The 72089-nt window shown below is 27.6% G+C and overlaps 2 protein-coding genes and 1 long non-coding RNA gene across 3 annotated transcripts; all 3 read right to left on the bottom strand.

The window, feature by feature from the left end:
* Window positions 1-39327: 39327 nt before the first annotated feature.
* Window positions 39328-39962, bottom strand: LOC136076453 (uncharacterized). The gene is made up of 2 exons (XR_010636282.1): window positions 39755-39962; window positions 39328-39659 (listed from the first exon to the last, which is right to left on the bottom strand). It is a non-coding gene; the product is annotated as an uncharacterized LOC136076453 (long non-coding RNA).
* Window positions 39963-40253: 291 nt separating this feature from the next.
* On the bottom strand, window positions 40254-42278 carry LOC136071650 (uncharacterized). Its single transcript, XM_065790386.1, has 2 exons — window positions 41187-42278; window positions 40254-40964 (listed from the first exon to the last, which is right to left on the bottom strand). Exons 1-2 carry the CDS (start codon window positions 41810-41812, stop codon window positions 40535-40537), a joined length of 1056 nt encoding a protein of 351 aa, XP_065646458.1. The 5' UTR covers window positions 41813-42278; the 3' UTR covers window positions 40254-40534.
* On the bottom strand, window positions 41846-51006 carry LOC136075949 (piggyBac transposable element-derived protein 3-like). The gene is made up of 4 exons (XM_065789399.1): window positions 50554-51006; window positions 49464-50507; window positions 44458-44539; window positions 41846-42258 (listed from the first exon to the last, which is right to left on the bottom strand). The coding sequence occupies exons 1-4, from the start codon at window positions 51004-51006 to the stop codon at window positions 41846-41848; spliced, it is 1992 nt and encodes a 663-aa protein (XP_065645471.1).
* Window positions 51007-72089: the final 21083 nt, after the last annotated feature.

Below are 72089 nucleotides of genomic sequence, written 5' to 3'. Positions count from 1 at the left end.
TAGTTATAGAGTAAATAAACCATGACTAGAAGCACCTAAAGGTGACTGTGGAAAAACTAAGCACTGCCAAGGATCAGAAACAAGGCATATGTTGAGATGAGAACGTAAATGATTCGGATTATCTGAAAGTTGGATAGTTGACTATTTGATTTAGAGATTAAGAAACACTAAAGTTGAAGGTCTTAATGCCAGCTGAGTCACTGACACTAAAACCAAGCCATTTAGTATGATTAACATTAAAGTCACCAACAAAAATAATGTTGGCTTATGGATAAAGAAAAAGGGCTTGGTCCATTTGATTAGAAATAACATCAAAAAGAGTGCAGACTTGAGATGAAGAAGAGCGATATAGAAAAAAGAGAAATGCAATAAAGTGAAGTGGTACGAAAGCACATAAAAGAATAGCCTGTGGATTCTATCCTAGTTTCGCGACAAATAGGTAAATTCTTACGAATATAAATGCCCGGGCAAAGCATGTGACTGTTGGAGTCTTTACGAAATAAAGGAAGATAACCATCAACACTTAGACTGCAAGATGAGACAGCTGAACTCAAATTAGTCTCGCAGGCAAGTAGTCTTACCTCTTGCAATGTACACCAGACATTGCAAGAGGTAAGACTCAACGGAAGAAAATTTTCTGCGAAAACCACGAACATTGGTAAATGATAGGTTTAGAGAAGTTGGTTATAGCAATGGTTTTTTATATTTTATAGCCTTTGGTATTTTAGTTATTTTAATTTATTTTTAAGAATAAGTATTTTTATTAAGACGTAATCTCTAGCCCATACTCAACCAAGAGCCCAAAGGTAGGAAGTATTTTAAGTTAGAGTTGACTTCTGGTTATTTCTTCAAAAAGCGTATCTTACAAGGCAACAGGACATGAAGCAGGTTGTACTGGTTTACATGTTACTAGTTGCAGGATAATCTGACCTGACAGAATATATATATATATATATATATATATATATATATATATATATATATATATATATATATATATATATATATATATATATATATATGTATATATATATATATACATATACCACTATAGTATCACTTACGGGGACAAATTTCACAAAAAACGAACACTTACGGGGACATTAGTATTATAAGGGTCATTTTAGTGTACCCGTTAATTTATTATACCCGTACGCATCGTTTTTTTGTGAAAAAATGTCCTTGTCAGCAACTTTTTTAAAGAACGAAAAACACATACATCAACTATAAAATAGCCTGACTTGCAGCAGAATGCTGCTACATTGACTGAGAGTTTGGTTTGGGTCAGCATCATGGTCAGGGTAAGGGTTACGGCTAGGTTTAAATATGGTATACTACTGTAATTAATCATTTTTGTAAATAAAGGAAAATAAAAATGAAATATAATACATAATGAATAACTAAAACAACAAAAATGAATAATATAAACTTATTTTTATAATAAAAAAATTAATTTAAATATGTACAAGTAAAAATAAATATACAGTGGTGTGAAAAATATTAAGACCACCAAGAAAAAAAGCTTTTTTTTTAGTTTATACCACTTTTTAGATTCTAAAAAAGTTGCAGCACTACTTTATTTTATTATAAACGTGCTGTGGGTGTGGCTGAGTATTGAAATTATTAATTTTAATTTTAATTTATTAACTTTTATTGTAGAGTTATGTGTTTTAGTAAACATTTGGTATATTTTGCCTTGTGAAATGTAAGTTGCAGACAAGTGAATATGTATGGTTCAAACGAACTATAAGTGATTTTTAATAGATTATTGCTGTTGTTAGTGATACAGTTTAATATTTTTCTGATTTTAAATATGTGATTTTGATTATTTAAGCTTTTTTTTTTGTCAGATTATATTATATTTTCAAAATATGGGTAAAGTTGCTGACCCTAGTCCCAGAAAGCGAGGCAAAGTTGAAGCATTATTAAAGTTGGAAACATTTTCACAACGGGAAATTGCCAAGAGATGTGGACTAAGTAAAACAGCAGTTTTTACCATCAAGAAACGATTGGACTTTGGTTTTACATCCTCTCCAAGACGTTCCACTTCAGGACGAAAACCAGTCATGACGCCACGTGCAAGAAGGGTTCTGCTTGCAAACGCTCGAAAAAACAGAAGAATGACCAGCAAGCAGCTCCAGGGTGTGCTGCAGGAGCACCAGATCAATGTCTCAACAAGTTGTGTTCGGAGATGGCTGATACAAGATGGATTTGTAGCACGTCGACCGCGCAAAAAACCGCTCTTGACCAATGCTCAACAAATGCGACGGCTGCAATGGGCCATGGATCACAAAGATTGGACCACAGAACAATGGAGAAAGGTATTTTACCCTTTACCATTTTTTATATAAGAGCTTACAATCATGTACTTTAAGTTGAAGCAAAATGTAACATATTTTTTCATATAATAATGATGTTTAATATCATTACCCACTAGTGCAATTGTTTTATGTATCGAACATTGTAGCAATGGCTATGTTTATTGCATGAATTCAAAATGAATTGAACATGTAACCAGTGATTACAGGATGTTAATCTAATGTAAGCTCAAGGCTTTTACAGTGTGTTTGTATTTTTAGGTTTGCTTTAGTGACGAGTCTATGTTCGAGATACTCGATGATAAATGTCAGTACGTGCGCCGTCGTTCTGGGGAAGAATTTCATCCGCAATGTCTGGTAAAGACCGTCAAGCATCCTACCTCAGTAATGATATGGTCAATGATAAGTTCCCATGGTGTAGGAGCCCTTAGAATTGTTGAAGGCAGAATGAATCAACATCAATACATCAACATATTAGAGAAAAGCCTTCTACCTCAACTTCCAATTCATTTTCCTGATGGTGATTTCATCTTCCAACAAGACGGTGCACCGTGTCATCGGGCACTCTCTGTTACAAACTTTTTGAATCGTAATAATGTTCCTATCCTACCATGGACTGGTAATTCACCTGATATGAACCCGATAGAAAACTTGTGGATGATAGTCAAAAAGAGAATTGCCGACAGAAAACCAACAACAAAAGTCGCATTGATTGAGGCGCTCATAGAGGTTTGGACACATGATCCAGAAATACAAGACATGTGTCCAAGACTGATTGATGGAATGCCTAAGAGGGTTGAAAAACTTATTGCAGCTAGAGGAGCATCCACAAAATACTGAACTATGCCCATTTTATGACATTGTGTGCGTGTCTTTAAAGGAAATATTCAAAAAATTTACTTTTTCAACAATGGTCTTAATAATTTTCACACCACTGTACATATATGTATTTATATATATATATATATATATATATATATATATATATATATATATATTTACATAAATATATATACATATATATATATATATATATATATATATATATTTACTTATATATGTCTATATATATATATCTATATATATATATAAGTGGTGGTGGGAGAGAGGGTTGCCATTACAATATTTACCGACTAAAAAGAAAAAAAGATAAACCTCCATTTTTACAGGGTTATTCATTCTTATATGCGCGTTTGTTAACATTTATATGCGTATTTATTTTTATATGCGTATTTAATTGTTCTTGTATGCACATGCATTTAATCTTATATGCGAGTTTATTCATTCTTATATGTGCATTTATATGCCAGTCAACTACCTATAAAGTTTCTAATATAATTTTATATAAACAAAATATAGGCTTTTATGTCTTTTTATAGGTATATTTAAAATATAAGTCAGGTTGTTCCCAATGCTATTTATTTAAAAAATGGTTGCCGAGCCAGTCCTAGATTTATGTAACTATAGTTACATAAATCCAGGACTGGCTCGGCAACCATTTTTTAAATAAATAGCATTGGGAACAATATAACCTAATATAACCTATATAACTATATAACCTAATATAACCTGTATAACCTAATGCGTATACGCATTAGGTTATACAATGGAATTAAATTAAATCCTGTAGGATCAAAATTATTTTTACGCTTGCTGATCCCTTTTTCCCTGTTTGTGAGGATTCTTTAAAAAAGACATAAATTCTTTTATTGGATTAAGCTGCGACATGTATGCTAACAGTTTTTGCCTAACAGAAAAACAGTAGTTGAGTTTACAACTTTTCATAACAAGCAACGGTGCTTCCACATCTGCATTCCATATAGTAACAATGAAAGTACAAAAGCACAGTAGTAATAAAAGTACAAAATGAATATGCATTCCAGCCACCAGTTTTTTTTTCATAAACCAGCACACCTATTGTTGATTAAAGATTCTTTCTTCTACGCATAATTCAATAATTTTTTTATTTTAGCATTTATAGATCTTCAACCTCGTTTTCTATCAGAAAACAACTTAAATGCAGTCATACCGTCGAATTTTCTCTGTTTAACTTAAGACTTTGAACTGTGCGCTTAGGTAAATTAAAGGAAATGGAAGTGCTTATTGTAGATTTATTTTTTCAAACTAAATGCTTAAGCATTTCAATGTGCTCTTTAGTAACTTTTTTCCTTGTTATTTGATTATTATGATTTTATTTGACTGCTATTTTCTTTTTCATCCATAGGGTAAATATTTGTGTATTGATATTAGCTATGAGTAATAAAATTTAAACCTAGTCAAATGAATAATTAGATAAATAACAATTTAATAAATCAATAAATTTAATAATAAAGTAATAGAAAGACCTAATACTAAATAATGTAAGAAAAGAGTGTAGTTTGTACCTTGAAATAACCATCATTGAATGTAAAAAGTCTTTGTCTTAAGTATTTTTAACCTTGTTTACCAGGAAAGAAAAGCAATTTGTTTTGAAAAACTGTGCTCTTTTAAAACGCAATCATAAGAATAAAGAAGTACGCATATAAGAAAGAATAAACACGCATTTAAAAATAAATAGACGCACTTATAAAAATGACCAACCCTGTAAAATTTGCCGACTGACTGTCTTAATTTGCTGGTTAACATGTTTAATGAGTTTACATTTGCACGATGTAGAAAAATTGTAATATTTTTTATAAAAACATTTAAAAGTTGCGTCCTAAGCTTAAATCTATTTTACCATTAAATTTTAGGTTATACACCGTTCTTACTGACAATATAGTACGTTTTATTTTATTTTTATTTTAAAAAGCTGCATAAAACAAAAATAAAACATTACGAGGCTATTTTGTTAACATTAAAAGTTTGTGGTATAAAAAAGCAATAAAAAAGTCGGGGTTGGCTGTTTTCAAATTATCACTGATAATATAAAACAGCCTCATCATATTTTTTTGATGCTCTTCTATACAGTTTTAAACATTCAAAATATAAAACTTTTATATTTTATTTGTGGTATATTTTGCACTTTATTTTAAGATCGGATCCAGACCATCTAGTGAGATCCAGACCATCTAGTAGGGAGGGAGTAGGGGAGGGAGTACGAGTTTTAGGTCGTTTGTTTTGGTGAATCTAGTAAGGACTGCAATTTTTAATTTTATGACTTGTGGACAAGTAAGCATCACCCGTAATACTTTTTAGTAAAATTTTTCAGCGAACCTTCTCCTACTCCTCTTCCTTCCCCCATCTATCCCCCTCCCTCACCCTTTCGCCCCCCCCCCCCCCACTCCACCCCACTTTCAACCTGCTTGAACTGGTTGATTTTCAATGGGGTCCATTTCTCTTCAACCAACCTACAACTGCTATATAACTTTGCCCCTGTTACAACTGATTAAACATATAACTTCACACCTGCTATAACTGGTTAAAGTATGTTGTAAATAGTTTAAAATTAAATGTTTGTTTATTAAACAAAAAAATGCAAAACTAATATATCATCTCACTATTGATCGACCAGGTCATGTTTAAAAAACCCGGTTTTTGCAATAAAAAGAAATGGAAATTTTTGATTCTTGTATTCATCTAAATTTAGTTTTAGGCTGATGGCTTTCTTAATTTTTTTTTCCTTTTCCGTATATTTTTGTATGGTTAACGACTGCAAAAGTTTGGAAACAAGTATATTACAAAATTATATATGCATATTTTACTTTGATATATATAAATGCTTGTTATCTCCGGAAGATCTTAATTTTATTAAAATATAACAAAAGAAATATATGTATTATTTTTTTTTTATTCTTTCGACATTTAATTAACGAAAAAAGAAATTTGAAAATAAACTCAGTTTATTCTAAAGTTTGAAAATGATAAGAAATCAGATGTTTTTGCGTAGATTTACTAATAAAACTCGTATACAAAGAAAAAAAAAAACAATTTTTTTCTTTGATAATTTTAAGGAAAATATTTTTTCTTTTAAGATAAAAAAAACTTTATAAAATTTTTAAATTATTTTATCAATTCAAAAATATAACTTTAGAAACATGCAATGCAAAAAATATATTTTTTAAATCGTTTTTCAAACACAAAACCTTTATTCAAATATATGAATGTATCAAACGTTTATAAACTTAACTTGAATAATGCTTTATGTTTTACGTTTTGTTGTATAAACAACCCTTTACTAAATGATTTTAAAGATCTATTTACCTTTAAAGTAAAGCATAAATATAGTTTGCGAAATAATAACTATTAAAAAGAATCCTTTAATCAAACAAAGATTAATCAATTTTTTTTAGATTATTGAGCACCTTATCTCTGGAATAGAATAGAAAAGCAAACTTTAAATTCATCTCCTTTTCTGTTTTTAAAATCAAGTTAAAGAATATTATTTTTTTAACGGATAATATATTGAAATATTTTTGAGATATTATTTTTACCATTTATTATTTCAAATGTTTTGGAATATTATTTGGATATAAACTGAATTGTTTTACATTATACTTATATTGTAACTTTTATATGGTTTTAACGACAAGATCGATATGATCTTCTTCAAGATTCCAAGTTTATATGTTTATATTACGTGTAAATCACGACATGTAAATAATGTAAACTATAAAAAAAAAAAAAAAAAAATGCGCGAACTGGCATAAGTGCCAATGGCGTAAGTGCGAACTGGCGTAAGTGCGAACTTGCATAAGTGCGAACTTGCATAAGTGCGAACTGGTTTATGTGCGAATTGGCATAAGTGAATCAAAAGAGTTTGCAAACATTGGCATAATTGCGAATCGTCATAATTGTGAAGCAGTTGCAAAACCTGGCATACGAGCAAATCGCCATAAATGCGAACTGGCATAAGTGCAGCGAAACAATTCGTTAACATTGGTTTAAGTGCGAAATATCATTTGCACTTATGCTAGTATTCAGAATTTTATTCGGCGCGCCTATGTCAATTTGCACTTATGCCAGTTTATTTAATTGCTTCGCACTTATGCTAGTTCGCACTTATGCTAGTTTGCACTTATGCCAATGTTTGCAAATTTATTCAGCGAATTAACACTTATGCTAGTTTGCACTTACGCCAGTTTTTCTAACTTTTTTGCAATTTTAGCAGTTTGCACTTGTTCTAATTAATTCTAATTGGCAATGTTTTCAAATTTTTAGGCATATTTATGCTAATTCGCATATATGCAAGTTTCCACTTATGCCAGTTTTTATAACTGCTTTGCACTTATGCCAATTTGCAATGATGAAAATTGCGTTTATTTAGCCTCCTGTATAATTTTTAAACCCTAAAATATTATTAAATGAACTTTACAACTTGACGATTAAAAAATATATAACTCATTATAGTAATAAAAAACCTCTCCATAACTCATTTTTTTCAAAATAAAAATCAATAATTTTAGATTTGCGCAATGCCCAAAAGTGTCTTATCTTAGCAACTACGCTCGCATATTAAAAATAGTAACAATTTTACAGCTCAACGGTCTAAATTAATTTATTTTGTTTGTTTTTCTATTATATCGTCTCGAATTATCTCGTCTGTGGAGTCATTTTAAACATAAAGGAATATTTATTAGCTTTAGTGCATACATTGACTATCTTTTAGCCTACTGCCGCTACGGAGTCCCACTACATCGACTGAGGGTTTGGCATGGGCAGAAATCTTAAAAAGTCTCTACTGACGAGAGCGCAATAAGCAAAATAAAATAATAATAATAACTCAAGGTTTAACTTAATTAAGATAATTTTAAAAACTGGTAAGCAAAAGTAGTAAAAGAAAAAAATCAAAAGCATGCATGAATAAATAATATTCAAAAGCATTTTACTTGGTTCACTAAAATAAATTACAATAATTCTAATTCCTTGGAAATTTTTTTAAAAAATCGTTTTTTCTCAATACTTCAATATCTTCAATCAATATGAAAATAAGAAAATAAATTGTTATTTATTTGTAAAAAATATTATTTGATTAATTATTTAATTAAAAATTAATAAGTCTTGATAATGACGGAATAAGTTAAATAAAAGAATAACATAGTTTCTTTAATAAATTTAAATACTGCATTTGATATTATATAGAATAATTATATTACCAATCAAGAGAATTTTTACTAGGGAGGGACAATGTATCATTTAACAATGAGTTGATTAATCATGTTTGATGGATTAAACAACTCATCATGTTCGATACATCTAATGCATTGAGCTGTTCAATGCATTGAGCTGTTCAATGCATTGAACACGGTCAATAGAACAAAAATGTCCCTTGATAAAAAACTGATCCTAAAGTTTTTGATTTGCAAGAAAAAACTTTTAGGTATTATTTTTCACTATATTATGCTATAAAATAATTTTATGTGAGATTTATTTAATTATAGATTACTTTAAATTAAACATTTATTTAATACTTCGAAAAAAAGGTTGCAGATTTTTCCTTTAAAATTAGCGCCGTAGAAGCCACATATGCGCGTACCTTATAATTGTGAAATTCTATGATAAAAAAACTTGAAAATGAAAAATTTAATTAAAAAATAGTCCATAAAATTGTTGTTTTAGAAATCCAAATTAAATAGAAATTTTATTCTCTTTTTCATGATTATTTTTAAGCAAAGAAATAAATAAATGATAAACTACTTGTATTAAATTGCAATTTAATACATGTAGTTTATTATTTTATTTATAGCAACGCCGTTAGCAACAATATTTTCCCTGACAAAAATTCCATAAAAAATGGTCTACCGTGTTCAGTCAGTAAGTCATTGTTCAATTAACAGAACTAAACTTAGAGCTAAAAACTGTAGTTTTGGGTTATAACATATAGAAAATGTATATATATACCCAAAACATTTTTCTTATCAAATATAATATGCGTTAGTAGAGTAGTGAAAATAATTTGTTCACCCTGTAATCATGAAAGTGGTTGAAAATTGATTTCTGTAATTGGTTTGGATTTGGGTTGGCAAATATGATCAAATAAAGTATTCCAAAATTTACAATATTTGTTCATAAAGAATGCGAGCTGAGATGGAGCTGGATATTTCTTAAAAGCCGTAAAAAAAATCTTCAGCTCCATAAGATAAGTAGAAAAAACTTTTATAGCTCTTTTTCAAATTTTTTATCAAATAAGTAAGACAAAAGAAATAAAAGATTTTTTATCAAATAAGTAAGACAAAAGAAATAAAAGATTTTTTATCAAATAAGTAAGACAAAAGAAATAAAAGATTTTTTATCAAATAAGTAAGACAAAAGAAATAAAAGATTTTTTATCAAATAAGTAAGACAAAAGAAATAAAAGATTTTTTATCAAACAAGTAAGACAAAAGAAATAAAAGATTTTTTTATCAAATAAGTAAGACAAAAGAAATAAAAGATTTTTTATCAAATAAGTAAGACAAAAGAAATAAAAGATTTTTTATCAAATAAGTAAGACAAAAGAAATAAAAGATTTTTATAAGATTGGTCATTTTTACGTTAGCCAACGCCGTTTAAAAAATTCATTTTTTTCTGCTATTTAAATTAAAATAAAAAAAATATTGCTTCGAAAACTAATAGATAAAATAGTTAAAAAAAAACTGGCATGATTGATAATAACTTCTTTAACTCTAATCTTTGTTTTCTAGTAAGATTTTTAGATTAAAAAAAAAAAGTTTCGGTAATTGAAACTTCATACTTTTGTTTCATATTTTTTTTCTAATACTTTTTTATGACGTTTAAAAAGTTTAAAGTGTTTATTATGTGCAGATTACAAACTTGTAAGGAACATCTTGAAATGTCAAATGTCAAACCTTATTTATGATTAGTTATAAAGTTGTTACTATTTTTTTACTGTTTTTCCTTTTCATTTTTAAATTTAAATTTTCAATGTTAATTAACAATAAATATATTACCATAGGGAGAAATTTCAATAACAAAACTGTTTTGTTAATACTTTTCAGATTAAGTATTTTACTAATTAAGTCTTCTGACAAATCTTTCTTGTATGCATTTACAAGTTTGGCTGCTTTTAAATTTAGGATTTTAAATAAATTTAATGTATGTGCGTTGCATATTTGCCAATTTTTAAAATTTGCAATTACAATTAGAATTTTATAATTCACAATTAACAATTTATTTAGATTTTTTTGATTATTTAAATATTTTTTTTTGTTTGTTTTATTTACTTTTTCGCTAACAGATTTTTTTTTTTAGATATTTTATATACTTTTGTTTAATTTAACAATTTTTTTAATCCTTTTGTAATTGTAATACTAAACATCTTAGGTCGACCTGCTGTTCTATGACCATTTTTCAGTCAATAGTTTCCACTTAAAGTGAAAATTGGAATTTTATATTTCTTCCAAGTATCAGAAAGAGTGAGTGTTTTGCTTTGCACTGAATAAACAGCTTTTTGCAGATCGTCTTTATTTTAAAAATTAATTGTTTGTATTTTTCGTTGTTTATTTATTTATTCAAATGTTTTTTCTTTTAAAAAAAAAAATTTTTATTTTTTAAAAAAGGAATAAATTTTATTATTTGTTTTCAAATAATATTTGTTAACAGACTTGTTTCAGTTTTCTATCAAGCTTACCAATTTTTCAGTATTGTTTTTTAAGTTATTTAATCCATCATAAAATTTTTGTGATATCAGCCAGTGATAGTTCTGTATGTCAAGCTATTGTGCAAATCTACCTTAAATTACAAGGTAGAATTGTATTTTTACGTGATAAGGCATCAAAGCCATACGTATGTCTTTTAGTTTTGTTTGTTTTGTATAAATTTTTTATGGAATGTGTGAAAAATGTGCATATAAAAGTATGTATTTAAAAAAGCATCTGCTTGAACCCAAATCTTTAATTGATAAACATCTAAAAGCGCTCACATGTAGCTATTTTACAATTACATCAATGTCAAAATATATTTACCATTCAAAAGCTAATGGGGTTTTGTTACATACCTTTTTGTTTTGTATTGTTATTACTACTTTATCTACTTTTATTTTAAATTAGAGAAGGAAATATAATCAAAGTTGATAATAACTTCCGGAATGGCGGACGCTTCTTTATAACGAATTTTATAAATAAATTTAAAAAAAAAAGAAAGATAAAGAAAAAAGAATAAAATAAGAAAAATAAATGAAATTAGATTAATTATAAATCACAATAAATTATTACACGCAATAAATCATCCAGTACATTTAAGATTATATGTCGATTATATACATAGATTATAAAATACCCATAACAATGATACAGTTTACATAAAAAAAAACAGTAATAAAATAGAAAATAATTTTAATAATAATAAAAATAATAAAACAATTATAATAATAAACGATTAGAATCAAGCCAACCGTTATAAAACCTCATCATCAGATACAAAAAAACACGTAAAAAGCGAAAACGCAAATTTTTAAACAACAGAATCTTTTTAAATTTGAGTTAAAATAAATAATAGTTGATAAAAAACCTATACTATGAACAAAAACTAATTTTAAAAATTACTCTATTATTAATATTTATTTTTATTATAAACGATGTGTGGAATATTACAAACAATAAATCAAATAAATCTTACTTGATATTTTCATAAGATAAAAAATACTCTGCAGTTTCAATTTTCTCATTATGGTTTTCTAATTTTCTATTCTTATTTTATTTGCGCCATTTTGTTCTAAAAATTTACATGATTTCAATAGATTTATAATAATTAATAAAAATTTACATGATTTCAATAGATTTATAATAATTATTGATGGCTGAATTAATAAATTTTAAAAAATAAAAATTTTTAGTTCTTAAAATGAGATAAGTCTACGTACGTTGTTTTGTAACCTTAAAAATATTTGTAACTTAAAATATTTGTAACTTAAGTAAAAAATTTAAACATTTTGCTCATAGTGTTGAGCTCTTACAAGTATCTTTTGAGCTTAAATAATTTTAAAATTTTTTTAACTTTTAAAATTTCTAAAAATCTAAATGAATTATATGAGAATTTTCAATAACAAAACTGTTTTGTTAATACTTTTCAGATTAAGTATTTTACTAATTAAGTCTTCTGACAAATCTTTTTTGTATGCATTTACAAGTTTGGCTGCTTTTAAATTTAGGATTTCAAATAAATTTGCTGTATGTGCGTTGCATATTTGCCAATTTTTAAAGTTTGCAATTACAATTAGAATTGTTTGGTATTTATATACTTGAAAAGTATTCTTTTAAAATAAAAAAGCAATTATGTGTTACAAATAATAACTTTTTATCGAAATCAAAAAAATAAAAACATTATAGTTGGATGTATATACCAAAAATACTGATATATTATGCCTTAAAAAAATGTACCAAATTTAAAATTTAAAATTTAAATTTATAAAAAATTTTTTTTAAATTTGTTGTTATGATGTAGTTTTATTTTACTTTAAGTAAGTGTTATGTTTTTTAATATTATATTTACGTAAGTTTATTTCATAAATAACTTTTTTTACATTTAAAAAGTAAATTACATTTCGATGTAAATTTTTGTTTGAAATTTAAGCTTGTCCATAGTAATAATTTATAATCTTATAAATAGTTATATTTATAATCACATAATCTTCACGAAGTAATTATAAAAAGCAATCTTTTTAGAAATGTTCTAAGGCTAGAAGGTTTCAAAAACAACGGTTAGTAGTTGTTTTGCAAAAAAAGATGGCTAATTTAACTATGAATAAACATTATAAATCTTCAACATTTAGTTATAGCTTTTTACTTAATGAAAATTGTTAGCGTATCATGTATTATTCTTTATTATTATTATTATTATAATCATTTCTCTTAAAATGTTTAAAATTAACTTTTGTTTATGCCAAATTTTGTTTATTAGCTTTAGTTACTTTTTTATTTATTAGTTTTTAAATTAATTTTGTTTATTAAGATATTATAAAAATACTTACTTACCAAGTAAAGTATAAAATTTCAAAGAAAAAAATAATTTTTTTCAAATTACTTTTGTGTACGCCTTTTTTCTAATTAATTTTACACGTATTTAATTACGTAAGTAATACAATACGTAGATAAATTACGTAAATAATACAATACGTAGATAAATTACGTAAATAATACAATACGTAGATAAATTACGTAAATAATACAATACGTAGATAAATTACGTAAATAATACAATACGTAGATAAATTACGTAAATAATACAATACGTAGATAAATTACGTAAATAATACAATACGTACATAAATTACGTAAATAATACAATACGTAGATAAAAATACAAACTAAGAAAAAAGAGAGTTAAAAAAGTATCATTCAGAAATGTGTTCTTCAAGTTTTTAAAAATTTTATATATGGTTCGCTATGGTTTTAATCTCTTTATTTTTATTTCATTTATTTTTCTTATTTTATTCTTTATCTTTCTTTTTTTTTTAAATTTATTTATAAAATTCGTTATAAAAAATCTATATTCATTTCATTTATTTATTTATAATTAACAGTGTACTTCACGCACACAATTAATTTTTAAATATTTTACAAGAATATTTTTACAAAAATTTTTTTACAAAAAATTTTACCTTAAAAAAATATCTGAGGAGTTTAATAAATATTTTACAAATGTAGGACTTGATCTGTTTTTAGAATTAATAATTGCACGAATACACACATTATAATATAACTCTCGGCAATCGACATATAAATCACAATTAATTAATAAACGCAAATAATTAATAATCCGCACACAATTATTATTGGATAAGTTAAGACATTGCAACCCTAACCCTAAGCTTGAACATCTACAATAATGAAAAAAAATTTTATCAACATTTAATATTGATGATTTCTTAGTTGCTGTTATAAAAGTATTTTTCAAAATCTGGTGAAACTTATATCTTATATGCAAACAATTAGTAAATTTTTAAAATTTTAAATTTTTAAAATTTTAAATTTGCATATTTTTAAGGTTTGATTTTTTAATTAAGTTCTTTTTTATCATAAAATTTTGTTTTGTCCATACTTAGTAAAAACCTTGTTATTGCGTTTGACAATCCTTGATACTCTTTAACCATGTTAACAATTTTTGGATTTGTAACACCTATTTCACTTTTTGGACTTCTAAAATTTTAGAAGTTATTAATTATTAAAATTAGGATAAGAATATAAATTTTATTTTAAAGACCAAAAAAAATTTTTAATTTTAAAAAATAATGTTTTTTTTTGCTATTTTTTTATCTTGTTATTTTATGTAGTGCCGAGATTATGGTAATATATTTTGCTAATATATTTTTATCTTTCTTATCTAGCGTAATTTCAAGCCACCAGTAAAACAAACATTAATTATGCCTCTAAAATCAGATGCAGCCTTACTATTTATTTGTAGAATTAATTGGTTTTGTTGAAAAAATTGTGGGTAAAATTACATTTTTTATTACTAAAATTTATATAACATTGTCAAAATGCTTATAAATTGGTATCAAAATATAGCTGAATGAGCATCCTATAAATTTATCTTGGCCTCTGGCCACCGGGCGTAAGGAAGTGACATGTGTTGATATTTTATGCCTATTTTCTAATTTTTTTCATGCATAATGATGCATCGCAAAAATACCTTTTTATGGTAGTTAGACTTTTTTTTTTATATTTAATATTTTATTTTAAACACATTAGCAATACACTCCCAGTCAATTGTTGATTTCTCTCTTTCTCCTTAACTGCAGTCTCCAACCTAGATGCACGATAAGGTGGCCAGTAATTCCAGTTGGATTTTCCTGCAATCCAAATTGATGGCACAACAGCAACAGAATTTTCAGTTTGAAAATTAAAGTTAATGACCTAGTTAATAATTATTTTAATTAACCCATAAAATGATAAAAAACCCTGAAAGAGCAAAATGATCTCCTACTCCTATTTTTAAATAAGTTTTGTGTTGCTTAATTTATGGATGAACTCTTGTATCAAATAACAATCCTTACCTCAAGATAAGAGCGGTTCCAAGGTACAGCAACAACAAGAATTAATATAATGGTAAAGTAAAAGTGAGATATTAAATGACAAATAAACTTTAAAGTGGGAACTTTACTAAACCGATTAAATAACTGTAGGTTTGCTATTTTAAGACACTTTTCCATTTAAAAAAAAACAAAAGGGTATATACAAGGCCGCCGAGAGGTGTCACGCCGCCTGGGACAGTAAGCCTATTTGGCGCCCATGTTTTTTAAAATTTACCAATATTATAGATAAAGGACCTTTTTTTTTAGGTTTTTTTTATATATTGGGCGCATTTTTAATATCTGCGTCCGGGACAAACTGCCCCTTTCATCCCCCTCTCGGCGGCACTGGTTATATAAAACATAAAATAAAAAATTTTTTTAACCAAAATCACAAATAACTCTCTAAGAAACTTTTTGTTTTTTTAAAAAGTTATTTTCAGAATAACTTTTTTTTTAAAAAAGTCAAAAAAATAAACTGTTTTTTTTTTTTTTTCATGAATGTAGTTTGAATATTAATATAAATTTGTTATTTCCTTGAAAGAGTTTCTTTACTTTTCTTCCCAAGTGAATTTTTATTGCAATTGTGTTAATCTAATATATTTGCTAATAATGTAGTATTAGGGTGGTTCATTTTAAACTTTTTTTTGAAATTGTAACCGCAGTTTTTACCAGGGATGATATTTTATCTAAAAACGCTAAATACCAAAATTTTCCAATTAAGACCAAATTTTTCATCCCCCACAAGACAATAGAAGTTCAAAGAATGGATTGCGCAAGTGTTGCGCAAAGTTTTTACTAACAAACTGCCGTTTTTTCTTAATGGGCTTCACACAATTTATTTGACAATAACTAAGTAATAATTCTACAAAAATTTATTATTTCAAGACTTATTGTACTTATCCCACAAGAGATTTGTTTTGAAACACCACATATTATATATATACATAAAAATAGTATATATATATACATAAAATATAGTATATATATATATATATATATATACATATTTTATATATATATATATATATATATATATATATTTTATATATATATATATATATATATATATATATATATATATATGTATATATATATATATATATATATATATATACATATAAATATTTTATATGTATATATATATATATATATATATATATACATATATTATAGTATATATTACATATATATAATACATAATATATACAATATTATACATATATATACATAATATATACAATATTATACATATAATATATTATACTATATTAAATGATTCACTTGAATGAATGTTGCATACAAAACAACAGCAAGTTAAAGGACAGCTAAAACTCACAAATGATATAGTAAAGAAACCTACCATTATCTTTTATTATTAAATATTCACTGTATATGACACAAAGTCAGCCATGCTCTACATACAGTCTGTTCAACTGACTAGAGGCTACCTGCTAACTGTTTTAGAAAACAAATAATTTTACTCCACTTCAGATACTCCTGGTAACATTACAGTCACATGACATATTCACAGCTAATCTTATAACTTATTCAACAAAATACAAAATTCCATATAATTTTAGAATATGAGTTGTAAAATATATATACAGATTATTAGTTTGTTAACTAAATATACAAGTTATTGTTACTATATTGGTGTAATTCTATTTAAATTTTCCAGATTATCAAGTTGCAATAGCTTGTTCTTTTTAAAATACATGTTATCGGACTTCTAGTATTCACGTCTAGCTTACGTTACACTAGTTTTAATGACTTTCAACCAATTTTATACTAACAACTCATACCATCAAGACATTATAATACAGTAGACACACACAAGAACATTGCATTGACTGTCTACATTACATACACATCTATAAGACTCAAAACAGTTTACAACTCTCACTGACTCTCGTTAAACTGCAACAAAGCACTGCACTTATCAACACTTATGTCAAAAAAGTGACTTACAATTGTATGCAAGTTGTACTGAGCCCCACAAAGTGTCCTCTGGTCCCAGTGTCAATTCAGAAGTCTGTGGCAATTGCCCTGACAGGATACTCCAAGAATATTCCTTTTGGGATAACAGAATGGGATACCTTAACAAAATACCCTGGTGTAGACCCAGAGTGGAACTTTATTTGGGATGTTGGTTTTAGGCAAAAGCTGGAGGTCTTCTTGTGTTCATACTGTACCATAAGGCGCAAACCCATAAGGTACTCGAGACGTCTATAACACACTTATATCAATAATGTATGTTTACCACCCTAATAATACAGACCACATAATAACTACTTATAAAACGAATAACTTTACCCCATCACTGATACTGTCTACACTCACACTTATGCTGGACACTAACGAAAACTTAGGAGAACAACAGAAAATGACTCTTACATATCTCCACAATTGTTTATTGTTATTTTTTGTTTTTACAACATTTTACTTATCATTTTTTTAGTATTTTTCTACTTTGAGGCTCTTTTTTTCCACTGGACATCTGTTCTTTTGTACTTTCATCTCACTCTGCTAAACTCTTTTTAACTTATTATTCATCTCTAAGGCGTTCACTGCTTGGTGCAGCTTCACAAAAATGCATTGCATTTACAACATAATAATTTTTGTCAGGAGTTTTGATTTCATTTTGTAATAAAATTGATAATTCGTTTACAAAATCAAACATAAAGCTATCTTTAGAAGAAGGTTTGCTCTTTCAAAATGGTTGAATACTTGAAAATGAGCAAAGTATGGGCCATACTTTGCTCATTTTCAAGTATTTGCATACAATTGTAAGTCACTTTTTTGACATAAGTGTTGATAAGTGCAGTGCTTTGTTGCAGTTTAACGAGAGTCAGTGAGAGTTGTGAACTGTTTTGAGTCTTATAGATGTGTATGTAATGTAGACAGTCAATGCAATGTTCTTGTGTGTGTCTACTGTATTATAATGTCTTGATGGTATGAGTTGTTAGTATAAAATTGGTTGAAAGTCATTAAAACTAGTGTAACGTAAGCTAGACGTGAATACTAGAAGTCCGATAACATGTATTTTAAAAAGAACAAGCTATTGCAACTTGATAATCTGGAATATTTAAATAGAATTACACCAATATAGTAACAATAACTTGTATATTTAGTTAACAAACTAATAATCTGTATATATATTTTACAACTCATATTCTAAAATTATATGGAATTTTGTATTTTGTTGAATAAGTTATAAGATTAGCTGTGAATATGTCATGTGACTGTAATGTTACCAGGAGTATCTGAAGTGGAGTAAAATTATTTGTTTTCTAAAACAGTTAGCAGGTAGCCTCTAGTCAGTTGAACAGACTGTATGTATAGCATGGCTGACATTGTGTCATATACAGTGAATATTTAATAATAAAAAATAATGGTAGGTTTCTTTACTATATCATTTGTGAGTTTTAGCTGTCCTTTAACTTGCTGTTGTTTTGTATGCAACATTCATTCAAGTGAATCATTTAATATAGTATAATATATTATATGTATAATATTGTATATATTATGTATATATATGTATAATATTGTATATATTATGTATTATATATATGTAATATATACTATAATATATGTATATATATATATATATATATATATATATATACATATATATATATATATATATATATATACATATAAAATATTTATATGTATATATATATATAAACTATATATATATATACTATATTTTATGTATATATATACTATATTTTATGTATATATATAATATTTATATATATATATATATATATATATATATATATATATATATATATATATATATATATATGTATATATATATATATATATATACATATATATATATACAGCTATGCTCAAATGTATGGAGCACCCCTATATTTTATTTAAAATTCAAAAGTAATGAACAAATAGTAAATGTGAATGTGTTTATTTGGTACAAATTATTTCAATTCAACAATATTATTTAATATAATTAATATTTTGTAGCACCTTCCTTTGCCTTGATCACCGCACGTAGTCTTTTGGGCATGCTGTCCACAAGATCCTTACATACATTCGCTGGTATATTTTCCCATTCATCCAGAATTTTCGCTTTAAATTCTTCTTTGGATTTACATCTGTAAATTGACAACTTCCTCTTCAAAATAGACCACAAATTTTCTATGGGTGACAAATCTGGAGACTGGGGGGGCCACGTAATGAGGGGAACTTCATTTGTTGAAAACCAGTCCAAACTTTTTTTTGCCTTGTAGCAAGGAGCGTTATCTTGTTGAAAATAATATTGAGGGACATCTTCGTCAAATAATTTCAATATTGATGGCTCCAAAACTTCATTTAGCATGGTAATGTAGCGCTCTATTCATCCTACCCTCACATAAAAATATTTCACCTACGCCACTGGAGGCCATGCAACCCCAGATCATTGTGCCACCACCGCCAAATTTGACTGTAGGGATGATACATTCCGGCTCAAATGCTTCGCCTGGTCGTCGTCTTACAAAGGTGCCTCCAGGTTGCCCGAAAATCTAGGTCAAAAAAGTAAAGGAATACAAATTTGATATTATAAATTTCAACATGTAAAATTTCAGGTACTTAAAGGAATAATTTCGAAATGATATTTTTTTTTTATTTTTTGGTTACACCGTAAGTCATAATGATGCCTTACCTCTATATTTGATTCGTCTGACCAAATAATTTTGGCCCAATCTTCTGATGACCAATTTTGGTGCTGTTTAGCCCATTCTAAACGAAGTTTCTTATGGTGCTCAGTCAGCAATGGTTTTCGGCGAGCCCTTCTTCCATGTAAATTACCTTCTTTTAAGTATCTTCTAACACTTGGAGCAGAAATTTGAATTTTTCTGTGCTCCCACAGATCGCTAACCAAGTCTTTAGAAGATTTGGTCCGATTTCGAAGTGAAATCCTGTTGAGGAAACGATGGTTTCTAGGAGAAAGTATACGTTTTCTTCCCGTTTTTGGTCTATTTTTGTATGAACCAGTTTCACTAAATCTATTTATAGCATTTTGTACTGCTTTCCTTGAGCATTTCATAATTTTTGAAATTTCCACTTGGGAATGTCCTTGTTTATGGAGTATCACAATTTGGCTTCTTTCACTCACAGAAAGTTCGCGTGTTTTACTCATAATGAAAATAAATAAAGAACGATAAAAAAAATCACTACTTTTAAACAATAGATAATGAGCGGCTGACAATAGTTACGTTTAAGATAAGAATGAAATGAATATCTTAATTCGACAAAATTTATACTAAGTGAGTATGTAGACAAGTTAAGACAAGTCTAATCATGCCCAGACAAGCAAATTCAACATGCATTAAATGATTTACTAATGCTTAAACGTAAAAAACAAATAAAATACCATTTAAAAAAAAAATTCATCATGTATATCTCATTTTTTAAACACAAATATATTTAAACAAATAGGTGCTCCATATATTTGAGCATAGCTGTATATATATATATATATATATATATATATATATATATATATATATATATATATATATATATGTGTGTGTTAGTTATATTTATAAAGTACTTTCTGTTTTCAAACTCAGGATTTCAACATATAGTATTACGGAGGTTGGTCCAAATAACTTTGCAAACAAGCAAAATATCTAAAAAGTTACACACAATTAATTGAACCAGAATGGTTAAATGTTTACAAAACAGTAATTGGTAGCTGTAATTTTAATTTTAAGTGTTGAAAATTGGAAAAGATGTTGATCTATATATTTTTATATATTTACATTTCTTTTTAATGGCTGCCTGTTAAAAATAAATGAATTTAGTTGAATTTACAAAAAATAGATACAAAAACTCAAAAAAAAAAAATATATTAGTTTACATTAAAATTGTAAACTTCATGTATTCTTATGAAATAATGTAAATTGAAGATATTCTTTTCTCCTTTCTATACAATTTTATTCACTTGACCAAATTTGAATGTTTTTGCATTTATTTTTTAGAATCGATTAAGCGCTTTGAGCCTAAGGCAACAGACAAAGAAACTAGATTATTTATAGTCTCTTGCCTAAAGTATGCACCTTATCGTTTGAATGGAGGTAAACGGAAATCTGACAACCACGAAATAGACGATGAAGACGCGAAAGTGATAAAGAAAAAAATCAAGATGAATTCGTAGTAGACGATAACGTTGAGTAAAGTTAAGGCGGAAGTAGTTTCGAAAAAGAAAAAGAAATTATCTCCTTTGTAAAAAACTTTAACATATACATTTTAGTAAACTTTTTAAAGTGTTATGTTTCAACGTTGTTTTTTTGACGTTGAATCGATGTAGATATTAGAACGTCAATTTCTTGTTTTCAAATCAACGCTTAAATCAATGTTTATAAATCAACATCAGTTCAATGTTAATTTATTGACGTTGAATCAATGTTGATATTTCAATGTCGATTTCTTGTTTCCAAATCAACGTTTGTAAATCAACGTCAGTACAACGTTAATTTAATGACGTTGAATCAATGTTGATATTTCAACGTCGATATTTTGTTTCCATTTCAACGCTAAAATCAACGTCAATAAATCAACGCGTTATCGACGTTGAATCAACGTTGAAATGCTTGCTGGGTTACAACGTTTTAAATGAACCTTATTCTGTATCATTTTAATGTTGCAAAGTATATATCTAAACGTATAGTCAATAACAGCGTTTATATTACAAGCTTTGGTCTTGTATTAAACCACGACAATGGCTCCCATACAAAAAGAAGATTGGTAGACCTAGTAAAATTTTTGGAAATAATGTGCTTATTGATACAGAAAAGTCAGTACTTAGATCAGGAAGAAAACGTTCACTACATTCGATACATATTCCGGCTGTTGCTATAAACAAAAATATTGCCGATAAAAAAAGCAGACGTTCTTCTCGTTTAAATCATTGGATTGTAAAAAACTTTAATGGAGGAAAGCTACCATTGAACAGAGCTATATTGCAAAAATATCTTTTTGAGAGAGAAAATAACCCTAGATAAAAAACAAGATTCATTACAAATCATCTAGTTAGCGAAATTGTTAAAATTGTTGGCTACCTGCTCGTATTCCAATGAAGCATAACAAGAAGGACTGTTCTGATCAGATTGTCCGTTTGGGAAAAGAATATGAGACACTGAAAAAATATCCTAAAAGCAGAAGACAAGAAAGAAAAGTAAAGCAAAAAGTTACATCTTTTACAATTAAACTAGACAGTCTGTTTGATATATCACATACAGATACTTACACATTGCTGAAACACTCTGGTAACGACGAGTGGCCTATTGACTAGAAATTTGTAAAAAGGCAACGAAAGTTTCCTTCAGTGGGCCCAATGGCTTAAGTTGACAAAATACTTGCTGAAAAAGAGCGACAACGCTGCATGAAACTACAGTATCAGGAAATAAAGAAAAGAAAGGAGTTGCTTCATATTAAGAAACAGCAACTCAAATATTTAACCATTATTGATAATAATGAAGGCAACGAGGACGACGAATTTTCTTCAGATATTACGGAAGATGAAAGAGATAAGAGTTTATCAGTGAAAGAGAAAAAAAACATCATTGTAAATTAGCGATAACGATGAAAATTTCAAAAAGAGAGTTATTAAAAAAACGTGTACAGTTGCTGATGGATCCGGTATTAGTGAAAGACAACAGCTACTTATTTTGGGGAAGACTTTAGCATTAGGTGGAGCAGCTTAAAATGATCTTACACTTTATAAATCATCAATTCATAGAGCAAGACCAGCTAACAGAATTAAAGAAGCTGTATTAATTAAAGAAACTTGGATTCCACCTGAATGTTTGGAAATTCATTATGATCGAAAGACTTTCAAGCAAGCTACTGAAAAAAAGGAAAAGCGACTTGCTGTGTATGCAGGGCCACCTCCTAAATTGTTAGGTTCTCCTAAAATAGCGGAAAGAACTGTTCAAACGCGATGTTGTTCAGTAATGAACCTAGTTGATAAATGGCAATTAAGAGCGTCTGATGTTGCATTTGTCTATGATACAACATCTGCAAACAGTGGAGCATATAATGGAGTTGCAATTCTAACTGGGCACTAACTGAGGCAAATTGGTCGTTCTCTACTCCAACTTGAATGCAGACATCATATTTCAGAGCTTTTTATAAAAGCAACATCTATTCTATATAGATTCTATTTGTTATCCGAACAAATCACCAAGAGTTCAGTTGTTTTTCATAACCTTAACAAGAATATAAAAGAACTTAGGGTGTGGGACTGGCCTCATGATCAAAATAGTTTTTTCTTTCAACAAGCATTTGAAATAATGAATTGTGCAATGGACTGCTTGGAGAGAAAAATATTTCCTCGTGAGGACTATTGCAAACGAGTGAAGCTTACGCTATTTTTTTTCGGCGGGCTTATCAAAAGAGGATTCGGCATTCGGTATGCTGGTTCTGATCATCAGGCATGATGGATGTCAAAAGCCATTTATTATACAAAAATATTCCAAGTATCTCATACTTTTGAAGATACTGATGAAGAAGTAAGAAAGGTTGAGAGGATGGCTGAGCTCATTTATCTTTTTTACCCATAGTACTTTCTTCAAATCTGATATTACTTCCGCTGCTCCATGACTTGCATTTCTTTTATTTAATGAGGAAATTTAAATCATTCGACCTTGAAAGTGCACAAGAAATTATCAAGTCTTTTGAAAGACACATTGGATGCTTATCTGAGGAGCTAGTAAGTAGTCTTTTCCTTGTTCGACGACTCTGTGAGTTATGCAGCAAGACAATGATGGGTCAGAAACTTATAGACTTACCAAGACCTAAAGTATTTACTGCATATTAACCGAAGACTCCGATTATTTCTTGGCGCGACAAAGAAAAACCTTTTTTAACGTCTTTTATTGGCAAAAAGTCATGGTTGCTTTTTCATTTGTTAAAATTAAACAGACCCCAAGAATGGCTAAACGTTCCGTCAGAGCATTAGAACAAATTTGAGGACTTTAACGCCGCAAAAAAATTTGTATGCATTATTTGTATATCTTTCTTGTGTCAACGATATTGCAGAGCGAGCTTTCAAGCTTATTAGATTTTGATCCAGTAGAGAAAGAACAACTTGCTCAAGTTGTGGAAAAGCATCGAAATAGCTTTAAAGGTACATATTTCTCAAAGAAATCAATTAAAATTAATTTTCAACAATCAACCAAACAAAATTTCAGTGATGTTATTAATTGTATATTTATTAGTATTTCAATAAATCTTTTGTGGGATATGTACAAATAGTCGTAATTTAATAAAATTTTGTATAACTCTTTTCTAATTGTTAATAATTAAATTGTGTTAACCCCATTAAAGTATCTATAACAATTAGTGAATAAAAAAATTGGGCAACAATTGCGCAATTTGTTATACTAACTTCCAATGTTTTGTGGGGTATTTAAAAATTGTTCCATTTTGTTCCAAAATTGATCTCAAAACCCTAAATACAAAAAAAGTTAAAAATTTTTTGTATTTAGGGTTTTGAGATCAAAATTTAACCAATTTCAAACCATTTTTATTTCAAATGAAAGGCCTTAGTATTTATCAACAGAATATTTTTAATATACTTTGTTTTATGTATAAATGTAAAACTAACGCGTCTCCAGTTTCCTTTCATAAATTATATACCTTGAAAGAAACAAATAAATATAACTTAAGAAATCATAATCTGGTTCGGCAACCTTTTTCTCTAACAAATTTTGGAAAGTCATGTATTGCATTTCGAGGAACTTTTCTTTGGAACAAAACAGTTTTGAAAAATTTTGATTTTTCCTATTAATGGAATTACATTTCATTCACAAACGTTTTTTTCATAAATTTTAAAAAATTTTAAGAACTGAATGTGTTGTACTGTTAAGGTTTTTATAATCTAATCTTTCCCCATTACCAAGGGCGCCTTACCAAAAAAATATTTTAAGAAAATTCCGAAATCACCAAAGAAATTTAGACATACAATACTGGTGCGCGTTTTATAAAATAGATTTTCTTATATGAAACAGAAGTAAGCGAATCTGATATTTTATCAGAAATACAAATTTTAATTTTAACCTAATGATAATTTAATAACCAACTCAACTTTTAAAATTTTATTAAAGACAACGTTCATAGTTGATTCTATAAATAAAATAAAGGGTAGGGGCAGGGGGTTTAATACTTAAAAATTACCGACTGATTCGCCAAAAAAAAATGTCCTCTAAACTAAAGTTCACCTGACTGAATGTGTCAAATGCCCAACTAGCTGGCTACATTTTTTCAAAAAACTGACAATACCTTGATAATTACATTCATTGGGTGGGACATAAAGGAGGTGTTACACCCGCCACACACGCCCTTAAAATTGCCTCCACTTTCATAACAATAACACGATTTAAAGTAGTGCTGTCAAAAGTCTCGATTACGGTTTGAAAATACTATTAAACTCACCGTTTCGGGCGAAAAAGATGCACGGTGTAAATTCAACACATGCCCAGCATTCGAGAAAGCACATATTATTGACACTGAACATGCTAGAATGCAAATGTATTAGCGCGGTAAAATAGCAAACTTTAAGTAACGTATACATAAATAACAAAAACTAGGTTTTACAAAACGTATTTTTTTAAAATTGATGAGCGCAATTTTCTTTTCATTCCAGTTATTTAAAATAATAAACATAACTTTTTTTTTCGTTTCAGTTGCTTTAATTGTTTAAAATAATCTTGTCTAATAATATAAACTAGCAGAAAGCAACCCGTATTACGGGTTATGGTCGGTCTGTTACATAATTAATTTAAAGTGGCTGTTTTCCACAATTTAAGTTGCGAAACCTATAGTAATACCCTTTTAGAAAAACGCCTTTAAATTGAAAAAATTATTCCATGTGTTTAATTAACATAAACAGTATGAATTAAAATAATTTACCAATTATTACTTAACATTATTTGAGTAATTTACAACTGACATAGGTCATATCAGTGTAAGGCAGAACCATTTTCCTCGATATTCCTAAGTTCCACACAATTCGTTTTTAGTTACTGACATAAAATAATAACACTTCATTATGCTTTTAATTGATGAAAATATCCACTAAATTCTTGTTATATTATCTATAAGATGAACTTTAAATAATTATTAAGATTAATATGAAGTTACCTTTTATCATACAGGAGTTGTTAATTTTTTGGTATCCACTTGAACCAATTTTCTTTAAAAAAGAAAATTGTTATCTTAAAAACGTTAAATGCACAAAACTAAATAAATTCATTAAAAATAACTAAGTTTATTATAAAGAACTAAGCATTTGAGTACAAATACGTTTCAAACAAAAACAGTTTAATTTAAAATCAAACATGTGTATAACAAATTTATAAAAATGTAAACTTTGATCTTTTATATTGCATTAATGCGTCATATGACAAACCTAAAATAAAAATTGTAACAGATATTAGACATAAAAGAAAATAAAAATAAAACTGGAGAACATTTGACCTGCTTTCAGTATTCTGTTGTCATATTTCAATTGCTGTCAAAATGCAGTGTGTCGGAGTTGTTTAATGACGTTATTTCATGTTGACTTTTAGTAAACTTTAGTTTAGTTTAAAAGACATCACAAATGTTTTAATAAAAAACCAAAAAAATTACAAAATTAAAAAAGAATTTAAAAAAATCACCGAAGAAAATGCGGCAACGGAAAAGTTATTAACACTTATAGAAGACATTTACAACCTTTTAAATGCCGTTTTTTCCTCAGTGTTTTCCATACCGCCACACTATGAAGCGAAAAGCTCAAAAAGTGGCCATAAGTGGAATTCTTTTAATACACCATTTTCATCAAACTTTTTTTAAAACTTTTTAAAAAAAATATCAAATGATAAGAAAAATATATATTTTGGTTCCCTCATGTCTACTAACCTAGTGAGAGAAGCATTTTTTCCTACCTTGTAGGAAGTAAAAAAAGTTCGCTAAAATTCGCGAACTTTTTACACTTTTCTAATTATTATTTTTTTTACTCATTTAGATAATTTTTTTTTATCATTAAGTTTTATTTAGGCATTCTTTTATCTTTTTCAAAAGTAAAAAGCTTAAAATATTAAATATAGCTTTTGCCAAATGAGTAATTAAATTATTAGGTGAAAATATAAATTTTCCGAAAAATATTGTTTTTGAAAATAATATATCTCAAAAGTTCCGCAGAGTTCCACCCTGAAATGACTTTTTTCATTCTAGGAGATGTTATAATAAATAACTAAAAAAAAATCAGCTGCCCCAAATTGCCCAAAATGGATTTGTGAGCATTAGTATATAAAATAAAAATCTGTGTAAAATATTCCCAATAATCAGGGGCATATAAACTATACGTGGTCATTGCTTCTGAACGCCAAAAGATTTTTTATGAAATTTGAATTCTATTGATAAAATTAAATTTTATTTTAAGTTTTGAAAACAATTATGTTTAAAATACTGTCCTTCCTCTCGAAGGTTTGGAGGGGGTCGTTACTTGGGTTTTTTATGTTCCCAAGCTCCAATAAGCGTAATATTTGTAACACATCCTCATTTGACAATAGTATTAAAATAAAAAATTTGGGAGTTCACATCATATCTGGACAAGTGTTTCATCCGTATTTCTTGAATCTTGAATACAGATGTTGCTAACATGATGTGATTATATTGTGTTTATTAATGTTCGCAACTAGAGCAAAAGTCTAGTCACTAATTGGAACACATCAGGCCGTCAAACCCTAAGTGAAAATGCAAAAAAGATTAATTTAGAGTAAGTATTAAGCAAGTAATTATCAAAAAGGACAAAAGTCCTGTTAGAAAGCTTATAATTTAGTTGTAAGTATAGGCAGGACTGATTTTCGCATGTTTTTAACGATTAGGGTTTTTCTTGATTCTTTGACAAATTCAACTCAATCTTGCAATGTTGGTTTTGCCAAGCCTAGTGAAATAGACAAGCTGGATATAATTAGAGAAAAAGTTTGCAATAAGCAAGCTATAGCTTTAGGATTTTCCACACTGCACTGTTGGATACGAATTTTTGAATTCATTTTACACTCGGGATATAAAATGGATATTAAAATATACCAGTCCCGGTCTCCAGAACATAAATTATCAGTAAAATCTCGAAAAAAAGAAATCAAAAGAAAGTTTAGATAGGTGTTAAGGTTAGTGGTTGATACTCCAAAACAGGGATTTGGAAATTATTGGAAAACTAATACAGGAAACACTGCAATTAATATGTATATATTATATATACAGAGCTGGTCAGTGGCATTTCGGGGGCCTTGGTGCAAACTTAGTTTAAGGCCCTTTAAAAATATGTAACCTAACAGAGATATTTTTGAATTATCACTTTATTTCCTAGTCAAGTGTGTAATTTTAATGAGCAGTATTTATAAAAATAAAAAATTAACCACTTAATAAAAAAATACGAAATTGTGAAACATTATGTGTGCTTTCAGAGAAAATAAAAAGTATTAAAAACAACATTCTTTATCATTGTTTACAAATAAACCTTTCAGTGAAAAATAGAAACTCTCCGTGGTTTGATTTCAGCAAACTTTTTTATTATCTCCGTTAATTTAATGTTACGGGGAATCTCATTTTCAATAGAAACTAAAAACAGCTCGCACAGTTGGTATTGATTCATAGTGGTTCTTAAATAAGTTTTAATCAGATTTCAATCAACTTTAGAAAAGTTTCGTTTTCCTGAGGCTATAGTACTTGGCATAGATTTTATAATTCGCAGAGCTACGCAAATATTTGAAAATACATTCATCAGCTTGTTACTTTTAAACATTTTGATGGTGTCACATTTGATGAAAGTAAATTTGAAATCATTTATAGTTCAGAAAATAATTACTTTTTATCAATGTCAGAATATTCCTCAAAAACTAATTTATTTTGTAAGTCAAGGCAGTGTTTTTTTAAGTTCTGAAAGACAAACCTTTTGTGAAGAATGTACATTAATAAAAAACAGAATATTGGTACTTAACCATTTATTTGATTTAACCTTTCCTTCGATGAAACAGCTACATTATCAATAAGAACATTCTAGAATTCTATTCGATAAATTTCTTTAGAATCTTGGATAGGGTCATTATTACTTTCGAAAAAAAATAATGTTTGTTTTGCGCGCTTATAAGGAATGGGTGTTTATAGACTTTGGTTCCACGTCTAATTCACTTGCAAGCTCCGTAATGCAACTGCAGAAGCCATTATTGCAAAAGTCTGCAAGGAATATTAGTTCAGTCACTCGTCGTTAAAAGATCTAAATACTTTACTTGCATCATTTTGCTAATTAAGTTAATACGAAAGAGGATCTTATACCAGACAACTTGTGAAACTAGAGAAGAAAAGCTTTTCAATTGATTTCCAAGCGTTTCAGCTTCGTTTTGGCAATCGGTAGGAAAACAATTACGTCTAATTGTTTCATATAATGAGTCATGTATTTCTTCTACCTGCTTACGTAATGCTTTAACACTGTTTATGCGAGCTTCCCACCAAGTGTATAAAAGCGATTTTAGAGTTCAACCATCTTTTTGACGGCGACTTTTAAGAATATACCATTGCTTTGTAGACGCAGAAAAGAAGATGAACAAATTCTGAATAAAACCAACAAAAGATACTTAACTAACTAAAGTTTTTGCAGCAACAGATAAAATTAAGTTCAAATTATGACATGCAAAGGGAACAAAAAAAACCGAAGGGTTTAGACTACAAATTCTGGCTTAAACACCAAAATGCCGACTTTTCATATTTGCTCCGTTATCAAAACCTTTATCTTAACAGTTCTTCATGTCTAATCCTAGTTATTTTAACTAATTTGAAAAAACATTTGTTAAGTGAGCTCCTGTTTGACAGTCAACATGTAAAAACAATAACTTGATTTATGCATTCTGTTGGATATATATATATATATAAATATATATATATATATATATATATAGCATTATGTTGGATATATATATAAAATGCGGTAGTGTGTAGTGGTAAAATGAAGCGAGAGGTTCCGAGTTCGATCCCCACCACGTCCCTGTTAGTACCGCGCTAAACTTGTTTCTCCGCGCAGCGCCCTTGTTCGTCGAGGTTCGTGTTTCGGAGTTATAGAGTTGAGAGAGGGTTATAACCATTATTAAGTAGCCTCCACATCTGACATCTGTAGTGGTCTTCTTGGCCTTGAGGAGGTGAATAACAAAAAAAGAAAAAAAAAAAAAAAAAAAAAAAATGAAAGTTTATATATATATATATCTATATATATATATATATATTTATATATATATTTATATATATATATATATTTATATATATATATATATATTTATATAAATATATATACATATATATATATGCATGTATATATATATATATATATATATATATATATATACACACATATTATATATATTATATATATATATATATATATATATATATATGTATATATATAGATATATACAAACATGTATATGTATATAAATATATACATATATATACATATATATATATATATATATATATATATATATATATATATATATATATATATGTATATATATATATATATATATATATATATATATATATATATATATACATGTATATATATAGATATATATATATACACATATGTATATATATATACATATACACATATATATATATATATATATAAATATATATATATGTATATATATATATATATATATATATATATATATATAAATTAGTGATATGTGTTTTTTATTTTTTTTAAAAAAATATGTTTACTATAAAATAAATAGATGAAATTTTAACAAAAATAATAAAAAAACGCCCAAATAGCTTTCTGCAACAAAAAAAGGTCACCCCCAAAATAAAAATTTGATTTACCATTTTTATACATTCATTTTTGACCGATGTTTTAATCTTAAGCTTAATTCTCAGCTTAATTCTATTTATTTCATTATTTTGTTATGAATTTATAAATATAACGCCACACGTTACCATGGCAACGAAACGGCCGTGTGCCGGCAAATACTTGGAATTTTTATGTGATGACGTCATTGTGTTACCACGGTGATATAGACGACTGTAACAGACTGTAGAAGATTATAGAACTTAGTAGAACATTCTGGAAGCTCTAAATAATTATATAAGCGAGCTGCTGTCAGAGCTCAGTGTTGATAATGTGAATAGTTCTATGAAGTACTCTGCGTGTAACTGAGCTAATAAGGAACTACTGTAGCGAACTAAAGACGCTGTAAGTGTACGAAGTATAAGTAGTTGTAGCATTATCATTAGGATACGGACTGGATTATCGAACTGTTATCAACATTGACTGGATTATCGAACTATAATTGGATTACTATTCAGTTAAAGTATTTTATTAATTAAACGACTTTATTAAACGGATATTTACGCTCAGCTATCCGTAAAGTCGTAACAATATTATATGATGTCTCACAAGAAAAGTCATACCACAGTAACAAAGAACAAGAAGACTTGGACTAAAAATTTGGTGAGATTTCAAGAGTCACACAGAAGAAGAGGAAGCGTGGCTGTAGAAGAACATTCACTCGATGAAAAATCCAGAATACCACTTCAATTGCAGATCGTAGGAAGATACCAGTTTCTCGGAGCATATGTTAAAGGAAGAAAAGAACGAATAGACCAAATTTCTAAAGAAATTACAAAATTGTGGGACAATAAACTGAATTTTCCACGTGTGTCTGATCAAGTGATAAGAGCAAAGCTTATGAAGGTGCTGAAGGTCTATGATGAATGTGTCAAGCGTGGAAAATATGATGTTCTCAATGCATTATTTGACATCACGAAAGTGATTGGCCAGTGGTTATCCTCGGAAGATAAACGTCTATACCACCTACAAAAAGAAAGTAAAGGACAGGTGGGGTACTCAACAGGACAAGTGGCAAGTAAAGAAACCATTCACCCTTCCAAGAGAAGGAAAGTCCAGTCTGGAACAGCAATACCTTCCACATCACAAGTCCTGTCTACCACAGACAGTGGTACTGAATCTGAAAACTGCAAAAGTAAGAGTGAAGATGATGAAGACGACGACGGTGATAAAGACGATGATGAGGACACTCAGAAAAAAACTAGAAAGCACTACAAAAGTAAATTTGCTGTAAGTATGGTTACATCAAGTGGAGTTTCCACAAAGAAAGCTGCTAAAATATGCAATGTATTATCACAACAAGGTATTGATATTCCAACTCCAAGTCAATCAGCAATTTACAAGTCCATATTCAAAGAGGCAGGTAAATTAAAAAAAGAAATGATACAACAACTTAAAATGGAACAGTGGTCCTTACACTTTGACGGCAAACGAATAGATGATAAGGAATATCAGGTAGTTGTACTTCAGAATGAAAGAACTGACGTGAAACTTGATGCACTGTGTTTAAAAGATGGCAAAGCTGAAACTGTTGCTGAAAAAATTGCCAAACTTATTGATGAATACAATTTGTGGAATTCAATTAAGATGATCATTACTGATACAACAAACGTCAATACATATAATACGTCAATACATATACTGATAAAACAAACGTCATACTGGGAAGAGAAATGGAGTTGTTGTGAAGTTGCAACGTATGTTTAAATTAAAGGGTGTCACAATACCACAATTTATCGGTTGTCAGCATCACGTACTAGACAGGATTCTCCATCTGGTGATGGACGAAGAACTTGGGGGTGATACCAAATCTCCAAACATTGAATACCCATTTGTGTCTGAACTGTTGAATAAGTATGATGAACTGAAGGATAAGTTTGTGAATGGAACTGTAGAAATTCTTGATAAATCAGGGTGGAGAGACGATATGAAGTTTTTGTACCATTTAACAAGAGTGTTTAGGTTCTATGAAGAACAAAGAAACTTCCCTCTGATTCACTTTCAGAACATTCCTAATATGAGCAATGCCAGATGGAACTCAAGAGCCATTCTCGCCATTCTGGCGTTCATTCTTATGTCTGAAGCGAGAAAGAATTTGGAGAAGGTTTGCAGGTTCATTTCATATGAGTGGGCAGAACATTGGTTTAGTAGTCAAAAGTACAATGACAATGACTTCAAGAATTTATCTGATGTATTGAAGCCTTACAAAAAGGCATTGCAGTCATTCAAAAATCACTGGAAGAAAGAGCCATCCGTCATCGACATACCACGAAGTAATCAGATAGCTGAACGTGCAATCAAGGTGATGCAAGACCTGTATGCTTCCTGCAGAAAGAAAGACAAACTGCAACTTCGATTCATTCTAAGTAATAAGCGCTAGACTCTTTATGAGACGTGAGCATCATGTGACCCATGTACTAAACACAGTAGGCCTATAGACACAGACAGTTATGTATATTGTTGTACTAGACGCTTTGATACTGTTAATTTTGTAATACTTGTATAATTATATATCACATAATGTTTTTTGTTATATCACAGTACATGTTGCATAAATAAATAAAATAACAACAGGAGTATGACTCTTACAACATCTTCAGCCTTTAATATTCATTTACTGTACAAAAGTGTACCTATTGAAAATTCGATTTTTTGGTTTTGGGGTGACCTTTTTTCAAAATATGTCAAAATGAAACATCTATTCGTTCTTTTTACATAAAAGTTCATTGAATTACGATACAGGCCTAGTAGGTTGCAAAAAAGTCATATCCCTAATATATATATATATATATATATATATATATATATATATATATATATATATATATATATATATATATATATATATATATGTATTGACATTTATGCTACGAAAATGATATAGGGATGCATAAGTTTTGAACCTCATAAATTCTTATCGCGAAAAACTTGTTTTTATGATATATATAAAATGTGAGTCATAAATAGAACCGGCCATAAAACAGATAATTTACGCTAATGTGCAGTTATTTTATTGAATTATATTTTAATTTAACATTTTATTTTATGTTTGAATCATTTAATAAAAGGTTTTCTTTTTGACTTCTTTTTTGTGAAAAGTTTCTCAATGAAATGAGGTTTGCTAAAGATCTTGACAAAGAACTCGACTACTTGATGGGAGGAATGGCTAAAAAAATTGTATAATTAGTTAATTTCAAGCAACACGAACTGGTAAAGGCAATTCTAGCAGAAATTGAGTGCGAAATTGATAAATCTATGAAAAAAGTAATGTTCAATAATTGAAAAATAATATTTTTCAAAATAAAAGTTAAAGTAAAATTTAAAAAAATTTCGCTTCTTAATAGTGTTTGTATATGACATCATATTCTTTATGCAATCCTTGGAATTAGGGCCTCCATTTGGCAATGCCGACCTAACTACCAATCTTAAAGTTACTTAGATTGTTCAGTTTTTATTGATCTTGTTTTTATATTGTTGTATTGAAAATCTTGTGGCAATATTTTTGTGCGGTATAAGTTATTTTTACCCTAAATCCAAGGACTGGCCTTTTGCATTATGCCATAAAATACTATGTTATCAATATATTATGAATGGCTTGTATGGATGTTGTGTATGGATTAACATCTAAAAAACGACCATTAACAATAACTAGAATGGCAAATACTTTAAATGAGATTCTAAATTGATTTATATGTATAGTTAAACATTCAGCATTTTTATTACTATTATTTTTACTTAAAGCTTTTTAGGTAAAAATAATAATAAAAAATTGGTTTAAAATTATTATTCCTGGTAAAACATTTTATATTTTAATGTTCTAAAAACTTATGCATTAAGAAAAATAGTTGCTGCTTAAGATATTTCCTAACATTTTCAAATAGAATTATTTTTTTTTATAAATAAAATATTTACAAAATATTATGAATTCTTATATAAACTTAAATTTACGTGTATAACTATAGCGCTTACAAAAACAATATGAGTATGTTTTCGGACAACTGGATCTCCTTCAAATCAGAATAATCGGACAACTGGCTTTCCTTACAATCAGCATATATGGGCAATTTGATCCTCTTCCAGTCAGCGTATTTGTACAACAGAATGCTCTTTTTTTACAAAATAAGAAAACACATAACCACACACACATACATACACACACACACACACACGCACACACACACACACACACACACCCACCCACACACATACATACACATACCCACATACATGATCAAATGCACTATTTGATGTTATCAATAATAAATTAGTGTAGTGTAATGGATGTTTTTTAGATCTAATTTAGAGGCGTGGTGGTCTAAGTTGCAAGTTCAAATCCTCCATCGGACACTTTCTTAAAGTAGTTTTATTTTATATATATATATATATATATATTGATATATATTGATATATATTGATATATATATATATATATATATATATATATATATATATATATATATATATATATATATATATATATATATATATATATATATATATATATATATATATATATATATATATATATATATATTGTATTTTCTTTGCTCAAAACAAAACTTCTTTTCTATCCAAAATTTATATTTTTACCTGAATTCCACTCATCTTTACAAAAGTCTACAAAAATTTTTTTTAAATAACTACTCATAAAATTCGACATTACAAAGACCGCCTAATACATAATTACAACTAAAATAATAAAGAACTATTAATAAAAAGAAATCAGCGTAATTGCCATAGAATGTTTTTAAACTTTCTGCGCACAATTTACACTTCTCCTTGGTCCCTAAGGATTATACAAATTATAATTCTCGTATTTTTGGGATTTCTTACTATTATTTACTTCGTAGCAACGGCTGTTTTTTTCTTGGAATCCCATTTCGGCTTCACTATTTGTTACAAGTATATGCTCTTGACTTGTCTTTTTTACTTTGTTCAAAATGGTTTTTTGCGTTATCACGACCACTGTCTGTGTTTAATTCTACTTCGATTCTACGAATATTGCATAATGTTTGAGTGTCATTTCAAAATCGGATATATTTAAGATGACGCGGAACGCCATTAACTTCTACTACTTGTTTCAAAATATTTCCAGTTAGTTTTTCTGGCTGCCACTTAGGATGGCACTTTGCATTTAGTAGTTTTAAGCATATGTTGACAACATTTTTAAACGTTTTGTTAATGTCATCTTTTGCCGGAAGATTATCTTTTCTCAATCTTTTTACGTCAATTTGATACCTGCTACTTTTCTCCATTGGGCTTGCGCCGTTTTTGTCGACTGAGACTTAGTACTATTATACAGCTTCCGGTGTTGACGCTTTCGAGCTTTCTGAAGTTCTCTTATTTGTACAACAGTTTCTTTCCACAATTTCATTTCTTCGGGGAAAATAAACAGCTCGAAACCTAATGCGCACTCCCCAACCATCAAGAATACTTCTTAACTGGTCAGTTTTGAAAGTTGCTTTGCTATCTGTCAAAATATTCAGTGGCGCACCTCGCTCTCAAAAGGTAAAGTGGAGTATTCAAGTAATGGCAAAACTTTCGTATGAAATCGAAAGTTGTCGCCACAATGCGTAAAGGTACGCGATCAATTAGAGTAAGAAACTTTTATCTGCCGAATTGTGTGACGTCAATGGCCACTTTATCGCATTTTTCTTTAGCGCTCAATTTTCCCCTCACCCATTCACCCATTATACAGGTATTTATTTACTAACATGGCCTGCTATATTTAGAGTCAGCTTAAACGTGATTTTCGGTAGCTTTAGGAATTGCTTTACGAACAAAGTTTAACATCCGTTTACTTCCAAGTGTCCTGTTCTTTTGTGTATGCTGGATATTGATTCAGCCTCAGAAACCGCTATTCCAATGGAATTAACAAAATGCACATCCTCTGTAAAATTATTTAACCATTTGCTTTGAACTCTTAGCAATACATCAGCTAAATTATCTTTTGAAGGAAAAAGTTTTACATAGACCATATTCTTCAATAAAAAGTTGCAAACGCTTAGTCTTCTTCAAATCAAAATTTTAATCATCGCTTTTAATTTCAATCTTGATTAAATGTTAACATCTAATCTGTTCACCTTACTTACTCTTATAACCATAATTTTTGAAATGTCTTCTAACATAATCAAGACTCACTACTTCACTATATATATATATATATATATATATATATATTTATATATATATATATATATATATAAATATATATATATATATATATATATATATATATATATATATATATATATATATATATATATATATATATATATATATATATATATATATATATATATATATATATATATATATATATTCATATATATATAACTCAATCTCAATCCCTTTCAATGCAAATACACAATTACATAAATGCATTTGTTAACTTTTTTTTTAACAAAAAAATTGGTTTCTATCTTGAGCAAATTTGAGTAAGAAACATTTTGTTCCTTAAATTACTAAGTAAAATATTAGAAATTTGATCACCTCACGTGCGATAATAAAATGTTAGGTTAAATGGTTTAGACATGAATTCACGCCAGAAAATTTACCATTTCTTCGTCTTTTTATAATAAAACCTTATCGATAAGTTACTAACTTTGGTAAATGTAACTAAATTTGTTCCACTATTTCATTATTTTTACGTCGGCAAACATACATATGGTGGTCAAATCTGTCTGTTCTGCAACTTGAAAGATGACCATTTGTGCGATTTCTCAAACTATTTGTTTTTCCTGTACATGTAGATTGACCATTACGCAATAAACATTTTAAATAATAAGTGACATTCTTGCTCTTACAATTAATGTAACTTTTAATTTTTTAAATAGTGTATTTAAATGTTTCAAAATTTTTTATCTTTTTATTGTTAAATGAAATTAAATTTAGCAAAAGTAAGTTGTCTCAAAAAAATTGCTGGTTGTTTGCAAGCTATTACAATATTGACATTAGATAAAACATTTTACGTGGTTTCACTAGTGGATATGCTGAATAAAAGATTACTTTTAGTTATTATAGGCTAGCAGCTTAGATTACTGTAAAATGTAGTGACTGAAAGAAAAATTTATTTTGCTTTCTTTTTCTTTCTTTTGTTGGGCTGGTTGTTGCAGTTTCGTATTATGAAATGCTTTTTTAATTATATTATCCTGGTAACTGGTACTTAATTTTTAAGTTATGAATATAACATTTTTTTAAAAATATTTAATATAAATTCAGAATATATATATATATATATATATATATATATATAAATATATATATATATATATATATATATATATATATATATATATATATATATATATATATATATATATATATATATATATATATGTATTTATATATGTATATATATATACATATATATATATATATATATATATATATATATATATATATATATATATATATATATATATATATATATACATATATATATATATATATATATATGTAAATATATATGTATTTATATATATATATTTATACATATATATATATATATATATATATATATATATATATATATATATATATATATATATATATATATATATATATATATATATATATTTATACATATATATAATTAAATATATATATAAATACTTATAAATATATATGCATATATATACATATATATATATATATATTTATATATATATATATATATATATATATATATATGCATATATATATATATATAAGTATTTATATATATATATATATAAATACTTATATAAATATATATATATATAAATACATATATATATATATATATATATGTATATATATATATATATACATATATGTATATATATATATATATATATATATATATATATATATATATTTAATAAAAAAATTGTTTTATACTTTGAGCATATTTGAGAAAGAAACATTTCGTTCCTTAAATTACTGGGTAAAATATTAGAAATTTGATCATATCACGTGCAATATTAAATTGTTTGCTTAAATGGTATAGACAAAATTACACGAGAAAATTAACAATTTTTTCGTGATCTTTTAATAAAACCTTTTCCATAAATTAGCAATCACGCAAAACGAAAATTTCCCTTAAACTGCTTTTTCTGGTAATAAAACACCCTAACATTTTTATTGATACTTTCAAAAAGTGTTTAGATATCTTTGTAAAGAAAAAGTAAATACTAACAAAATAATTTAAAACCTCAAAACTATATTTTAAGAAAAGAAACTATTTATAATAAATGAATAAAGCACAGTGGTTTAACATTCTTTAGGATTATAATTATTTAAAAAGTGTTTTTGGCATCTTTAATATGGACGTAAAATGTTTAATAATCTTATTAACTTTGATCGGTGGACGCGAAACTCTTTTTGTAAAATAAAACGATAACGGTTCGAAAAGTAGTTTGTTTTCGTCTTCTGGCTGAATATCAAAGATATTTTCGAGTCATGTAAGTATACTATTATGAACAACAAATTATTTTTAAAAGCAGTCTAAAGCTAAAAACTCTTGAAGCTAAAGCTAAAAAAATTATCAGTACAATTAACAACTCTTTTTTTTTTAAAAATTATTCTTAATTTAAAACTATTTATATATATTAAAAAGCATCAAATAACCTCTTTCTGCATTTCTTTTAACTTTTTTTCAGTTTTATCATTTCTTTTAGAGTCATTTTCAATAACACCTTGATCTTTGAGTTTTTTTTTTTTACATTTCATATACCTGTTGTAACTAATAAAAATTTGATAATAATACATCAGGGACTACTAAAACAACGGGACGCGAAACTCTTATTTCGTGTAGTTTTGACGACAAGGCCAATAAAAAAAAACCAAAACACTTCTATTATTAAACAATAATATAATTTTCAATAGAAATATAATTTAAAAAAATTATGGATCAATTATTTATCACTATTTTGAAACAAAAATTAAATTGTCTTGATGAAGTGTTAAAAATAAAACAACTTTTTACAAAGAAACTGTAAATCACTTTAAATTAGCTGTAAATAAACATTTTTAAAGACACTGTTAATGAATTAACTAATCATTATTTATCATACTATATTATATTCATATTATAATAATAAATATATAATTAGAAATAAATTTTAAATCAATAATAAATGTAAAACCATAAATACATTTCAAAACTTTATTCATTAGATTACCATCAAAAACTAAAAGATCAGACCACTAAGTATTTAGTTTTTTTCTTTTTCTGCCCTCAATGTTTAATGAAACAATATCAGATGAATCATCAAGGGTCGTGACACCTTTCAAGAAACAGTTAGTTATTATTGAGATAACTTTTGTAATATCTATACTGTCAGTTTCTAAAGCAAATGGTGATGTTGAATGCAAGAATAAAAATAATTTCTTTAAATAAACACCGTATTAAAAACGTTTTTCAGACTTTGAAAAGCTGTTAAACAGTAAATAACAAAAACAAACAAACTGGAAAAGAGTATCACTAGGATAAGGCAAATTACCACGTGAAACATAATCTCTAAGTTCAGAACTAGCTGACTGTGATATTGTTGTATCAACTACACGCTGCGGATCGATCTTGTGCTGTACATAACCAACCATATAAAAAAGGGCAGCATTCTCCTTATCGTTAATAGACTCATTGTCTGCATTAATTAAACATTCTAAATAAATATTATCCATTAGATCCATTGTGCAACAGTCTGTATGTTTGCATGAGCAAAGAATGTCAGTTTCATCCAAAGAAACTAGTTTGCTGAATAATTTTAAACGCTGAAGGTGCAAACTGTTTAATACTTGTTCTGCTGAGATAAAATAATTTCCACAGCTTAGTTGTCTACAGAAAAGCAAAAAAAATTTACAAAAAGATAAAACCAAATTAATTGAGCGGAACCAAGTATTAAATTATAATTAAAACAGGCCATTGTCAAATAAAAACGTATTGTTAAACTTATGTATGTAAAATATGAATACTTTTAAATAAATAAATGAGAGAAATATTTTAGATTTTAAACTTATAATATTTTCTTAACTGTAACTAACACAAAAGAAATTTTACCTGTAGATGCTGAATTCACCTTTAAGATAATCTGTTTGAAAAATACCAGGAAGAACATATCGGTAATCTTCTAAAAGCAGTTTTTTTATTAATTCTACCAATCCTTGTAGGGTGTTAACTAAAGTATGTTTAGTTTCTGGTGTTAAAGTACTATAATGCTTAAATCGCTTTCCCTCTGACATCTTAGAAGTTGCATCAGCAAATGCTAAAATTTCTTTAAATCTAAAGTCATCGAGTGTCTGGAAAGAAGACCTATTGGTATCATTAAGTAAAACATCACAACCTTTCCTCTTTACAATTAGCATGCTCCATAATAAAACAATTGGTGCCAAAAAACAGGCAGTGTTCTTAAAATTAGCTAAATTCAATGCTGCAACGGTTTTTTCATTAAATACAGCAACCATGTTTTCAACATTTTGTCTATCAATCAAACTAGGGTACACTGACTTGCGTGAAAGCTTTGAAGTTTTGGCAACACACAATTTCTTTCTGTTATATAATTGAACATTGTGAGACCAATCACCAGAGAGAGGTTGATCATTAATTTTCAAACTAATTGTTTGCGTTTTTTCCGTAAACCAGTTACTCCTTATGCTTTTAAATAAGTGAACTTGGTCGTGTAGCATAATAACTGGTTTTTCTATTTCAATAACACCTTGTCATGGTAAACTCTTATTAGCAACAAAACTTTGGTAAACACTTCGACTTGTGGGATGGTTATCGGATAAGAGACACAATAATTCTCCTCCTGCATCAATTATTTGTTTAATAATGTTTATGATCAAATCGTGAAGAAAGTCTACTGATAGTTTGAATATTGGTGCAATTCTACAAACAAAAGAAGGTTTACCAAATATAGATTTAATCATAAAGACTAATAATGTTTTTGCGATTTTAGTGGGATTGTCCTCACCATATCCAATAAGGTGTCCTCCTCTGAAACTAACACTTGGTTTAATATAAATCTCATCAAAGAGAAGACAGCAAAACTTTTCAGAACTATTACAATTTTCAAAAACAACTTTGATTGTACCATTGCACTCTTTTTCATTTCCAATTTTTCCAACTCTTTCTAATTTTGAAATGAGAGTTTTTGGACAAAACAGATCTCTTAAGTGTTGATAACAATATCTGGAGGACAAAAACTGTTCAAGTACACGACGTATACATAAAGTAGAAAAGCGAAGTCAATTTGTAGAATAAGTGGTGAGACGTAGTTGTTCAATTAGGAAAAAAATTTCTTCAGAAGCTTATATCAAACTTAATACCTCATCTTTTATTTCAGGACTAGAGGTACAAACCCTTTTGACAATAGGTTCAAGCTGTGACCACCGAGTAAGACAATGAGAAAAACTGACAGTTCATAGCAGTTAACTTTTGTATGCCTACAGTAAATATTAACTTGACGTGAATGACAATTAATTTCAACAGAAAATATTTTTTCGGGCAGACATGATCGATAAACATAAAACAATATGACTTTTGAATTTTCAATGAATGCAAAGTATTGAGAATATCTAAATTAGAATTATTAGCAAGTAAACTTTAAATCAAAACAAACAAGTATCAGGAAACAAGGAAAAAATCATAAATGTTACCTTTTTTTTATTTCAGACAGCATTATTTCAACGTCATAAAATCTAATCAAATCAATTTGATTGAAATCATCCATTTTATCAGGTATTGCATTTCGTGATGTTAAAGAAATTTTTTTTATATTTGTAGATCTTGGTTGTGTTGAGGCTGTTTGACGTACCATTGAAGATGTACATCAAGGAAAAATAGATGGGGATCAATAGGAATTAAAAAAGACATGAATAAAATTAGTTATTTTATTACAATTACAATTTGTAAGATTTATTAATAAAATCAACTTTGAGGATGCTTACCTAAAACTTTGATCTAGGAGACTTGTGCATTTTGCAGCCTGCTGGCCAGTGTTTTTTACACACACACCCATATTCGAAGTTACTTTTTCCAACACATTTGGATTATATGACAACTAGTATTGTAACTTTTGTGTGTCAGTTGGAAACATGCAAACATGAAGTTTTTTTTCTGAAATTGATGTTAAACAATTTGTGGTACAATTAACTATTAAACATTTTCTTGACATGATTATAACTAATATAGTAACACCATTATTATTTATAATAAATATTTCCCATATTTCTATTGCATTGATCTATACTTTATCAGTATGATACTGATAAAAAATATATACATTATATGTGTAATATAAATTTATATCACTTTAACGTAATCTAGATTGTGAATATAATTAGATTAATGTAAGTTTTTTATAACTTTGTCAAACTAGCATCTTTGTCAAACTAGCATCGCCATTTACAATCGGCTCTGTTGTCGTTTTAGCATCGATTTGAAGTTTTGCGTCCTGTTATTTTAGTAGTCCCTGTAATACATAATAACATCAACCGCAATCAAATGGCTAAAAATTAAATAAAATGAAATGAATAAAAGGTTATTATTTATTTTTTTTTAGTTTATATTTGAACTTGATCATTTTTAATTTGCACAAAAATGAATTACATTCAAAACAAATAATACAGTATTGAAACACTAATGAAAAATAAAAGTTAAGTAACTTACTGCTAATCAGCGTCAATACTTTATTTTTTGGAGTCAGAAGAAAGATGAATTGCAAAAAACATTTTTTCTTTCAGTTAAGTTATAAACTTTCACGTTTTTTGTGTCTTCATGTGTCTTTATGTAGAAAATTATTAATTTTGCATTTTTTTTTTTTTTTTTTTTTTTTTTTAATTTTTTATTTTTTTAGGTGCCCCAAGAAGTCCTTACGGTCTTGTCACAGAGCAGTATGCTCTGTTAAAAGACCGTAAGATAGTCCTTACGGTCGTAAGACAAGAAGTCCTTACGGTCTTGTCACAGACAGTATGCTCTGTGACAAGACCTCTGAGGTCGTATCGAACCTCAATCTCGTGTTATAAAACAAGCGCTCTAACCACTGCGCTACGGTCGCATTTTTATTTAGATGCCGCAGGGTGAGCTTGCTTGGGAACGGGATCTCCTGCTCTATCATGCGGTTTATCAACTTTCAAATGAGGAGGCATATAAATATCTACACTTTATTTATTAGGTGGTATAAAATTTGGTTCGTTTTCATTATAAATTCTATTTTGATGTTGACTAATATTATTGAGTTTTTTATCGAAATAATTTTGAAGCATTTCATTTCCTTGAAAATTTTTATTTATAATTGTTCCGTTGTATAATAATATTTTATAATAATTACCTTCTTCGCCTATGTTGTTATTATTATATGCCTCCTCATTTGAAAGTTGATAAACGCTTTCTATTCCACTTTGATTTTCAGGCTGAAAGAATATAAAGAGTGGTGCAGAAAGAGAATTTATATGTTCGGTTCTCTATTGAACCCATGACTTTTAGTACAATTGACGTCATGGGAAAATCTTAGAAAAAAATATTATTTGATCAATTCTTATAAGAACTTCTATTATATTTCAGTTATTTGATTGAGTCTTCCAAACGATGTCTTTCAAACAAACGTGTAATCCCAATGACACTTGGTCTGACTTTCAAATACTGGTGCTTTTTTTTGACTTTACCAAGTTTTTAAAATTGATGAATACTTTTGTTACATTTTTATTGATAAAAGGCACAGAAATTTGATACAACTCAAAAATATTCTTGCTCTGTTGCATTTTAAAAACAAAAAAGTTTAGGTTTTTATAATAAATTTAGTACTTAAGTTTTTTTATCTGTTTAAATGTTTTTTGTAACGTATTTTACCTAGGCGTTAATGAAGTTTATATTGTACTAAAATGTAACTGATTCTTTAAAAATACTTCCTCTTACTATGGTGTCAAGATAAACTTCCAGAAACCAAGAAAACTAATAAGTTAACTTTGTAATTTTGATTTTGATAAAGTTTGATTTGTGTAATGAATATTAAGTTTTTTATATAAATCATTTGATATATATATATATATATATATATATATATATATATATATATATATATATATATATATATATATATATTATATATATATATATATATATATATATATATATATATATATATATTTATGCATATATACATATATATATATATATATATATATATATTTATGCATATATACATATATATATATATATATATATTTATGCATATCTACATATATATATATATATATATATATATATATATATATATATATATTTATGCATATATATATATATATATATATATATATATATATATATATATATATATATATACATTTATGCATATATACATATATATATATATATATATATATATGTATATATATATACATATATATATATATATATATATATATATATATATATATATATATATATATATGTATATATATATTCAATTTTGTTTTATGTATATATATATATATATATATATATATATATATATATATATATATATGTATATATATATTAAATTTTGTTTTATGTATATATATATATATATATATATATATATATATATAATATTTTTAATATATTTTATTTTATATATATATATATATATATATATATATATATATATATATATATATATATATATATATATACATATATATATGTATGTATATATAAATTCAATTTTAAATCAACACGACCCAAAGTGCTGGTTAAATAAATGGAATTTTTATAAAACTAAAGTCAAAAAATACAAACTTAAAAAAAATTATTTTTAATGAAATAAGTTTTTGTTTTTATTTTCGGCGTTTGATATTTTTATATTGAATTCTGTGTTATTTAAACAACTTTCAAATCAATACAGTTAATAATCCTTATTATTTTTATGTAATGCTAAATTTTAGAAAAGTTAACAAGTTGCGTGATTTCAAAACTTTACACTCAAGTTGTTTTGCAGCTTAACAGTTCATAAAAAATACTTTATTTATTTAAATTAACAGAACTTTACAAAACATCTCTATAGGCCAAATAATGCGTTATTATGACTGCCTATATATAAACATGAAAGTTCTTTAAAATTACACTTTACTTATTGTTTTAATTTCCCGTGACATCAATTAAAGAGTAAACCGTGGACGTTACACAGTTCCTAAAAAAACCGCGTCTGCAACGTTTTTATACTCAATAAATATTTTAACAACGCTAATTCATCTTTAACACGTCTTATAATTTCTTGTTGCGCACTGTGAACTACAATGACCACCAGGTTTGAAGTCTTCCCAGTTATAATTTTTTTTTGTTAAAAAATAACGTAGTAGTTAAATTAAGTAAGAGTATTAGGAATCTCATAAAAATGGGCTAAATAAACATTTTACACAATTTGATTTTGGATTAAAAGAAGAGGTACATAAGCAATGTTACTTAAATTTTTATATTTCACAAAATCTCAGGAAAATTCAAAATTAATCATACGTCTTTACCTATTTTTACTCTGTGCATGTGCATACTTGTAATATTAATTATTATTAGCTATACGGACCCGTAAAAATACGGGTCTGTGTAAGTCTATTCCACACCGACCTTTTCTATACTTTTTTCTTATATATGGTATATTAGGGTAATATGAGCACCTTAAGCGAATGTTGGATTATTTTCAAAAACAATTATGCTTGATCCAAAAGATTTACAAATAAACTATTTTTAGGGATCCCTACTCGTGATCAACTTTGATATTTGGGCAACCAAAATTTTTTCTTAAAAATACAGAGGTTTTAATAAAGTAGCAAAATTGCTCAAATTACACAACCTCTTGGTAATCTGAGCACTTTAAATTAGCTCAAAAAAAAATTTGTTTAATTTAAAAAATGCCAATCTAACAATTAGAACTACTTTTTGGAATATAATGATTCGTTTTTAATAAAACTTATCATTAAAAAATCAAAATTTTAACCACTTTTTGTTGAAATAGTACTACTTCGTTTTCCGTAACAACAACAGCAACAAAAAAGTTACTTTGTTACTTTTCCAATTTTATGAACTCAAATTTTTGAACGATAAAAATTCCGAATTTTTGAATTTAATGGGCAGAAAAAAATTTAGCATTGTTAAAACATTAAAATTTTTAACTATGTTAAAAGTTTTAATATTTTAACAATGCTAAATATTTAAACTATAAACTGAGTAAGTTCAATGAAAAACATTGGGTAATTTGAACATGCTTATATTACACAAAAATGGCATCTTTTAATATAGTCAAAACTATATGTTTTTCAAACAAAAATTGCATTGTTTTTCGAACAAAAATTGATTGAATTTTTAGCTGGCTTTTTTTTCTTTATAAAAAATAATATCCTTATTTTAGCACCATAATTTCGCGCCATAGATTTATTCATGCGTGGTGATATTATTTGAACAACGCAAAAAAATAAATAGCGTTTTAGTTAGATGATAGCCACTAATTTCTGCATATAAACTTACGCTGATTGGACAGATTTCTGTTATCACATCTATGCCACACTGATCATTACCATACGTATGCTTTGTTTACTTCAATATTTTTACTTAAAATAATTTATTTCAAAAAATTGCTTTAGGAGCAAAAAAATTACCATGCGCACCTCTCCGCATATCTAAAGAGTATAAGAGATTTATAATTAGGTTTGTTTTTCTCCTAAATCCATATTATTGATAGTTGAGTGGTTTAATATGACCTCCCTTTAGCATTTTAAATTTTTAATATTTTTCCATTTTGCTGTATTTATAGCAATGTTTGTAGCCAACTTTTTAATATAGTATATATCAATAATAATTGTAGCAACATTTACAGCAAAAAAATAATAGTATAGAAAAAAAAGGTTTTCTTATAGCTAAAATAAAATTTAAATTATATATTTTTTATCGATTATTTATAGACAATTGTTTTATATACTGCCTGCAAACTCAGCATATGCCAAAGACGTTTACACTTATAGACGTTTGTACATAACTCTATACAAATGTCAGAACTAAAAAGATTTTAGACCATTAAAAATTGTAGACTATAAAACGCTGAGGGATCGTCCATAAATTACACAAAGCTAAATTTATTTTCAAAAAAAAAACAGAGATCTTTTGTTCTCTGAGGCGGCAATTTTCTTAATGACCAATTTGGAGTTGTTATTTAACTTAGGACTTTTCGAGAGAAAACTTTTGATCTTTTTTGTTTTGTTTATTATAAAATTTAGCATTGCGAAGTTTTTGGACGATCGGTATTCTAAAATTTATAACGGGGGTGGGGTAAAATAGCTGTAATACTCTAAGTTTTCTTATCATGTCAATATTAAATAATTTTAACTTTTATTTATTTTTAAAAACCATAAATTTATAAAAATGGATTGTTATAAATATAAAATTAGAATTTTCAATTATGTTATTAATAAATAGATACTTTTTAAATCTCCTTAATGTTTAAAAATAATTTAATATAATATAGGGTAATATAAGTTAATATGAAATAATTAATTTAAAATAAGTTAATACAATAAAAGTTAGTATAAGTTAATATAAAGTTAAATTAAGTTAATAAGATGTTTTGAACTTGGCAATGTGTGTGTATATATATATATATATATATATATATATATATATATATATATATATATATATATATATATATATATATATATATATATATATATATATATATATATACATATGTATATATATATATATATGTTTATATTTGAAAAACTTTTGCTAGTTAAAATGCAGAACTAAACAACTTTATAGTTCTATAGATTTTATACTCTGTATAAAAACATGTTAAAAACTAGGCTTTGGCCGCAAGCGGAAGCAATCGCACATTTGTGACCACGCAAATTATATTTAACTGCGACAACCTGGCCACGGTATATTAGATGATTTAAGAACGTTTAACCCCTCACTGCATGATTTTTTTTTTTTAAGCAAAACTAAATTTTTTTATGTGTATTTTATAACCCAAAAACAAAATTTGCTTATGTTAAAATAAGATTTTGCTCTGAAATATGGTTTTTTATGATTTTAAAAATTGTATCATATGTGATACAGCATGCACATATGATACAGCATTATTAAAAAATTATAAAACTAAACTACGCTGGAAAGATGTATTTTCACAAAATAATTATACAAACTAAACATGCATGAATACAAAGAACTTTTAGACTTTTAGGTGTGGAAAATTTTGAAACAATTCCTTTCTATATTTAGGCAAAGTCCAACAAAAATTTTTTTACATTTTATATATGTTAAAGCTGAGCAGCCTCGTTGTTTACAATGACAACGAGAACTCTCTACAATCGGCCAATGCCCAACAGCATCAGTTTGAACACAAATATAAGTCATATGATGTCTAGGGCCTCTTTTTGCTGGACCACTAGATTTTATTTCAGAAGGACGTCCACGCTTTTTTATCCAATCTTTTGCTTTAGATGAAAGTAAATCAGCTACAATCAGTTTAAATTTTACTAAAGGAACTTTTGCACTTTTTTTATTCCAAAGTATCCACGCATTAACAATAGTCATATCAATGAGGTGAAAAAATATACGATGATACCATTTTTTAGAACGAATTTTGTTTCGATAATAACCCAACAGGGAGTCAAGTAAATCAACATCCCCCATGTGTTTATTATAAATTTGCACAACATTTGGACACGTAACCAGAATTTTTTTTCTTTCTGATTTTGAAAATCTTTTAACTTCTGTTGTTGGTTGGCTACCAACAAAATTTGATAACAAAGTTACCATTTTATTATCAAACCAGAACACAACAGATAATGTTACTCCTTCAATTACAGTCAATTGTTCAAAATAATACCCACGTTTTTTCTTTTTTAATTCTTTTTTTGGTGGTAAAGGGAATTTTTTCAATCGGTTTTGACGAACAGTTCCTACCATAAGTACACATTGACTATGCAAATAAATTTGTAATGGTATACTGTTAAACCAGTTATCAACATACAATTTGTAATTACAATTGCAAGGAATAGTGCGTGCAAGTCTTATAACAACATTTCCACTAGCACCAATATCAGGTTCATTCTCGACACACACATTGTCAGACTTTCCAGTGAACAATTCAAAATTATAGCTAAACCCTGAAACACCACTAAGAACAAATACTTTATATCCCCATTTATGTGGCTTCTTTGGGTTATACTGTTTTAGTGAGCTACGTCCTTTAAATGGAATAATTTGCTCATCCACTGCTAAGTTTTCTTCAATTGGAATGTTTTTAAGACGTTCAACAAGCTTTGTAATCAAGGGTCTTACTTTGTGTAATTTGTCTCCACAAGTTGCTTCGTTATTGTTCGAAAAATGCAAAAAACGCTTTATCTCCTCAAATGAATTGAGACTTATTATTTCTGCGGTATTGTTTTATTGCAAGTGAAGATGACCAATAATCTCTAGTTGCAGGAAGTTTTATGATCGACATGAATAAAGTAGAAGCAATAAATTTTTCTATATCACTAGCAGTACATTTTAATGGTTTTTCTGGTCTTGTTTGCACTGAATACAATGAAGTATAGAATGCAATGTCACACAGAAGCTCTTTTGGAAAAAGATGAAAAGAGAAACCAAGTTCTGATCCCAGATCGCTAATATGCTCTTCAAGGGTAAAATTTGCATTTTTTACTATTTCAACATTGTCTTTAAGCAAGTGTCCTTGTTTCCATATTGGAAATACTTTTTTCTTTTTTGTCATTAAAGTAGGCGTAACAGATTCATTGTCACTTTGTTCGGATTCACTACTACATTGATCTTCTTCATTTTCACTGCTTGGTTCATAAATTTCATTTGCTATTTTTGTAATATTGAAATCAATTGTTTGAGTCATTATCATCAGATAGACAGTCATCTAAACCTCCATCTACAGGTAGTGGAACATAATTTTTCCTTCCTACGCATGAAGAAGTTTTTCCATAAAAGGAATCAGAAGTGATTGCTAAAAATCCAAAACAAACTTTTATCAAGTGTAATTTTATTTTAATATTTAAATAATACTTAACTCAATTTGACTAATTTTTTACTTTAATATTATTCATTAAGTGTCACAGATATCAAAACATTTAAATTACTTACAAAATAATAAATAAAATTATATTTACGTAAATAAAACGTAAACACATGCTGTATCATATCTGATACAATTGCATATAACCAAACTTCATATTTTTTCAAACTTCAGAAAACTCCAAACTAACTTTGTAACTTAAAAGAGACATGGATATTTATATTTTAATTTTTTAATCTTAGTTGTTTTACAATTTATGAGCATAATTTAGCTGAAGAACTCACCAGAGTTACTTACATTACCTCCACACGCCATTTTATTGATTTAAATAAAAAATCAAGAATGCAAATAATATTTGTGGAAAGTTACATGGTTAAACTTGAAAAGAAATTATTATAGTTTATATTTGATAAAAGTATTCTGTTTAAATCATAGCGCGTTTAACCACACTATCTTTAAATTTAAACTGTATCATTTATGATACTCCATGCGGTAAGGGGTTAAATTTATGTATTTTCAAAACTTTTTGACACGCAAAAATAATTAAAATTGAAAATAATCCATTGTAATCGAATGATGTAATATTAGCAAAGCGCTGTTAAATTAAGCGATACTTTACTATTATTGATCGTTTATAAAAATAAAACTTTTATTTTATTTTGTAAATATATATATATATATATATATATATATATATATATATATATATATTATATATATATATATATATATATATATATATATATACTTTTTTTGTTCTTTTTCTAAACTTTTTCGTAAACCGTGGTACAATAAAATCGTTAACATTTAAATAATATAACCATACAATAAGAACTAAGTAAAAGATAATACAGCTATACAGGTATTTAATTTTATAAAAAGAACGTGAAGACTAGCAGAAGACTGTCAGGTCTTGTCATCGAGAACCGCTCGTAATTTACAATCTCAATAAATCATAATTAAATAAAGTCGTAGATCTCTGTAAAAAGTTAACAGCATAAATACATCAAATAATACATGAAATTATTAAACGTTTAAAAATATAAAAATGTATTAACCAGAGACAAAATGATTTCTTTAACTTTATTTTTAAGTGAGAGGTAACTCCATTCCAGAGAAAAATCGAAATGTTTTAAAACTATTTTATTCTAAACAGAAGCTCCGCGAAATGCAATAATTGTTTTTCTAAAATTAGTTTGATAAAAAGGTTGCCGAACTAAATGGTCATATCTTAAATTGTATTTGTTTTTGTATTTCAAGGCATATAATTTAAGGAAAGAAACTGTGGAGGAATTTATTTTTTATTTGTACATAAAACAATGAGTATTAAAAACATTGGTTGATATATATTAAAAATTTTCATTTCAGATAAAAGAGACCTGGCATGAGTAAATCTATCTTTAAAACTGATAAGACGAGAAACATGCTTCTGCTGACGATAAAGAGGTCCAGTTTACTTTAATTGGCACTTCACCAAGCAATATTTGCATTGTTTAAATGACAATGGATAAAAGAAAAATATAGTTGTGTTAAACTTTGTTTATTTAAAGCATTTCTAGCCATATACATTACTTCTATACTTTTAGCAACTTTGTTGTACAAAAACATTAGTGTGATATTTCCAGCTTAGGTTTTCATCAACATGAACATCTAAAAAGTTAGTATTTATTTCTCCTTTTATTTGGATTTTTTCTACAAAAAGTAAGGGCAAGTTGGGAGACAGTAGTTTCTTTTTAGAAGTCGGATGAAAGAGTGATCATTTTGTTTATCCACATTAAGTGACAATTTATTCATTTTAAATCATTTGCTAATTCAATGTTCATAGTTTGAAATAATATTAGAATACTTTTATGAGATAAAAAGAGAGTGTCATCAGCAAACATGACAGTCATTAAACAAGACGCTTTAGGGAGATCATTGATGGAGATTAAAAAACAAAGTGATCCAAGTATAGAGCCCTGGGGAACTTCACAGGTTATATTTAATAAAATAGTTGTACCAGTTTCATTACTACAAACAAACTGTTTACGGTTGTTTAAATAACTTTTAAGAATCATTAAACATTCCCTCTCATTCCATAGTATTCCATTTTTTTAAGGAGAATTCAATGATCAATAATGTCAAACGCTTTTGATAAATCTATGAAAATTCTCTGCGTATATTGGGGCTTTTTAAAAGTTTCAGCTATACTGCGAGTAATTTGGAGTACTGCATGTTATGTCGAGTTATTTTTTATTGAACCCGTATTGATTGATATATTGTATATTATTTAAGAAAAGGCGATTATAAATAACGCTATATAAAATTCCTTCTAAAACTTTAGAAAAAACAGAAAGAACAGAAATAGGGCGGTAATTTGCAACATTGGTTAGATTGCCTATCTTAAAAATTGGAGTGACTTTAGCTATTTTTAAATGATCTGGAAATATTACTTGTTTTATTGAACAATGAAAAACTTTATATAGTACATCTTTTAAGGGTTCATACAAGTCGATGACAACATTACTATTAATTCCATCGTGACTAACAGATTTATTTTTTATAAGCATTTTAAAAGGTTTTTCAAATTCCTTAAAGGAAAGTTCATAAGATGTTAAGGTTGACGATATCGGAAAATCATAAGCATTTACTTTGTTAATCACGAAAGGAATATTCTTAGCAAAATTTGGGCTAACTGATAAAAAATATTTGTTTAACTCATAACAAATCACAGTTGAATCAGAGGAAAAATTATCGTTAATTTTTAAAGTTTAGTTTCTAATAATTTTCATGCAATTTTTATTATTTATTGCAAATGTTTATTTCATACATCACTAATGTATGAAATAAACATTTGTTCATATGTACAGAATGTACAACAGTAATAAAAATCTTTGATATAAATACAGTTAACCTGTAAATTAACGGATACAAAATCAAAGTTTTGTAAATGATATCATTGTATAGAGATTTTTTGCTAATAATTACTATTTGTAATTATTAGCAAAAAAGTTTTGCTAATAATTACAAATAGTAAATCTAGTAAATCCAGCTGCTCAGTTTTGCAGAAGAACAGATTTTTTTGGGAATACTCTTGCCCCAAACAATTTAAAATCAAAATATGCTCCATTGCTAACCACTAACACTCATATAAGATTCATTAATAACCAGCTTAAAAAAATGACTTCTGCTTGTCTTGATGCTGTGAAATTTGTCTTGAAGCGACAATATAAAAGGTATTTCTCACTTTCTATTACACTAAAGACACTCTAGACACTAAAGGAGGTAAGAGGCGCAAAAGGGAGGAACTTGGTAGATATATCTTAATGATGTTGTAAATTTGTTTTTTTAAATGGTTTTTTACTAAATGAACACTATTTTTTATAATTTTTTTTAAACTTATTTCATATTAAAAATTTTAAAAATTTAATTTACCAGCTTCATCCACATCATCACTGCCATCTGGCACCCAGAGTGGAAACCAAGACCTCCCTGGTAAGTTTTTTACTGTGTTTTAATTTTTGTTTTTCATTTTAATTTTTCGAACACTCATTTAATATTTTTGTTTTAAATATAGACTTGTCTAGGAGTGATTTCTTGGTTTGGCGCCAAAGCCACCCTGGGCCTAAATCAAAAAAGGCCTTCCGCATATGGGCCTGATGATCGAAGAGGGATTGCAGAGGATTTAGGAATCTAGTTATTAATTACTATAAATATACTTATTAATAAGTTTATATAGATTCACTTAGCTGAATCTATATACACTTCTTGATAGGTGTATGTATAGTGTGTATGTATATATTTATTAAGTTGATACTTGTATATAATCTTTTTGTATATTAATTTTTGTATATAGTTGAGTTTGATTTTTTTATGAAAAATTTGTGTTTTATATAAATACTATTTATTACTACAAAAAAATAATGTTTAAGTTTTAACCCACCCTACCCAAGGTGTGAGAGGTGTAGAGCTTCCAAATAATACCCTCTTGCACCCTTTTCACGCATTTATCCCTAAAACCTTTCTTTCTTTTGATACTAAGTTGCATGCATTTTTATATGAAGATACAAAGTAATAATATTGATATTGGGTCAGAGGGTGCGCCCGAAACCAAAAGGACTTCTAGCCTATCAACCTAAAGTATCCAAATCATATTTGATGGTACCCTGTTAGAATATATTAAAAAATACAAAAAAAAATTATGAATTTCAATTAAATAATAATATTTTCTTTTAAAAAATCTACATTTTTCAATATAATAGAATTTTGTAGATGCCCCTCTAGTGCCCTTTGTACACCCTTTGTATATATATATATATATATATATATATACATATATATATTGCGCTTTGTGAGACCTATCTTTTGATACCAAGTTTTATGTATTTCGATAAGAATTGACCAAGTTATGACGTGTTAAGTTAAAAAAACAACGAATTTGATCACAGTTTCTTCAAAAAGTTCATATATCAAAAATTCGGTACTCAAAATGCTATAACTTTTTGTAGAATTGTTCAATTTTGATAATTTTTTCACCTTTAAAATACTGAATTAAAAGCCTTTCCAATGATATATAACATTCTAGTGTTTAATTAATTTAAAAATTTCATATCACGTACCTAAAATTATATATAAATGAATTATATATACAAATATATATCATTATAAATAATATAATTAATATATTTTATGTAATATATTATATATAAATATTATATATAATAAATATATATAATTATATATTAATTTATATATAAGTTATAATTATTAATAATAGCTTATACTTACAATACTTATACTTGTAAATACATATAATAGTTGCCTTATGTTTACAATACTAAAAAAAAAAATTTTTTTATGAACTTTTCCATTCAAACTTTAATTATAAAACTTTACATTAACCTGAAAACTTTAACATAAATAACAATAACTAAAAAAATTTATTAAATAGATCATGACCATATGCTTATTTATTATAACTGAGTTATAGTAAGTTAAACATTGTTTTTGTTTTCCATAACTTAATTTTAAAATGTTGGAATCAAAGTTTTAAGTTCTAGGTCATAGGTCTTATATGATATGTATCTTATGTATATCTTGTATTTTGCAGCATGTTTAAAAATATTTCTGCTTGGTACACTCTGTCTGTTAACAATATTTGCATACTGATATGAGTAAAAGTGACTTCAACAATTAGAATGTATTTTTTAAAAATATTAGTAAATATAACTACAATAATAATGCTAATAATTTTTATTTATTAGAATTAAAGAGAGACTTATGTATGATAGGATTGAATGAACTTTGGGAGACAAATATAATAATTGGAGTGAATGTTACCTTTGTTTATTACCGCAATTAGAGTAATAAGAAAATATTTATAAAAGTTATTAGAAAATATAACTTTTATCTACAGAATATTCCGCAAAAGTCAATATTTTCTTAAGTATCAAATATTATAAAAAAAATAGTATTTAAAAAATGCATGTGTTATAAAATACAAAAATAAGTATGAAAAAACACATGTATTACAATAAAGTATATACATCACATTAACTATGTTGTCTGTATTTTAGGGGTTGCAATTGATATTTCAGCTTCAGTTTTAAATTCATTAAATTAAAGCTGAAGCTGATTAAGTCAGTTTAATCAGCTTGATAGCTAATAGTAAAAGAGAATAATACTCCATAAATATTTTATATTAAAAAAACATGTAGGGAATTATTCAATGAAAATCTAAAATATTGACAAAATTTAAACATAGATGTAAAAATTCCATGTATGTTTAAATTTTAATTCCATTTTTGATTATCTGCATAATTTTTAGGTAGAGTACAAAAAATGATGGTTTTATCTATCATAATAGTGAGTATAAAATCAATCTTACTATTATCATATGTGATGCACCAGCTAGAGCATTTGTTAAGTGTATTAGGGGTTCAATGGTTATAAATGATATAAGCGTTGTGATCAGAAAGGAGAGCGGTGTGGCAAAATAATAATCCTACATATTTCATCATATTAGGCACTGATTCAGACTTTTGTCATCAAAAGCGTTCTGAACATATTAGTGGTGTGTTAAATGGAATTAAATTTTGGCATGGTGACAAAGTTTCCTCTAGATTTTATGCATCTAGTATGCTTAGGGGTATGCAAAGACTCATCAACTTATGGTTAAATGGCCGAAATGTTGTAAATTGTCTCAGATTACAGTCAATACTTTATCTGGTGGATTGTTCCAGATATGTTGTTACATTCCAAGAAAATTTCTAGAAAGGTCTTAATTAGATATTAAAAAATGGAAAGCTACTGAACATAGACTTCTTTTAGTATACACTGGGTCAGTTGTTTAAAGGGATGATTTAGCCAAAAATTTATTCAAAATTTTTAGTACTTTCAGTTGCAGTTCAAATTTTATGTTTTATTTTATTGAGAAAATATGTTGATTTTGCTTGTCAGTTACTTATTTTGTGAAGTTACTTGGTGAACTTTATGGTAAGGATCAACTAGTTTATAATGTCCATTCTTTAATACATTTAGGAAATGATATAGTTAAATTTTATGTACTTGATAGATGTCCCTCGTTCAAATACAAAACTTATCCAGATCAATTAAAAGAGCTTGTTCAAAGAACAAAGGGTTGCTCAAATAAACACGTACAAGGGTATAAGCAGAAGTTTAGTGTTCCTTTTTTTGATGGATCAGTAACCATTGCATTGAGACACTGTTTACAATTTATAATTATCAAGGTTTAGAATGTTTTATTTCAGGTAATGAAGGTGATAATTGCTTTGAAATTACAAAAAAAAAAATTTAGTTAAAAAGGATTTAAAAAGCAGATAAATTCTGTGACGAATAGGTTATGTTTGAGGAAATTGCTGCTTTTAGTTGTCTTATATGCATATAAAACGACTAAAAAGCTGGAAAATATATATATATATATATATATATATATATATATATATATATATATATATATATATATATATATATATATATATATTAATATATATATATATATATATATATACACATATAGCGGGTTGCATAAATATAGAGTCACTACTTTGTTTGTGTGAAATTTTTGTTTTTTTCACAATTAGTTTTGAAACCAACTAATTAATAGGATTAAAAGCGTATTAAATGTCTTCATTAATTGATTCTCTATCGAATGGTATATAATTGGAACTCGTTATGTTAACCAGTCTTGTGTAATTAAAAATTTAATTAGAGCATACCTGTATTTTTAATATTGAAAAAATATAGATCAAACTAAAATTTAACGACTTAAGTTGAAACATCACAACGAAATGTTACCTGGGCGATCTAAAATTTGGTGATTGATTTCTTTCGAACTATATAAATGTTTTTGCGAAAATAAAAAAAAATATCTATTTTATATCTTTAGTTATTCGCATTGGTAATTATTTTGGTATTAGTAACAAAATTCTCAAATTTCTTACTGCGATTTTGCTGAACTGAAGGGTTCACAAATATGCATGGTAACGTTAGTGTTAGTAGTTGGTCTGTACAAAGATGCCTTAAGAAGAAAGGCTGAGATTGCTATGTCGCTGCTCGAAAACCACTTTTGCATGTCTCAGATTGCCTAAAAAGATTAAAGTGGTGTAAAGAAAGACTTCACTAGTCTGTACAAGACTCGGCTAAAGTTATTTTCAGCGATGAATCTAATTTTGCAGTGATAAATTGCAAGTCAAGAATAATCATCAAGAGGCTGGCAGGTAAAAAGTTCAAAGGGTGTTTTTGTGTACCAAGGATACAAGGGGGAGGAGGATCAGTTGGAGTATGGGAATGCTTCTCCCATAAAGGAATATGGTCATTTAACAATATATATTGGCAGAATTAACCAGAACAACTACAAAGAGACCCTCGAAAGTAAACTTTTGCCAACAGCCAGAGCTTTTCATGGAAGACAATAACAATGGATTTTTCAGCACGATGGTGCTACGGCTCACACTGCAATCTCAGTTAAAGAGTGGCTTGATTGGCAAAACTTACGGTTATGCCTTGGCTCGTTCTTCAGATCTCAATCCCATTGAGAACATTTGGGCGTCGATAGGCAAGAGATTGGTCAAAGAAAGCATAGTCAGTGTTGCACAATTACAGCAGGCATTAGAAAGGCTTTGGAAAGAATTTGCAAGAGAATTATTCATCCATCTAGTAAATCTATGCCTAGACGTGTTTGTGCATGTGTGAAAGTTTTTTCCAAAAAAAAATCTTAAATTTTTTTTTTTGAAAAAACTTTTTTTCTTGTTTTGTTTAAAAAATCACTGTTAATAAAATTTAAAACAATTTAAACTTTTTTGTTTGCTTAAAATTTTCAAAAAACATTGGAAAATCATTTTAAAATCAATTGACAAATATTTTTTGTGTTTAAACGATTCTTTGTGGTTGACATAACGTTTTTTCAATTCCCCTCGGTTAAGCCAATATATTGTTTATCAGGGTTATTTTGTGAGGAAACAATGTACTTGTAAATTACATTTTTCGAAAGGCATTTAGAGGGCAATCTATTTTTTGTTTACAATTACAATAATAAGTTTTTTTGTCATTTATATGTTCGTTTTTATCAATTAACGCGTAGTTGTGGCCTTTTATAATTCTTTCTAAATTTTTTGAACAACTATAACTTACTTTAATAGTATTTCTGTTAAAAATCTTATTGTAATTTATTAGAGGGAGGAAAATGTTTGTCTACTAATTTTAGAAAAATTTTACCTATATTTGTTGAAACATTTTTGCTGTACGGGAGGTTGAACCAAATTATGTTTCTATTTCTATTACGCTTTTTTGCAATTTTCTTTTCAAATTTTAGCTCGAAATTTTGAAAGCCACTTTTTTTAAGGGCATCTTCATAAACGCGTTTAGAGGAGTTAAAAATATTTTCATTAGAAGAGTTTTGGTTAGGCCTATTGTTAATTGAAATTGGAAATTGCTTTAGAATTTTGAGGGGGATGGTTGGAATTCACATTAATATACAATAATTCGTCATTAGGCTTTTTGTAGGGCTAACAGGAACTTTCTGAGAGGTTAAATGCGACATCAAGAAAGTTCACTGTTTAAATTTATGTTTGCTTCAATTTGGAAGCAAATGTTTTTGAAAAACTTTAATAATATCTTTTCTAATTTTATAGAGTTGTGGCCCTGATTTTAAACCATCGTCGCGATAAAGACCTAATTGATTAATTTGAATTATTTTAGCTAGGGTATTTAAAATATATAAACCTACAAATTCGCAAACTTCTGCTCCGTCGTAACTTCCCATTGTTACATTCGTGCGTGGATTTTTCTTTCACGTTTCCTTATTAAAGTAGAATTAAGTTTTTCTGCAGTGCCTAATTATATGGATAGTGTCCTCAGTAATTTCTAAATGGGATTTTCCAAACTCTATTGTTTTATCTAAAATTTCTGTAATTGAGGAGTAATTGAGGAGTAAAAATCAATAATATCAAATTGTATAAATGTACATTCATTTTTATTGTTAATTTTAGAAAACCAATCTATAGCATTAGCGGTATTTTTCCACTGATGTAAATCTAATTTAATATTCAAATAAACTCCCTTGTAGGCTACTAGTACCTTCAAAAAGTGAACTAGGGCACGTTAATGAAATAAAACTAGACAAAATTAATAACTCTATTCGGAAAAAATTAGGTTTACATCAGTGGAAAAGTACCACTGATGTTATAAATTGGTTTTCTAAAATTAACAATAAAAATGAATGCACATTTATACAATTTGATATTATTGATTTTTACCCCTCAATTACAGCAGAAATTTTAGATAAAACAATAGAATTTTGAAAATCCCATTAAGAAATTACTGAGTACACTATGTAACCTTAACAGATGCTATTTTTACAATGGATTTGATATATGGTTTCCACAAAAAATCAGAAGTAAGAGTTATTCCTAGAAGATGAACGGTTGATGACTCACCGAGTACATTACCGTTTATAAATATAGGAAAATCTAGATTGTGCGATAACAATTAGCTGAAAAAATTGAGTTTTATCTGAGTTAAAGTTTACCAGTCTCTGAGAGCCCCATGCGAACCAGAAGTGAGATCTTTTTTAAGCACAAATACCACCTCCAAGCAATCAGAGAGTATTGGCTTCTTACCAAGACAAGAATAGGAATTATTTGCTGTAGTATTATCAGCAAATAAGGCAACCTTAAATGTGAGAATTACTGGGAAATATTTAATGTGAATTAAAAAAGTATAGGGTAACTGATAGAACCTTGAGGAATCCCTGAAGTGACAGGAAATGAAGAAGAGTTCTGTCCATCGAGGACAACTTTTATACAACAATTGGTAAAAAAGGATTTAATCTTAAAAATGTTACCAAATACACCGTATGAAGAGAACCTATGGAGAAGACTAGCATGCCAAACTTTATAGTTTATAGAAATGTCAAGAGCGAAAGGTTTAAACTCTCTACATCTATTTAATGCACGATAAAATCTGTCACTTATTTCCGTTAAGTATTGGATATATAAAACCATTTCGCAGTTCCTCCTCCTATGTTTTGCATCCTATGTTTCGCATTCTATGTTCGCTCCTATGTTTCGTAGTTCCTCCTCGTATCATTAACGTTAAGTTTGAATTAAAATTTTTAGATTTTTTTATTTGATCATGTTTTATAAAGATATCTGATGATACAAAAGAAGGATGTGAGATTTTTTCATAATGTATATTAATAAAATTCCAAATACCCTTCTGCGCAGGCCTTAATCTATTGGAATTATTAGAAAAGGAATGTTTTAAATTTCAAAACCTATAAAAAATTTACTTGTATACGAGTAAATTTTTATATAGTTTTTGATCTTTTTAAGAATTAGTTTGCTATTTAGATTTTTTGCTTGGAGAAATTTTTGTTTTTGAAGATTACTCGTACAACATTTTGGTTAAGCTACTTTGCCGCGTTGGTTTAATAAGGTTCTAGCTGACAATTTTGCAAAAGTTGATTTTATCATTTAATTAGACTAATTAAATCGTGACAAATAAAATAAGTTAAAAATTACTGCGATATAGCGTGGAAAAAGCGAACTGCTAATTCTCCAAAGTTCTATCTGCAAGTTTAGTTAACTAATATTTAGTTTGACCAAGGACGTAAAATAAGATTTTATTTTACGTAAAATAAGATCTTATTTTACGTAAAATAAGATCTTATTTTACATCCTTGGTTTGACAAGGTACTTACAATTCCAAACTGCAGTTTCTCTCAATTCTTACTATTCTAAACAGCAGATTCTCTCGCTTCTTTTTTTTTTTAATTTTTTATTGTGATAGAGAAGGTTGTGCTCATCAAAAATCATTTAAAAACATAGATTACCGTAACATAGTGCAACCAAGAACACTGGTTTCGATTAGCATAGTTATTCTAATATTCTTTATATAGATATTCTGCTCTATATAGTTCTATAATTCTATATAGTAGAATATTCTATTAGAAAAAACTATTACAAATTAAGAAAAAAATTTATGCTAAAATTCTTTTTTAATTTTAAAATAATGATGTTTCTGCATTATCAAACTTACAAACTTACCTCAGTCCGAACGGTAAGTCGATTTAAGTATATTTTGCAGTGCCTACCCCAAATCGTAAGTCAATACTTGTTTATTTTTCCACACTTATCTATAAAGGTCAGCCGATAAATGTGCACTTCGGAACTTTGATCTTACAAAGTATCTTATTTTAATTTATTGCATCAAATATAACAGTAAGATTAAAAATTTAAACAACTTGTAATAAAACGCCTTTGTAGCAATAATAACAATCAGCGTAGTTAAAAAAAAAGATTTAAAAAATGATTTGAATAGAATTTTTTTTAAAAGCCTGATTTTGAAAATTTGAAAGTAAAAAAAACAATTTAAAAAGTGGTAATTTTTATTTTTAGTAAAATATCAGCAGAAAATGGACGGAGTAGTATTTGATATTGAAAGCAGTTGTGATAGTGACGGTTTTGTAGCTCCAGCCAGTGAAAGCTGCGATGACTGCTATAAATTAAAGTACACGTTTAGTATCCTAATAATACATAGCACTCTTAACAATTGATGTACATGTTAAAATAGCTAATTTTATAAATTTCAGAAAGTTTTATGTATTCCTGCAAAAGATTTATATTTTATAATATGTTTAAAATGTAAAAAAAGGCGTTTTTATTTACCAGAACTGCACAAGATTTCTTGTATGGACAACGAACTAATGAAAGATTCTAAAAAAAGTATTGTAAAAGAAGCTTCTAGAGACGACGATTATATTGCTTACTTAGCACAGACTGAAAAAAACTTTGAGATAGACATGAATGACAACAAACGAGTGATGCTAAATCAGTTACAAACAAGTAAGCTGAATAAAGTATGTAGTGTTGCTATTAATCATCAACCTTGACCTCATTCTCCTCAATCATCCTTCTCTAAATTTTAAAAGGTTTTAAAGGGTAATATAACTTTTTATTTATTTAGTTTTTCATATCAAAAAATTATCATCTACATCTAAATCAATTTGATTACAGTTATGTTTGCTGATGGCACAATTTTTTTTATCTCATAGCGACATAACGACACTATTTTCTTGTATGGACAACGAACTAATGAAAGTTTCTTAATGGTTTAAATCAAACAAACTTTCTCTGAATATTGAAAAAATAAAATAGTCTCTTTTTCATTCTAACTCTAAAAAACGTCTACTTCCAATCGAGCTTCCTCCTCATTTTATTGACGGCGTTCTAATTGAAAGAGCAACATGTACAAACTTTTTAGGGGTTTCAATTGATGGAAACCTCACATGGAAAAAACATATCGAAAACATTACCTGCAAAAATTCGAAAAGTATAGGTATATTATATAAAGCAAGAAGCATGTTAAATAAACATTTTTTAACTCAACTATACCACTCATTCATTCATTGCCGCATAAACTATGCTAATGCGGCTTGGGTAGTGTCAATAAAAGTAAATTAGAACCTCTTCATTGCCAACAGAAACATGCTGCACGTCTTATTAGTTTTAAAGACCGTTTTTCACATACTAAGCCTCTTTTTATTGAAATGAATATTTTAAATATATTTCAATTAAATATTTTTAATGTACTGTGTTTTATGTTTAAACGTAAAACTCGTACAGCTCCGGTTTCTATTACAAATTGTAATTGCAAATATTTGGCTACACTTTGATCAAAATATATTTTTATTTAACAAGGTTCTTCGGAAGTAATAAAATTAATAAAATTATTTTGAATTTTCAAATTAATTTTAGTGCTTTTTTTGTCGCATACGGGTTCATAAATCACTTTACGCACTAGGTGAGTGGGAGGGGTTAAGGTTTTTGTGATGATTTGCTACAAGAGAGATGAGCTACACTATTTTGTGACGCAACAATTGTTTAGGGGTTATTTAGGGGTCCAACACTCTCAAAAGTGGCGTAAGTGGCTTAGTCGTTATTAGTAATGTTCCATAAAGTCTTTTCTTTGAAACTAAAGAAAACTTAAGTTCTAGCTTGATCGGCGTAAAATTTTAAAATTGAAAAACTGGTAGAGATGTTTATTTGGTAACTTTTAAGATTAAACAAAACAAAATAAAATTTCTTCACACCTCTTCCCTTAGTCGTTGAAATGCCCACGAGACTAATTTGACGGATTGATAAAAATGTTAATTTTATGTTTAATATTTTGCTAGTTGAATAGTTTTTTCATTAATAATCTATAATTTGTACACGCGTAAAAACAATAAGTTTTACACGCGTACGAATAATAACTTTGATTTTAAACTGTAATAATTAATAAAAAACTGCTAAGTAAAATTTAATTTTAACAATATGCAAAACTTAAAAAAAAATTCATTGGGCGGAGGAGGCTTATTTGTTGAGTAATTTAGGGGGAGTGGGTCAGTTAAGCGTAACGTAATTTGTGGCAGCTGAGCGATTTTGATTTTGATTTAACTTATGGCTCTGCGAGGGAAAACTTTTGATCTTTTTTGTTTTGTTTATTAGTGAAGTTTATCGTTGCGTAGTTTATGGACTTATAAGATCTCTTATAAGTGTTTCGAATTTATTGTTTAAATTGTCACTGTGAAGATGGAAATATTTTTAAATTGATTTTTGTTAATTTTACTGTTTTATTTTTATAAAGAAGTGAGTAGTTTCGATTAAGGAATCAAAGTGTCCTAATTTAGGAAACCGGTTACCTTGATTGGAACAAAATGGGGCCTTGGCAAAACCAAATTTATGTCTATTAACAGTTCAATTAATTAAGTCAATTTATGGTTAAAAGTGTAAAAGGGTTGTCTGTATGTATTGCTCATATCATAAATGTTTTCATAGTTAAGCCATCTTCTTTTAATAAATGTTTATTCCTTAAATGTTCCAATTTCGGCAATTTTTTTCCTATAACTTTCCCTATACCTTGTTTTTATTTCAGTCATGTTTAATTTAAAAAATTGTTATTTATTCAAAAACCTTTAGTTGTTGATAACTATTTGTCAACAGTAGCGGGTTTCCCATTAGGCTGAGTAGGCTGAAGTCTAAAACCCCAAAAGAAAATGGGAGCCCCAATGAGCAAAGAGTGCCAGCACCAAACTACAAACTAATATCCACCTGCGCTGCGCTAAGGAATAAGATGATAGAAATTAATCCAAAATAACCAATACTGAAAATATTTTAAACAAAACGTACTTTTTAAATAACTGCATGCAGTGCAATTCAGGTGCAATCTCAGCAAAGAGTAGAAAAATGAAAAGGTGCAATCTCAGCAAAGTGTCGTAAAAACTGACAGAGCTATACATTTTTGGCTGGTTTTGTATTATTATTTGGAAAAATATATTATTTATATGCAAAATACTTTATAATGCTAACACTCACTTTTAGGCAATCTAAGCACATCCATAGGTTTTGTAAACTAATTTTTCTTCCATTCCTTTGAAATTTATTTTATAGGTTTGGAGTCTATAAACATAATTAAAAACAAAAAATAAAAGGACAAAAAGTTAAAACATTAAAACTTCCAAAACTTATTCTAATCCAACGCTGCTGAAGTAAGTGTATGGGGCTGTTCAAATAATACGTGACAAATAATACGTCTTAGGGAGGAGGGGGAGGGAGGGGGGGAGAGGTATTGGAAAATGTCACCAAATATCACATGGGGGAGGGGGTTTGCTACAGTGTGACGTGACAAATAACACTTTAAATTAATTTTTTTATCACTACGTAATTTGTTAAAATTGCAAACTCGGAGATATTTATATATAATATAGAAATTTTCAAGAAAAATGATATGCAACAACTTCGCAAGTAGTTAGCGTTTATTGTTTAACGGAGTCATAACAAATAAAAATAAAAAATTTAACCCTCTGTTGGATGCAACTGATATAACAGGCACATGCTTCATTCATTTGTTATTTTCTCCAATCCGGAGCGCTTTTAAATCTAGATCTTTCTAGTAATTTCCTGCCTTCATAAGATTTACAAAACCCTCTTACTTAGTTATTTTACAGATAACGTAAAGAGTATTAATCAATCTGTGTTTTGATAGGTTCATTGCACCCGATTAAGTCACTTTATTTAGGTAGGTATTTTTAAATTTATTTTTTTTTCAGATTTGTTTATTTCGCACATTTTAAACTAGTAATATCAAACCAACTGAACGTATTTTATAAAAATAAATAGAAAATCTTCAAATGGCCTAACATACAAATTGCGTCTAATTTTGTCATAATTTATTTATTAAAGAAAAATTTATTGGCGTCTCAGGCTTGGTCGGGAAGTGGGAGCGATCGCTCTCGATAACTGACCATGGGAATATTATTTAGTTGCGAAAAGCTGGCCAGATTTTTTAGTCGTTTTGAGAACATTTCAAAAAACAAAAAAAAAGCGCAAAAAAGATTAATTGGACCGATGAGAGACAATTACGTAAAAAAATAAACTAGAAAAAGAAAAGAACTTTTAACGCGAAAAAAATTAAAGCAAAATAAATTACGTTTAGAACAAATAGTTTCGAAACATCGCTCTTTTATAATTTTTTTATAAAATTAAGCGACATTTTTTATATAAAGTAACATCTTACGATTGCTTAATAAGGAAACAAATATTCTTTTATTTATTAAAGAGTTTAATGTAATTTTTATTTATATACTCGTGTCTTATTTCCAGTGCTGGATTAAGGAGGGTTGGGATTAAAGAAGGCTATAGCCCCGGGCCCCAGAATGTTACGGGCCCTAAAATAGTCATAAGACTTTTTTTTTTTATCATTTTTACGCTCTGGCACATAAAAAGGCCTCCAATATAAAAATGGTCCCCAGCCCCCCAAAAGTCTAACAAGATTCTAATAAAACTAACGCTAGCTTTAGTTTTATTTAGGCTAATTTATTTTATAAATAAATAAGTTTCTTAATAATAATTTTTTTAATAACAATTTAATGTTTCGCGTGAAAATTTGTAAATATGTAGGTCCAAATAGCAAACACCTATTTGATTTTTTTAAAAAAAGATTTGTCAAATAATGTGATAAAAAAAGTAACAACACCATGTCTAAATGTAACTGCACTTTTTTTTCAAGTGAAATTTTAAGCGATATGCCTTAAAGTCAAATTTTAAGCAACTTGATTACATGGAAAATTGTAAAAAAAACAACTATTTATTTTACAAATTATTAAAATTTTACGAAAAATTTTAAAACTGATTAAAAAAACTATACTTTTAATTTGTATTTATATGTAACAACTTACGTTAACAATTTTAAGTTTTAATTTAATTGTAACTTAAAGAGCATTTTTAAATGATATATATATATATATATATATATATATATATATATATATATATATATATATATATATATATATATATATATATATACATATATAAATATATATATATATATATATATATATATATATATATATATATACATATATATATATATATATATATATATATATATATATATATATATATATATATATATATACATATACATATATATATATATATATATATATATATATATATATATATATATATATATATATATATATATATATATATATATATATATATATATATATACATATACATATATATATATATATATATATATATATATATATCTTTTACGTTTATTTTATAATTAGTTTTAATAACTTCGTTGATTATTAACAATTTCATTGGAAACGCAATTATTGTTGAAAGTCTTTTTGTTTACAAAATAGATCGTAAAAATTGCTTTATAAGATTACATTAGAATAAAAAACAGATACACAAAATTACATCTACTTAAAAAATACATACTTTTTAAAGGAAAATAAGAATATACTAAGAAAAATTAATAAACATTAAAAAATTTTGACAATTTAAAAAATATATATATTTAAAACATTTATTTTTGTAAACAAATAATATTAGTTTTAAAGATTTACAGCTTTGCAGATGTGGCTCCGAGAATGAGCCATAGTATTAAAGTAATAGTTCGTTTGGTATCCTTATAACAATTATTGCTAGAAATATATACACACAACAAATTTCGAATAATACAATTTTTAAAACAATTAAACAGAAAACTCAAGAATTTATTTCGCTTAGTCAGCGTATTTTTTGAAACAATAGTATTTTTTTGAACCAGTGTATTTTTTGAACCAATATTTTGAACCAACCCGTTTGTTCGTAGATTTGGCGGGTTTTTAGTGTTCGCGAATATTCTTTTTATTCTTCCGCGCCAAGAATTTTGACAATATTCAAGTTTTTATATGTTTCCATATCTGTCCGTAAAACAAAAATTTTTTTTCTGACATACATAAACTTAAGTGTTCTCAAAACGGCTACAAAACCTGGCCAGTTTTTCGCAACTAAATATTATTTCCGTGGTCAGTAATCGAGAGCGATCGCTCCCGCTTCCCGACTAAGCGACTAGCGTCTCAATTTGATTAACTAAGAAAGTTACTTGAGGAAGTAGTTGAAGAAGAACCCGCACAAACTGCCAATTTCGCAGTAGAAAGTGATATTGACTCTGAAGATGAAGTTGAACAATGCATTCTTAATTCAGAAACTGAGCAATCTGAAAACGAAGCAGAAAAAGATGACAAAGAAGAAGGAAACTCTTTTACGGGCAAAGATAAAAAAATGGAGTGGCTAACTAAACTACTAAAAAAGTCGACGTCGAAAGTCACACAACATTTGCATTTATCTTTCAGGAGTCAATGGAAATGCAAAAAATGCCAAAACTCCATTTGAATATTGGAATAATGTTTTTACTGACAATATAATTGAATTGATTGTCACATACACATATATTTATATTGACTCCGTAAAAGGATTGTGCGGCAGAGAGATATCAAATCCACGGACATAATTGAGGTAAAAGCATCTATCGGACTATTGTATTTAGCAGAAGTATATAGAGGAAATTGAATTAGTTTGAAAGATCTTTGGGGAAAAGAAGGTGATGCCATTGAAAAATTTTGTTTTGCTATTAGTCTCAAACGGTTTAAGACACTTATTTGTTGTCTTCGTTTTGATGACGGAAGAACTCAAAACCAAAGAAAAGAAAACGACCGCCTTGCCTTAGTTCGAATAATTTTTGAAACATTTGTCAATAATTGTCAGAAAAGTTTTAGTCCAGGGGAAAATCTTACTATTGATGAAATGCTTCCGGGATTTCGAGGTAGATGTCAGTTTCGGGAATACATACCCTCAAAACCAAACAAGTACGGTATAAAACTTTAAAGTCTAGTTGATGCTAGGATGTCAAATTGGAAATCTATGCTGGGCAACAACCACAAGGCCCTTTTTGTTTTAGCAGCAAACTAAATGATGTGGTAATGAGAGTGGCTGAACCTTTATTTGGTTCTGGTCAGAATATAACAGCGGAGGACTGGTTTACTAGCTTCCATCTCATAGATAAATTAAAAACTAAGAAGCTTTTATATGTCGGCACTGTCAGAAAAAATGAAAAACAGCTACCAATTGCATTTACAAATGTCGAAGGTAGAAAAGCAAGCACAAGCATGTTTGGTTTTAATAATGATAAAGTTTTGGTCTCCTACATTCCGAGCGAAAGAAAGAATGTCATTCTAGTTTCAAGTTTAACAATGATGCCATTGATCCTCAATCTGGAGAGCAAATGAAACCGTAAATAATCACTTTTTACCATCAAACTAAGTGTGGAGTTGATGTAGCAGATCAAATGTGCGCTTCTTATAACGTGAGCCGAAACACAGGACGGTGGCCTATGGTAATTTTCTATACAATACTAAATATTTCTGGCATCAATTCACAAGTAAGTTACATTGGGAATAACCTCAAAATAAACGAAAAAGATTATTTCTAGAGTTATCACATGAATTGGTATTGGAACAACTACAGAGAAGAAGCATGAATATCGTTGAAATACCTTTTAGTCTACATATTAGGATGAAAAGATTCCGTCCAAGAAATAATCAAGAAAAATCACCTCCTACAACTTCAAAAAGACGTAGATGTGTCACGTGCACTTTAGAAACGGGTGTAAGAAGATTATTTCAATACGAATGACGAAAATGCCACCAATCACTTTGCATGAGTAATCAGGTTTTAGTATGTCAACCATGCTTTTCTTTACGCGAATGCGACAATTTAAGTGAACATGAAATATCCAATTCAGAATAAATATGATTTAAGTACTGTGTGACTTACAAATGGAATTCAGAATCAATTCAGAATAAATAAGATTTAAGTACTATGTGACTTACAAATGGAGTATTTTGAAAATATGGTTGTTTTGAAACTAGATTTTTTTTTTGTTTTATTACTTAAATTGTAATATTATTCAGTATTTTATTTAGTATTAATTATATTCAGTATTTTATCATAAGACTGACTTTTTTCATAAAAAATTTAGTATTTTTTTTATATACATCTTTATAAAGGTCAGTGGATTACTTTAGTATAGTTTATGTTAATATGGGTTGTTAGAAGCAGAACTTTTAACTCTGTGTCTAATACGCACATTGCGCCCGATTTTAAATGTTTCAATATGAAAAAGTTGTGTGAAATTAAAAATTCAGTATCAGAAGGTCGACCGCTAGCCTGTGATCAGGACAGTGTAATAAAAGCAATTGTAGATACTGCCATGAAAGGGTCTGTTTTTGATAATAGGAGAAGAACTAAAATGTTTTGAACTGTAAAAGCATTAAATGACTTGGTTGAAGAATTAAAAAATTATGGTTACAATCTCTCCAGATCAGGAGTTTACTTAAGACTACTTCCAAGCAGATCATTGAGCACAGAAGGAAAAAGACAAGTTAAAACTGCATCTTTTTGGTTAATAAGAGCACAAAGTTTTGAGCATAAATATCATGCAGACACAAATCATCCATTAGTGCCCTTGAAGAACTTGCGGTAGTCTTAGGTCATAAAGAAGTGAAGTTTAGCTCCCAGGATGATATAGTCAGGGTGCCAATTGGATTGACAGCTGCAAGCAAACAATCACCAATGATGATGCATATGGAATACAAGGTAACTTTAGCTGATCATGATTTTGTAATTGCTCCTCAGCACAAACTTATTTCTTCTGTAATTGCAGCCATAGAAATTAAAAAAGATTGCATGGAAAAACATACTCTGGCCTAACATACATAGTAATCAGAAGTGCAAAACATGATTCATCAACTAAACTTAGTCACTTAGAAGACATGAACAGAATAAACCATCTTCCTGCATTTAAAAGCAGCTTATTTGCTAAAGATGGGGTTAGCGAACAAGCCATGATTAAGACTGTTGATGGTGGGCCAGATGAAAATCCAAGATATGAAAAAACAATTCATTGTTTTTTCATATCTTGGATTTTATTACACTGTCCTGGTCACAGGCTAAGCCATGACCTAGCAGATACTTCCATTTGATCATTTTGGAAGCCATCTTAATTCAAGTGGAGAAACACTT

The sequence above is a fragment of the Hydra vulgaris genome, chromosome 02 (assembly GCF_038396675.1).
Source record: "Hydra vulgaris chromosome 02, alternate assembly HydraT2T_AEP".
Classification (NCBI taxonomy): Eukaryota; Metazoa; Cnidaria; class Hydrozoa; order Anthoathecata; family Hydridae; genus Hydra; species Hydra vulgaris.
This window is presented reverse-complemented; position numbering and strand designations above follow the sequence as displayed.

Bases quoted from the DNA above. Each gene is read 5' to 3' on its own strand.
- LOC136071650 (XM_065790386.1), bottom strand. From the start codon at position 41,812: ATGCTACACGACCAAGTTCACTTATTTAAAAGCATAAGGAGTAACTGG. The intron at 40,965-41,186 runs GTAAAATTTCTT...GCTTTTCTGTAG, and splicing joins GGTGAATTCAGCATCTACAG to ACAACTAAGCTGTGGAAATT.
- LOC136075949 (XM_065789399.1), bottom strand. From the start codon at position 51,006: ATGACTCAAACAATTGATTTCAATATTACAAAAATAGCAAATGAAATT. The intron at 50,508-50,553 runs GCAATAAAACAA...AATTCATTTGAG, and splicing joins ATTATTGGTCATCTTCACTT to GAGATAAAGCGTTTTTTGCA. The intron at 44,540-49,463 runs GTAGAGAGTTCT...ATATTCTTTCAG, and splicing joins CTGTTGGGCATTGGCCGATT to CCTGAAAATCAAAGTGGAAT.